At 37.8% G+C, this 72,089-nt stretch overlaps 3 protein-coding genes and 1 long non-coding RNA gene across 4 annotated transcripts in view; 1 reads left to right on the plus strand and 3 right to left on the minus strand.

Annotated features, from left to right (window-relative positions):
* LOC115922630 overlaps nt 1-2,171 on the plus strand; it is a 5,762-nt gene extending 3,591 nt beyond the window's left edge. Inside the window, exon 2 of the mRNA XM_030981830.1 lies at nt 222-2,171. Coding sequence (XP_030837690.1) covers nt 222-1,180 — 959 coding nt within the window. The 3' untranslated portion in view covers nt 1,181-2,171. The remainder of the gene's footprint in view (nt 1-221) is intronic.
* Nucleotides 2,172-15,062: 12,891 nt separating this feature from the next.
* Nucleotides 15,063-22,586, minus strand: LOC100893324 (beta-1,4-galactosyltransferase 6). The gene is made up of 7 exons (XM_030981831.1): nt 22,407-22,586; nt 21,059-21,109; nt 19,451-19,719; nt 18,723-18,839; nt 17,771-17,958; nt 16,380-16,604; nt 15,063-15,298 (listed from the first exon to the last, which is right to left on the minus strand). The coding sequence occupies exons 1-7, from the start codon at nt 22,435-22,437 to the stop codon at nt 15,100-15,102; spliced, it is 1,080 nt and encodes a 359-aa protein (XP_030837691.1). The 5' UTR covers nt 22,438-22,586; the 3' UTR covers nt 15,063-15,099.
* Nucleotides 22,587-32,191: 9,605 nt separating this feature from the next.
* Nucleotides 32,192-33,420, minus strand: LOC115918200 (ubiquitin-protein ligase E3A-like). Its single transcript, XM_030982592.1, has 2 exons — nt 33,332-33,420; nt 32,192-32,688 (listed from the first exon to the last, which is right to left on the minus strand). The coding sequence occupies exons 1-2, from the start codon at nt 33,384-33,386 to the stop codon at nt 32,435-32,437; spliced, it is 309 nt and encodes a 102-aa protein (XP_030838452.1). The 5' UTR covers nt 33,387-33,420; the 3' UTR covers nt 32,192-32,434.
* A 9,149-nt stretch (nt 33,421-42,569) lies between these two features.
* On the minus strand, nt 42,570-45,711 carry LOC105439312. The gene is made up of 3 exons (XR_004063639.1): nt 45,610-45,711; nt 43,922-44,046; nt 42,570-42,719 (listed from the first exon to the last, which is right to left on the minus strand). It is a non-coding gene; the product is annotated as an uncharacterized LOC105439312 (long non-coding RNA).
* Between the last annotated feature and the right edge of the window lie 26,378 nt (nt 45,712-72,089).

The following is a 72,089-nucleotide window of genomic DNA, read 5'->3' on the forward strand; positions in this document are numbered from 1 at the left end:
TATACCCATGCTTTCTTAGCAGCCAGGTAAAAGAAACATAGTCAACCAGACATTAGGCTGTCGATCTGCTATCCATGAGTCATGTGATGTCACAAAATATACTCAAAGCTCTTGATTTGTTTCTTCATGTGCTAGTTTTAATCAAAATCTACATCATCAATCATGACAACCCATTTATCCTTTCTTTATTTAATTCTTTGTGTCATCTTGTCATCTTGCAGGTCCAATCCAGCCTGACAATGGTAAGAATAGCCAACCCTCTATAGGCAATTATCAACTTCTCATTCAGAATGCAGACGGCCGCGGTAGCCAGGCTCATGGACAAGACGGAAAGGCCAACCCATTGGGCCAGAATCTTAAACATTTCAAAGACATCGTCAATTCTCAGATACAAAAAAGACCAACCCGTGATGATCAGACTGAGGCTACGGTGAAGACAGATGCGCCACCTCGAAGCAACAAGTTCGTGATCCTAACATCAGTGAACGCGGAGTTCGTCGACATCGCCGAGAATTGGTTGGAAAGTCTTCGACGATTGGGAATCCGGTACAACATCACGATGGTCGCGGAAGACCAGGACACCTTCAAGTACTTCTCTATCAGGGCCAACAGAGAGTTCCGGGTGCTTTACCAGAAACAGTACGCGTTCAACTTCACCCGGCGGTACGGCCCTGTCATGATGTACCAGGAACTGATTCGTCGCAGGACCGTGTACATCAGGACCTTGCTGGAGCAAGGGAACGACGTGTTGCTGGTAGATGTTGACACAGTGTGGATCAAGAACCCAGTTGACCTGATCTTGAAGGAGTACGCCCTCTACGACATATGGCTGGCCCAAGGATACGAGAACCACATACCGTGCCCATGTTTTATGTACATGAAGTCGACTTCTGAGGTCGTCGCCATGGTGAGAGAATGGGTCAAGCGATTGGAAAATCAACGCGGAAGGAGTTTGGAGTCGGACCAGGTTGCTTTGACCAAGGTTTTGCCCCTCTTCCCGGATATTCCGATCCAGAAGATGAGCTTCGAGAAATTCCCAACCGGTAAGCATTACTTCGATCGGGCGTGGCTGGCGCTTCACAAACAGGAGGTGTATGTTGCTCATGGTAATCATCTTGGGCGACATGATGGAAAGAAAAAGAAGCTTAAAGAATTCGGTCTTTGGATGCTCAATTATTGACAATAACTTTGATCGTCGTATTGAAATATAGTACAAGCTTGTTTTTGATCAACAGCAATGAATCAATATAAGATTGTGTGCACCTTTAAAGGGGCCAACTGTGTATCAATCGTTCTGTCAGTATAATTTATGGAGTGACAATTCATTCGACACTTATTTGAAATGATTTATTTAACTCCCATGTACATTATTTTAGAAGTTAAGCTTCTTCACAAAATGATAATCTTAGCATTAACTGATAACCGCAAGTCAAGCAAGGTAAAACACTTCAAGATCTATAATGCACGTGGCCATTGTCAAACTATTTTGAATGGTACGTTAGTGTGTATGATGTGGCGAAGGAATTGAACTGACGAAGACAAAAAGACAAAAAGAAAGAAAGACAAAAAAGGCAGGGTAGTTTACCGACATCGATACCACAGCTTTAATGTATTTTTAATTGCGCCATTGTTCGGTGAAGGCGTACGCAGAGCGATTGTTCGGTTCCTGTACCGAAGCATCATCACGCCGAGTGTCATCGGTTGGTGATGCATTATGGGACATGGCTGTCGACAAATCGTGCCATTCTGAGCAGCAATTATACGTAAATCCAAAGTAGTGTCAGTAAAATATACCCTGCCTGTGTCACGACGGCCAAAATCATAAACTCCCAACGGCTCATTCTGAGCAACAGACGTAGAGAGGAAGTTTGTACTGTCAATAGAATACCCTGCCTTTAATTTTTTTTTTCTCATTGCGGCAATAGTGATTAACTCACAATCATTAACATCGTATAATATAAGGATGTATCATAAAATGAAAATAATTTGAATGATGTTTATGGTAATAGAATTAAATTTTTGTAGCTAAAATGTAATAACACTATAGAACAAGAAACAATCAAATTAAGACTCACTGTGAAGTTTAAAAAACGGAAAAGGAATACAAAAATTGTATTAAGAAAATGTTCATATTCATAATAATATTATATATTATATCCTGCATCAAAAATTTGTTGGCTTATGATTGGTTGAGAGATCGTCACATGACCAGAAATATTTGACCTACTTTTAGAAAGTACTATACGAGAGTACTATTTTGGTTTACTTTTTGGGAGTTGGAAAAAAAAAAGAAAAAAAAAATTAAATCTTAATTTAATGAAAACAAAATATTTTAAATCTTTTTAGATAAAAATTGACATTTTTTTTGTCCTAAATTTTTTTTTCTCCCAAAATGTTTTTATTTTTTTAATTCTTTTTTTAAAATTAATTTTTGATGCATGATATAAAACAAATATACCATGCCTTCTATTCGAGGTACTGGTTAAAATATGGGCCTCGGTGACTCCAAAAGTACCATTTGCTTCGGGGCTGCGCCCCTCAGCAAATAGTACTATTGGAGTCACCTCTTGCGCATAGTTTTAACCAGAACCTCTCAAGGCAGTGTATATTTATATACTATTTATGGTATTTGCTGATAAATGAATACGGTATAGCAACCCATATGTAAGATTGGAGTTGAAGTTTGCTTATTTCAAAGTTGAAGAGTGAATCAATATGCCCTGAAATTATTATTTTCAAATTAAAATAGCTTTTTTGACATTCGAATGCATTTTTACACATTTTGCATTGACAATGATCATAGGATTTTGTTTATTATGAAATGATTACAAAAATTGCTATTAATAAATCCTCTTCAGGGCGGTTACAATACGTAATGATTTTGTAAATAGAAACCGTATGCGGATTGGGTAATACATGTTACTGTCCCGTTCGCGTCATTTTTTTTCTGCGGCACAGATTGGGGCTTTTTTTTTTTTTAAAGAGGTCTTGACTCAACCCTCACCCTAAACTTTCCCATAGGCTCAACACGCACATAACCCCAATGTGGGCCGCAGAAAAAAAATAACGCGTCCCGTTCGCGTACAAAATGGCGCACATAACGCACACGAGTACTGAAATTTCCTTTGGGCCGATTTTGATACATGATGCATTTTACACGCAAGTATATACATAAAGTGTGCAGGTCATTATTTTTCGCTATACTGCCCAGCAGTGAGTAGCAAATTTGATGCCTGCAGGTTAGACCAATTAATCAGATGCCTAGTATAATTATTATAGCAGTATATGAAAATGTATAAATTTAATGTGCCGCCATCATGTGACACTTTCATCAGTATCGACCAACTTTTCTGTATTCGTGCACGGACCAAACCAACTGTTCCACTTCTCACGTCTGATATCGACCGAAATTTGAGTAAAAAGAAGCGATAACTTCAGTCGGCTTGCGGTGTACGCTGCATTGTTGATTCCATCCCATGACATGCGCTTGGTGCATGAATCTAGCAGACAGAATCTGGAATGGATTGATGAAATAAGAAGAGAGAGGGGATTAGTAGAACACTCCCAGTGTCATATTTTAGGACAAATACCTTATCAAACCACCTCTAGGACAACTATATGCTCAGACATCTACACACTAAGAAAAAATGGTGCAAGTAGGGGTGCAAACCGATGTAACACTGGCAGCACCTTTAGGGGTTAAATCCTGCACCCTTTTTAAAGGTGCAATCCTGCACCCCCCCCCCCCCCTCCCCACTCCATGAACGGAGGGATACCATGCGTGTTACCAAAATGTCCGGTAAAGGGGTACTTTTCACGCAACAAAGTCCGGCTCGTACATACACAAACAACACTTTACACACCGGACTTAAAGGGTGTTTTCAAAAGGAGGGAACATGCATATGCGTACCCTAAATAACACTGAGTGGAGGAGCCGGGCCTGCATGGGTGCCAGATTGAACCTTTTTGGGGACATGTGCAAACCGATGCGACACTAGCAGCACCTTTATGGGTTCAATCTTGCACCATTTAAGCCCCACTGTCCTACTTGTAGCTACTTGCTCCCTCTATATAGAAAACTTCCCCAACCGGTGCCTGTTCGTCCCCCATGATCCTCTTTTTCTTATGTTAGTTGAGAGCTGACTTAATGAGATAGCCACCTGTCAGTGACCTCGTTGTGTGGTATAATCCCTTCTGGCCCAGTAGTGTTGACGGTCTTTAAGAAGGTGCTAGATTGAACCTTTTAGGAGACATGTTAGCACCCTTAATGGTTCAATTCTACTCCATTAGGGGTGCAAATCGATGTAATAGCAGCACCTTTATGGGGTTTAATCCTGCACCAATACTCGAGGAATACTCGTGAAATTTGCTCGTACACAAATACATATTAAACATGCATGTTGTTTCTTGGTTAGTAATCATCTGTTGCTAAAAATGTGAAAGTAATTGTAACATGATCAGACAAAATAATCTATCGGTTAATGATTGCCGAAGGAAAATACAAATCACAAAATTGATGTACATTGTCATAATTTGCTTAACAAATCATGATAAATGTATTTTTATGTGAACACGTGTAAAGTAATCATGAATATGCATGCATTATGCAATCTTTTATTTTTGCACCCTTTTTTGGTCGGTAGGGTTAATTTTTGTGGGGAGGGTGCAAAATATTATATTGCACCCTTTTTTGAACCCCTTTTCCTTCAATAGGGTTCATTTTTATGTAAAACTCTTATTTAGAAAAAAACGCGGGAAAAGACGCAGGAAAAAAATGAGGATGGCATACCTGTTCCGAGATGAATATGCAAAACTTGAGCATTTGCAACTTCAGAAGAGGTACAAGGTTTCGTATTAAAATAGACAGATGGTTGTGCCGATTTCTGAACGGGATAACGATGGCTACCTGCAAATAATTTAACAAAACAAAAAACAAAAAACATTTAAAGTACAACCGAACAGTATTGTGGGTGACATGAGATTGCGTAAATGCCATTGCCATTATGCATTTTCACATTGTAATTGCCAGTGTCAGTGTCAAGCCATTGTAATGAGCATCCATTATTCCCTGATCAAACAAAACTTGGGGTGGGGCACATCACATGTTCCTAATGCCACTTGTAATTGCCACTGCCATTGCAAATATACACTTTTGGTCATTAAGGTGGAATAATTATTTTTACCCCAATTTTTGGAATGATTTTGACAATTATTTATTCCTAATAGATCTAAATAAAAGTAAACATTCTCATATTTTATTGAATTATAATTTGCGAGTGTTTGTTGTGCGTGACTTCTAAAGCATGTGTGTGCTACTATGCTAATCAACTGGGGGACCTACGTCCTTAAGTCAAAACTGACTGTAATGAGGATTAATGCCTCACAAAAGGGCACTAATATAGCACATCGACACGGTTTTGACCGGGGGAGGGGGGCTCACAGTACGAGGCCATTGCTTATCCACTGAATCATGAATGTACACAGCGGGGGCTAGGGCACGTTGCCGCCCCCACAAATACACAACAAAATGCAATGCGTTATCACTCATTTTGCCCCGACCCTTAACATAACAAAATCCTCTATATGTGGGCATGCCTTGAACCATGATGCATGGCCCTACAGAAGAATGAATACAATATAATAATATGTCCAACAAATTCGCATCACCAACACTGTTACATGCAGGCCCCGCAGAACTTTTTTTCGAATTTGGTGGGGGAGGGGCTAAAGTATTTACGTTCAGGTAGAGCGTAGCGAGCGAAGCGAGTGAAGCGTAAATTGGCGTGGGGTCCAGGGGAAAAAGCCCCAGCGGGGGGGTCAAGGGGCGGACCCCTCGGAAGCTCAGGGGTTTTAGGCATTTGATTACGGTAAGATGAGCATATTTTGATACCTTATTTGTCACACTAACAGGTCACTAATTAACGTGGGGTCCAGTGGACTGAGCCCCATGAAGCTCAGGGGTTTTAGGCAGTTAATAATGGTCAGATAAGCATCCATGGGAACGACTTAGGTCCTCTAATGGGGTTGAGAGGGCGGAGTCCTCGCATCTCAGGGGTTTTAGGTATTTAATTGCGGTCAGATGGGGATATTTTGATACCTCATAATTTTTGTGGCACTGGCAGGTCACGATTTTTCTTTCTTCCTTTCTTTCTATTTTAATATCTTAAACATACTTTTTTTTTAAAGTGAGGGAGTGGCTCGAGCCCCCAGCCCCACCGTTCCGCGGGCCCTGACATGTAGGCTTCTAAATAAGAAAACTTTGGCCTGACTGCAAACTTGGGAAAGTGTCATTTTCCAGCAAACAGATAAAAAAGTATAATTTACAAACCAGTAACAAAATATGCCGGAAAATCATGTCATTTCAGCAAAATTTGTAAATCATTGGTATCGAATTAGAAATAAACAACGTATGATTTTTTTTTTTTTTTTTTTTTTTGGGGGGGGGGGGGGGCACGCCCCAAAGCCCCCCCCCCCAACCTATCAGTACGCCAGTGCGGCCCTACCTTGTCATGTTCTATAGACATAGGCCATGTCATGGTGGAAAAGTCTTCATCCCGGGAATAGGATGCCAATGGAGGCCTAATGTGTAAAAGAGTTCCCAACCTATAAACGTTATAATGAAAACTTATGGTAAACTAAAACCCCACTGTACTCTTCATAAGAGATTAGGGATGGGATCAGGGATGGGGGTGGTTAAAACCTTCGATACGGGGCTTGCACATGACATCTCGATCATTCCGTGACGAAAAACCCGAAGGTTATACAAATTGAATTTGACCTTATTACATTTTTAAAAACTAAAATGTTACCGATTGAGCTAACTTGTTTAACAATCTATATCATGTTATTTCTAATCTTATATATCTTACCTATATGCTACATCATATCGTAATCTATCCATATCATATATTCCCATAGTAATAACATATTGTTTTTATCATATTCATACCTTGTCACATCAATACTATATCACATCGTATCTTTTCATTTGATATAATATCATAATAATTATTATATCATATATATATATATATATATATATATATATATTAATATCATATCTTTTCATATAAAACATTATATTCTTGCATCACATGATATCGTAACTTATAATAAATATTTTGTTATCATTTCGTGCAATGTTAAGTCAGGTGATATCATATTTAGATCATGATCATATTATGTTATGTAATATCAATTATGTCGATCATATCTCCTTTGTATCATGATATTCATACGATTGTGCAGGTAAAGTGTTAATTTGATTTCTTCAATCGTTAAGAGTTCATTTTACTGTACAAGTGTTGCCGTAATTATATCTCGCATTCATAATTTTGAAATATGAATGTAAATGTATTTATTCCTGTTATATTCTGGCCCGTCTCCTTGGTCCAGTGGTCTAGACATTGGCGTTCTAATAGCCAGTGACCCTTGTTCGATTTCCGGCGGAGTCATTTTTTCCACATTCGCAATCAATTCTGAAAAGCGATGACAGCAACTAAAAGTATCTAGGAAACCAATGTATTTCCCTGGCGTTGGATTACTTTTTTTGTCTTTGATATTCTTTTTTACTTTCAAAATAGTCTTGCAAAAGTCAGAATCATCTTATTTTTATGAAACCGCGGACGAAGTAAAACAGTTAATTTCAAGGATTTGTATTTCAATTGTTTCAATCAGCATTAAGATACTCTCTTAGAGTAGGTTAGATAGAAAATTTATAATGAAAAAATATGCATCAGTATAAACAAACTTGACACTTCTGTGACGTGGGAAAGGGGAAAAACAAATCCTGATCAATGAATTTTCTGTCCAATTATTGACGTTTGCATTTGTCTCTTTCGATTAGAAGCCTGTTCATTATGAATAACTGTGCTACCGTAAATAGACAGTAAGGTGGCAATTTAGTTGTTTAGTAATACAAACTAAAAATTCAATAACCAACAGATGGAGCGTTCTCTTGTATACAAATATTGTTGTATTAACATCAACAAAAAAATCCGCACTGTAGGCCTAGGCATACAAACATGTACATCGCACGCAATAGATCCAAGATTGCCAGCGAGAGCCCTCCACCCCCCCCCCACATTCAGAATCGTATAGGGCCGGTGCTATATATCTCTCAGGAAAGTATACCCTATAATACATGTACATTCTTTTACCGTGTGCGTAGGCCATTTAAGGGTTTTTAGAGGGTAGATTTTCCAAATACGAACTTGTTTATGATGCTTAAATTTTGTTTTTAATGTAATGGTAGTTGACATAATTGTAGCACAGGAAACCATTTATCCAGGCGCGTATCAAGGATTTTCCAATAGGGGGAGGGGGGGGGGGCGGATATTTGAAAATCGCACAGACCGTTATTTAATTAACTCAAGATCCCAATACTGACAAGGTCATATTAGAAGAACCGTACCGGTAACTACAAGCGGGCACAACTTTGAAAAGGGGCCAGGCTCACGCCACGTCATGTCACTTTAGCCTTGAAATTTGTTATCCAATGAATAAAAAAAATATATATCATGAGTTCTTTTACATGAACCCTTTATTAATAAATACATATTGCACAACCTAAAATGATAAGTAGATCATCCCCAATAAGCTTGCAGTTTACAATTATGTGCACCTCTTCCTCCTTATTCCCTCATCTATCGTTACCGTCACTGCCATTTACGTACATGGCCGCCCCCCCCTCTATGGCTCCCAAGACTTCTGGAATTACCCCAAAATGTTCTGATACCGACAAGGTCATGTTAAAAGCAGGGGCCGGGCGCGGCCTTTCCAGAAGTATTTTTACACTAACCTTTTTAGGCACTACGGCTTAGAATAAACAAGCATGCTTAATTCTTTTTGAAAATAAGCTGAATTCCGACTCAGTTTTGCAAAACCTAAACATTAGAATATGGTAAGTCACCCCCCCCCCCCCTCCATGCGCGCGCATTTCACACGCACATACCCCCCCCCCAAGTTTTTTCCTTGTTCGTCGTTACTGTCACTTAGTGCCATTTCCTTGTCTTTCTTCCTTTCTCACCCGGCTTCTCTTTACTTTCTCTTTTCTCTTTCTCTCTCTCTTTCTTTCTTTCTTTCTCTTCTTCTTTCTTTTTTCTCTTCTTTTCTTACACCAATAGGGGGGGGGGCGGCAGTCTCGCCCTCCCCCCTTGGATCCGCCCCTGATATTAATAAGAAAAAGATTTAAAAAAAAAATTGTACACTCAAGAAAATCTCGAAACCGGTAAAAATGACAACATCAGCCTTCACGTCAGGCTAGAGAAAAAGTACGTTATCAGAACTGAACGCCTTTTTTTTTTAAATAATGAAAACGTACATTCTCCGGTAGACCTTAATGTGTGGCAGTTGTAGTTAGGGACAATTTCTCCTAATATTACTGGAGTCATCAGGAAAAACTGGTAACGTTCTTGGATAAGAGTTCCGCGTGGATTTCAGCTGGTATTACCCTAAGGATAGACTGATAATAAAGGACTCTTGTTATCAATGCATCGAACTGTACAACAAAAGTAACAAAACAATCACGATTAGCATGATAAGTGCAATTAACTATCATATTATTCATGACAATGAGCGCTGATTCAACACGGTGTCGCCAGAAAGAACGTGATCGATACGGATTTTAGTTTGTTGATTGCATTTTTCTGCGTATCATCGTTACTATCCACTTTAGTAGTCGTCGGCGTCATCAAATCATCATCATCATCGTCGTCGTCGTCATCATCATTATCCACTTAAGTCATTTTATTGCGTTATTTGGTCCTACAGCTGTCGATTCCAAAAGTGAACCTATACCGTTTTAACGATTGCGTGATACAATCGTCGCTTTTGGCGACGGCAACGACAACGGTCACGATGCCGAAGGTGGAATTGTCAGTTTCGTCTCAGTTTTGCATCCTGCTGGTCGTGCAGGTGCTCGTTACCCTGGCCATCATATTGACAATTACCCACATGAATCAGTCCAGAATTATTCCAGGTAATTTGATGGAAATTGGGTTTAGAATTATAACAACGTCTGGGGAAACATTACCCCCCCCCCTCCCTCTCTCCTTCTCCTTCTCTCTCTCTCTCTCTCTCTCTCTCTCTCTCTCTCTCTCACCCTCTCCTTCTTTCCCCTATCTCGCCTTCTCTCTCTCTCGATCTCTTTCTCCCATGTACACCCTCTCTCGTTACCTCTTTCTATTCCAATTTCACCCCATGTGCCTTATTTTTGTCTGTTTTCCCTTTTGAAAATATAAATATACATATATTTGCCTAAACATCGTAGTTTTTACTGGTCCCGTGTGATTTCTGCTTGTGCTCGTGAAAATTAGGCTATTTTGTTAGTCTGCTGTTCATGCTCTTTTCCCCGTGACATACAATATAACAACGTGGCAGTAATTTTAGAATAGAATACGTGTCTTTGAGTTTATCAATATGGACACACTAGAAACAGAAAATCGAGACTTTGTAACACTATCTATTATGTTGGCAGAAAAAAAGGAATCCCCAAAATGAGGGAACCCCTACTTACTCAAACATACAATGATAAATGCTGTGTAAAATCTTGCAACAAATAGAAAGCAAATAATTCCGTATAGGCTTTTGTTGAGACCTAAACAAATATTGGGTTGTCGCCGCAGTAGAGACCGTTTTAACATCCTCATTTGTATATTTTTTCCCCTTTTTTTTCTCCAATTAATAAAAAAGTGCTTTATAAGAGAGATGTACTATTTTTATCAATTTATTATTACAAGCTAAATTTTCGTTTTTAAACCTTTTTTGTACATAAATACCACAATCTAAACATACTCTTAAGCTTACTTAAAATGTATAACAAACAACGTTAAATTAAAATACAATTTCAATCCTACGAGGAGGAAAGCTATGAACTGAATTTAAGTAGTTCATTGTCTATTCTATCTGTCCTTTAGCACCGACTCAGTCCATTGTTTACTTTACGTGCTCGACAATTATTAGAACATAATTTATGTATTTAAACTTCGGTCAGACCGATATGAGCGCTATACCAGAATCCAATATCATAATTATCATCATTCATTTTTTTCGTCAGCACGCTCAAAGAAACATCTAACCTTAATAAACAACTACACTAAAAAAAAGCAGAAAAACAGAGAAGCCGACTTGTGAAAGTTGCATAAAATAGAACAAAAAGTAAGAAAGTTGTGCATTTCGTTGTCAAGTTTTGATCACTATGGGCACTGCAGCATTTCAAATTAGCTAATGTCACTGTGACGAAGTGCCGTTTAATTGTCTTAACACACAAAAGGGTCAATAGACAAAGTGTCAATTTTTCAAGATTCATCACTCAGACTCGGAGGATCTTTTCTTTTTTCTTTTTCTAGAGTTGTCATTAAATTACGTCAAAACCCAGAGACCAAAATTCAATTTGAGATTTGCATACATTTAGTGATCTCATAATATTTCCGACATTCAAAACCCTCTGATTTTCTTGCTTTTACACAAATAAACCTATTTTTTTTCTTTAATAAAATCATCTTTATTCAATATTGCTTTCGACTTATAACATAACAAAACATAAATGAATATAGATACCTAATATAACCAATAGAATCGACAACAAGAATATAGCTGATTATACAAGACATGGTGGTACCTTTTTTATATATTTTTTTAAAGCAACACAGTGTTTTTCCACCTATTATCAAATGATACAAATTTGTTATTTTTAACATAAATCTATGTTACTTCCATGTCATCTTGCCGGTCCAATCCAGGCTGACAATGGTAAGAATAGCCCACCCTCTATAGGCAATTATCAACTTCTCATTCATAATGCAGACGGCCGCGGTAATGAAAAAGATAGAAAGGTCAATGCCTCGGGCCAGAATCTTAAACATTTCAAAGACATCGTCAATTCTCAGATACAAAAAAGACCAACCCTTGATGATGAGACAGATACGCCACCTCGGAGCAACAAGTTCGTGATCCTAACTACAGTGAACGCAGAGTTCGTCGACATCGCCGAGAATTGGTTGGAAAGTCTTCGACGCTTGGGAATCCGGTACAACATCACGATGGTCGCGGAAGACCAGGACACCTTCGAGTACTTCTCTATCAGGGCCAACATAGAGTTCCGGGTGCTTTACCAGAAACAGTTTGAGTTCAACTACACCCGGCGGTACAGCCCTGCCAAATTGTACGAGAAGGTGATTCGTCGCAGGACCGTGTACATCAGGACTTTGCTGGAGCAAGGGAACGACGTGTTGCTGGTAGATGTTGACATGGTTTGGATCAAGAACCCGGTTGACCTGATCTTGAAGGAGTACGCCCTCTACGACATATGGCATGCCCAAGGATACCCAGAAGGCATGCCGTGCCCATGCTTCATGTACATGAAGTCGACTTCTGAGGTCGTTGCCATGGTGAGGGAATGGGTCAAGCGATTGGAAAATCATCGCGGAAGTAGTTTGGAGTCGGACCAGGTTGCTTTGATCAACGTTTTGCCCCTCTTCCCGGCTATTCCAATTAAGAAGATGAGCATTGAGAAATTCCCACCCGGTTTTCATTACTTTAATTGGGCGTGGTTTGCGCTTCACAAAAACGAGGTGTATGTTGCTCATGCAAATAATCTTGGGCGCCATGATGGAAAGAAAAAGAAGCTTAAAGAATTCGGTCTTTGGATGCTCAATAATTGACATTAACTTTGATCATCGTTTTAACCTGTTCTTTGATCTACAAGATGGTTTAGTCAGTCCAATTATGGAGTGACAATTTACTAGACAATTATTTGAAATGATTTATTTAACTCCAATGTTTACTCTCATACTTTAACTCAAATCTTGGCATTAACCGATAACCGTAAGTCAAGCAAGGTAAAACACTTCAAGATCTATAATACACGGCATTGTGAAACTATTTCGAATGGTACGTTGTATGTGTATATGGATAAGGGGGGGGGGGGGGTCGCTCTCATGCACAATTAACTACTACCCAGCCGTGTCCATCAACTTCTGAAATGGACTCTAATGGCGTATCGCACCTTTTGTTTTGTTTTTGTGCCATCAGTGCTTGAAAAACACCCCTTTTAAGGAAAACGTTGACGATGCAAAACCTGTGAACCTGACAAGGTACCCCTATTTTGGTTTTGTTGCGATCAGTGCTTGCAAAACATAATTTTTTAAGGAAAACGTCGATGACGTCGTGCACCTTTCGACCCCTTATCTGGACGCGGGTGCGTAACCAGCCATGTTGAGAGTGACCCCCCCCCCCCCGGGGTATGGATGGACGGAGGATGGACCGTCCGTAATATAATTTAAATAAAATTCTTAAAAAAACACAACAAAGGCAGGGTATTTTACCGACATCGATACCACAGCTTTAATGTATTTTTAATTGCGTCATTGTTCGGTGAAGGCGTACACAGAGCGATTGTTCGGTTCCTGTACCAAAGCATCATCACGCCGAGTGTCATCGGTTGGTGATGCATTATGGGACATGGCTGTCGACAAATCGTGCCTTTCTGAGCAGCAATCATAGGTAAATCCAAAGTTGTGTCAGTAGAATATACCCTGCCTGTGTCACGACGGCTAAAATCATAAACTCACAACGGCTCATTCTGAGCAACATACGCAAAAAGGAAGTTTGTACTGTCAATAGAATACCCTGCCTTTAATCTTATATTTTCATTACGGCCATAGTGATAAACTCACAATCATTTTCACACCGTATAATATAAGGATGTATCATGAAATGAAAATAATTCTAATGATGTTTATGGTAACAGAATTTTTATTAATCCAATTAAGACTCACTGTGAAGTTTAAAAAATGGAAAAGGAATACAAAAATTGTATTAAGAAAATGTTCATATTCATATACTATATATATATATATATCATAAATATCATATACTATTTATGGTATAGGCTGATAAACAAATACGGTATTGCAACCCATATGTAAGATTGGAGTTGAAGTTTGCTTATTTCAAAGTTGAAGAGTGAATCAATATGCCCTGAAATTATTATTTTCAAATTAGAATAGCTTTTTTGACATTCGAATGCATTTTTACACATTTTGCATTGATAATGATCAGAGGATTTTGTTTATTATGAAATGATTACAAAAATTACTATTAATAAATCCTCTTCAGGGCGGTTACAATACGTAATGGTTTTGTCAATAGAAACCGTATGCGGATTGGGTAATACATGTCACTGTCCCGTTCGCGTCATTTTTTTTCTGCGGCACAGATTAAGGCTTTTTTTTTTTTTTAAAGAGGTCTTGATTTAGCCTAACCCTAACCCTAACCCTAAACTTTCCCATAGGCTCAACACGCACATAATCCCAATGTGTGCCGCAGAAAGAAAAAATAACGCGTCCCGTTCGCGCACAAATTGGCGCACATAACGCACACGAGTACTGAAATTTCCTTTGGGTCGATTTTGATACGCATGATGCATTTTACACGCAAGTATACAGGGCGTATCATAATAAAGGATATTGAAGTTTAATGACGATTTATATGAAAACTACTGATTTCATAATCAAGCATTTTATGTCTGTTGTAAAGGACAGAATGTCCTCTTGTTAATGACACCCCGATCATACTACTACTGTCACAGTTGACTGAATAACAAAGCATTGCTGTCCACCATGTGAAAGGTGCACTGTGCCAAGTTTGATAACATTTCCTTCTTAGACACATAATCCACTCATTGTTCAGCATTTCAATATGTCTGGGCTGACACAAGCACTAATCTTTAGAATTTATCTGTGAATGCTAACTTGTCACAGTGCACCTTTCACATGGTGGACAGCAATGCTTTGTTATTCAGTCAACTGTGACAGTAGTAGTATGATCGGGGTGTCATTAACAAGAGGACATTCTGTCCTTTACAACAGACATAAATGCTTGATTATGAAATCAGTAGTTTTCATATAAATCGTCATTAAACTTCAATATCCTTTATTATGATACGCCCTGTATACATAAAGTGTGCAGGTCATTATTTTTCGCTCTACTGCCCAGCAGTGAGTAGCAAATTTGATGGCCTGCAGGTTAGACCAGTTAATCAGACGCCTAGTATAATTATAGCGGTATATAAAAATGTATACATTTAATGTGCCGCCATCATGTGACACTTTCATCAGTATCGACCAACTTTTCTGTATTCGTGCACGGACCAAACCAACTGTTCCACTTCTCACGTCTGATATCGACCGAAATTTGAGTAAAGAGAAGCGATAACTTCAGTCGGCTTGCAGTGTACGCTGCATTGTTGATTCCATCCCATGACATGCGCTTGGTGCATGAATCTAGCAGACAGAATCTGGAATGGATTGATGAAATAAGAAGAGAGAGGGGATTAGTAGAACACTCCCAGTGTCATATTTTAGGACAAATACCTTATCAAACCACCTCTAGGACAACAATATGCTCAGACATCTACATCAAGCCTTATAGTGATTGTAGAGGGGATGGATGGGAGTTTAGGGGCTCAAACCTTCCCCTCACTTAAAAATGAATGCAAGAGTTCCCAAAGCCCGGCCCCCTCCCCCTCCCCCAACATAAAAACAAATAAAAATGGCTCCGAATAGTCTCATTGGACAACACCCTCTATCCGTCAGAGACCAGCAGCCTAACATGTTAGCCTACTGACTTTTACAACAACAAAAAATCGCTAAAAATTCATTTAACACTAGCTCTTTCATTGGAACCCTCATGTCGCATTGACTTTTGAAAGTTCATCCACCGTAATTTGGTCAAAATAGGTCGCTAGCTCGCCATTGTCTATATAACACATGTGAAACAAGTCAACTTTGGCTGCAATTTGACACGCGATTGTAAGGTTATAGGTCAAACACACGAAGGATAACAAGCATGACTTATCATAGATCAGTTCTGATCGGTTCATTATGTGCATTTCAGCCAACCCCCCCCCCCCCCCCCACCGTATTTTTTCCATTTAGTCATAGACAAGCAATTTGCCGAGGTAAGCAAAAACATGAATATTCATGATCGCCATGGACTATTCGATTATTTACAAAGGGGTGCAATTGTGCATTACATCAAACTCCCCTACTTTAAGTCAAGTATTTCATTGTATTATGTAGTTTGGTAGGTTTATTTTAATAACTGTTTAATTATCAGATATCAATGATAGTTTAAAGATATGGAAAATGTTCTTGTATTTTATATTTAGCAAAGCAATCTCACATAAAAATTCACTACCAAGTGTCGTCTAATCCGCCGATTGCCGTCTGCTATATACGTCCAGCGAGCGAAAATGAGACAACCGGAGCAATATGAGTGCTCCAAATTCAAATTGTTATTTTCATTGCATACCGCAAATGGATCTATGAACATTACAATTAATGATAAAGTTCAGTAAAATAATGCTATATACTTACGCCTCATCGCACATCTCGTTTTGTGTTTTCTTGGTATGGTTGAGCGTCCGATAGAAGCCCTCTCGTAGGTCACGTGTTGGTTTATAGCCGCTGCTATACAGTCGTTTTAATAAATCGTCATCTTCTCCACCCCACCCCCAGTAGAAATTAGAATAACCATTCGATTTCGTCATCTGTTCTTCTGTCACCCCGACGACGCCGCCGAACAGGAGTGCGTATGCCGGTCTGAAAAGATAATGTGATTAACAACATGATATCAACAACTTTCGAGGAATAAATACTATTGTACAGTGTGAGTCAAAAAAAGTTTACACCTAGAAAATTGTTAATCATTTTTAAAATCATTTATGAACAGTAAATTATTATTATGAAAGAGTGTTTTATCCCAAATCATTTGGTATCATTTTTGTATGGTATGTGTTCACGCTTGGATGAACAGGAGGCATTGTTTGCGAGAGTGCAAAAATCGACTTGCGCCAAAATTGCTTATGTGATGTTTAAATAAAACAATTGGGATTTGGGTATTAAATCGGTTTTTGCAGATCCAAATAACATCCCTAACAAAATTAATCATGCCACAAATATCAAATATCGAATATCAAATATCAACGAACATTTGTGCGCGTGTGCGTGTGTGACTTTGCTTCTGCAAAAAGCATATGCAATGCATTTCATTTGATACATTCAATTCATTCTCTCACTCCGTTAATCCCAACATAATACATGCTGTAGGCATCACTTTGGCGCAAGTCGATTTTCGAACTCTCGCAAACAATGCCTCCTGTTCATCCAAGCGTGAACACATACCACACACAAAAAAAAATGATACCAAATGATTTGGGATAAAACACTCTTTCAGTAGATGTATATTAATTTACTGTCACACACACCTACACACGCGCGCACAAATGTTCGTTGATTTTTGATATTCGATATTTGATATGTGTGGCATGATTAATTTTAAAAGGGATGTTATTTGGATCTGCAAAGACCGAATTAATACCCAAATCCCGATTGTTTTATTCAAACATCACATAGGCAACTTTGGCGCAAGTCGATGTTTGCACTCTCGCAAACAATGTCTCCTGTTCATTCAAGCAAAAACGGTACCAAATGATTTGGGATAAAACACTCTTTCATAAGACATATAATAATGTCATGTTCATCGATGATTTTTTTAAATAAATTTCTAGGTGTAAACTTGTTTTTGACTCACTCTGTAGAGGGAGCAAGTGGCTACAAGTAGGACAGTGTGGCTTTAAATCTCATTTCATATTCAAGTGTCCTTTTTGCCCCTTCAAAAATGAAGTCGAAACGTAGTTGGGCAATCTAAAATTACACTATTTAAATGGTTTACGAAATTATAATGGACATCCATAAGTGGTACATACTTAAATTCCATCTCCTCTGGCCTGGCACAGAAATGTCTAGGCATGCCATCGCATCCGTAGTAGTTTGCCCCTCTCATTGGTATCTGGTCTATATCATGAAATACAACGCAGTCCCACCGACCAAACCTGAGAGCTTCTAGATACCCGATGTTTTTCATCATCCCGCGGTTGAAAATCAAAGTATTGTCCTGTTGAAATAAAATAAAAAATGGCTAGTAAATAAGTAAAATGAATGACGATATGAATTGATTAATGACTAACTGATGAATAAGTTATTAACAAAATAGATAAATTCACCAATCAATGAAAAATAAGGATGATAACAATATAAATAATAACAATGATAATGATGATAATAACAAATAATGATGATATAAATAATAACAACAAATATAATATTAATAATGATAGTAAGAATAACAACCATAGCCATGATAATTTATACTATACCAATATTATTACAATGATAACGACTATAGTAATACTACCACTACTAATACTAGTTATAATAATAATAACAATAATAATAGTGATAATAATGATAATGAAAAGGAAAAAAAAGTAAAGACGAGAAATAGAATAAGGGGATACGAATGGACCGAAGAAGAAGAATAGTTAAGGTAGTTGTTAGCTTTGGTATAAAAAAATGACCCCACAAATCCTCATACTTTTACACATGGAGACGTCCTACTCTGAGCGTGTTAGAATAATCACTGCCAAAGTGATGGGGTGCTTCATTAACACCTTTCGTTTGCCCTAATGAGAAGGATACTTCCACCTGTGTATCAGAGAACGTATCGTCGGTGAATAAATGAATAATGATTACATAGCTTTCACGAGCACGTATCCAGTATTCGTCTCGATGGGTTTTCCAAGTTTGTAGACAAAAAAAAAAAACTTTCTCTGCCCATGCGAGAAAAGACGCGGGAAAAAGAAATAAAGGATGGCATACCTGTTCTGAAACGAATATCCGAAACTCGAGCATTTGCAACTTGAGAAGAGGTACAAGGTTTCGTATTAAAATGGACAGATGGTTGTGCCGATTTCTGAACGGGATAACGATGGCTACCTGCAAGTAATTTAACAAAACAAAAAACAAAAAACATTTAAAGTACAACCGAACAGTATTGTGGGTGACATGAGATTGCGTAAATGCCATTTCCATTATGAATTTTCACATTGTAATTGCCACTGTCAGTGTCAAGCCATTGTAATGAGCATCCATTATTTCCTGATCAAACGAAACTTGAGGTGGGGCACATCACATGTTCCTAATGCCCCCCCCCCCAATCGCCAGTAAGAATTACACCTACATGTAACCATAACTCTTCCTCTAGTTGTAATAGTCTAAAGGGAGTTTGATGGATTATTTTCACTACCTGCACTTCTTCAACATCCGCATAGCAAATATTATAATGTTGCTAATAAAATTGGAATAATTTCTTCTGATCTTTTGTCAGGATATGAGTGTGTCGATATGCTTTGTTCTTGACAGATAAAGTTTATATTTTCTCAAAAATATTGTTGATCAATCTCAAAGACTCTTTTGATTTTCAAAAATGTTATCTACGCATCAAACGAGTCATAGAGATTGAGCAATAAAGTTATGAGAAGATATAAAAGTCATGGAAATAAGCAAGATAAGGGTATTTTAACTTTACAGGCAACAGTGTTCTTCACCTTCCATTTAGGCTCACAATCCAGCGGCACCCAATGTCCGCCCGCGTAATACGTGTAGTTGCCTATTCGTATTCCCCTCTCGTTCTCTCGCCTGTATCCATCGTGGTTAATGAAACGACTGGACGGGAGTCTGTTCATGACGTGGTCTAAGATGGCGCGCATTCTAGCCACATAGAGCACGACACTCGTTCTCTTCTTGCCGAAGATCGACTCTTCTACGTTCCCGAGATTGATCTCCTCGGTGTAAGCTTGGAATCGGCTGTTGAGCTCTGCAAGCGTGATATTGAAGAAAGCAAAAGAAAACAAAAAGAGGGGGGGGGGGGGGCAATCAAAGTTATTTTTTGGAAAATTAATTGTCTGTAATGGGCCGAGACACAACGTATTATATCGATTGTTTCAGCCTAATCACAACAAATGTTTATGCCTAGTATGTTATCAATAACAATAGACTGAATATTTTAAATATATAGGCCTAAACAAAATATACACATCCTTTATAAATGGGCGCGGAAACGCCACACCCGTACATCAACACATGAACAAAATATCATCTCGTCCCAAAACTATCAATCCTTCTTTTTTTTTAATCGACCCCCCCCCCCCAAAAAAAAAAAAAATCAAAAAATCAAATCGATGTCTTGATGAGTTTAAATAATTTGTTTTCTTTTGGCTTTACAGAGTAAACCGATACAAGAGCGAGAATCAATTAACCCTCGATCCAATCACAACCCAGACGTCCATTAATTTTCTTTCCATTTTTCTTTCCAGTTTCCATTTCAAGACAGGACTTATTTTGAGGGCTGAATTAATCAAATGATGGCAACACTGCTACACTTTTCTAATTAATGTTATACATGCATCTCTCAAAACAATATGCATGGGTAAAAACTTTGGGAAAGTTGAAAAAGTGGCAAATTTTGATCGGACTCATGAAACAGTGATTTTTAGCCTCTCATTATGTTGTCAATAAGCTAAATTTGCTTTGTTTGTTAAATACCTGGCATCAAATGCATTATGGTAATGCAAAAAAAAAAAAAATGGATCTACTTGATCGAGAAGTAGCTTCACTATCCCCCCCCCCCCCCACTCCGTGAACGGAGGGATACCATGCGTGTTCCCCAAAAGTCCGGTAAAGCGGTACTTTTCACGCACCAAAGTCCGGCTCGTAGTACACAAAAATCCGGCCCGTATTGACTTTACACACACGGGCGTATTACTCCCTAAAAAAAAATCGAGTGATGACGGACGTCACTCCTCTGGAGAGTGAAAATGTAGTGAAAATAGAGTGAACATTCACTCTTTTCTTCTTAGAGAGCACTCTAAAATCAATCGATTTTCACTCCTAAACAAGTGATCACGGACGTCACTCCCAAGAAAGTGAAAATAGAGTGAAAATTCACTCTTTTTTTAAAGAGAGTAGGGGGGTGTTTTCAAAAGGAGGTAGCATGCATAGTTTATGCGTTCCCTAAATAACACTGGTGTGGGGGGGGGGGGGGGGGACTATTCACGCTCTTCGATTGATAACACCGTCTTTGATTACAAAATATAATCTTCGAAGCATTATTAATGTTGCCATAATGTATGGTTCATGAGAAAAATAAAGCTCACCTTTTCTAAATCCAAGCTTGCAAGATTCGTCCGTGATCTTAGTCCCTTTACCTAAAGCAGAATTAGAAAGAAAAACAAGGAACAGGGAACCGTTTAAAAAAACGTGTCATTAGTGACATTTTGTGATAAGCAAGGGAAATCCTTGCTTCTGATTGGCTATCAGCAGATTCGTTACTGATATGTGTTATATGTAATTGGAAAAAGGCTTTGTGAAACGGGTCCCAGGACTTATTTTCTATTTGATAAAACTGTGTTTTAGTGCACAATACTCTCTCTCTCTCTCTCTGGTGTTTTGCCAATTTTAGGCCCATACGCCAGAGCCTTATTTTGGTTCTTTCTGCATTACTCTCTATAATTTAGATTCCTTCTTTATTATGTCATACCATGTGTCACTGTCCTAGTCTGACACCGTCCTTTGGTGGGTGAAAGATCATATGATTTTTTTTTAAACATTTTATTTTTCCTTTTCATATTCCTTTCCTTATTACCTACAAAATGTAGTAATTAGCATTGAAAAATATCTAATAACAAAACTATAATTAACAGAGCTCGAGCTCTTACAACACAGGCTATTAGCATTCACAAATATCAAGTTCAAGTTCACTTTATTCAATTATTTCATTAAAAAAATGCAAAGGAAAACAAACATATAAAAGTTGTAATATAATACATGTATCAATATATAACATGAGAATAACACAAGTGGAGAAGACATGAGGAACAAGGGGAAAATATTCTAAACATGTACATTAATGAAAGTATTTGGAGACTAGACAGGAAGGCCGGGCCTAATGTAAAAGTCTGTCTCCAGTAATTGTATAAAACACTTAGTACATTATTTGAATTTTGTATTTGTTATAAAAGGAAGAAAAAAGGAAATAATTTGCATTCACACATACACTCTCTCCCATACACACCAACACACACTTTTCAGTCTGAAGAACATTAAGAATAAAGGTTATTGCACTATTGAGTATTGTCTTAGCAAATACAGTTTAAATTTTCTCTTTAAACTATTTAGTGATGAGCTCAGTCGAATATCTATCGGTATGTCATTTTAAATTTTGGGACCCCTGAAAAAAATTGTATTTTGGAAATATACATATGATATCAAACATAGTAATCAACAAATAACATTTTGTAATATCAATTTGTTTTGTATTTATAAACCAATGAGACATTACATCTGATATTCTGCATGGTAATGTTATATACATAAAAAAATATGTATACATATTTGTAAAAGCCCTAGTTGCTATTTTTAGCTTTGTGTCTTCTTTCTCTTTCATTCCTCCTTTCATTGTTCTCTGTTTCTGTCTCTCTGTCTCTCTCTTTCTCTTCTACCTACCCTTTTCCTGCCAGCTGCCTTCCGAAGACATGACGTCATCGTATTCTGTGCCATTGGATTTTCTGTACAACCCGGCATTCACATCTGCCCTTGTTCTGCCTGTTCTGTTATGCCGCCCTCTATGGTAATGGAATGGACCAGTTCTGTTCTCATTTGTTTTGCGTAATGGCTGCTTAATATTCCATTCTATGGCATAATTCAATGATAAGAAAACAAATATAGAGCACACATTATTAATGCAAAAGTATAGGCCTAAATTAATATCTTCACAAGGAAACAACAATGTAAAATACTATGTCTGGAATCTGCTAATTCGTGTACATGGGCATAATAGAAGATTAATCCCCTTAATTAATTCCCTTTATTTCCCAACTCACCAATATTATCCTTATCGTTGCAATGTTGAGCTAACATATCGAATTATACATGATCATTACTAGGAGTTATAAACCTGCATCGCAAAGAATGCGCATACGACAATACCCAAGGTATAGAGTTTCTATACGATGTGGTATTTTAAGACTGTTAGACGCTGATTATTCATCTTCATAACATATGTATTTCAAATCCTCCTTGTTATTCACTGTTTTCGGGGACACTAAAGGAAGATGGTCGTCATTTTCCGTGTGCAGAAGGTCATAATTTGCTGAAACCAGACGTTTTGGAAATACCATTAGTAGGTATACAAGTCTCACATACAGCAAACCCGTAGTCCCACCAAGAAAATAATACCCCCCCCCCTCCCCAAGTCTTTCAGAGTCTTTTGGTGAGGGATATGTTTAAGATAACGAATTTACTATACAAATTATATGGGGTGGGTTTAAAACGCAGAGCATTGCTTAAAGCCTGTTTGTCATAAAATTGAAGGCTAATCCTGTTAATTGACAACACCTGTTATTTGGTAAACACCCGAATGGTGTCGAATTCCCCACGAGAGGCCACTATTATGCGTCTCGAACATATTAAGTAAAGGATTTCTTACTAAAACCGGTTTGTTTTAATATAGGCCTATACATTTTTTGATATAGTTTCAAAACCATTAATGTCAACTTAGTCAATTATTGATTGTCGGAGTTGGAGGCAAACGAGCGAAATAGATATGAAATGTTTATCATTACAGAATCGAATGAGTAGCATCTACACAAAAAGAAGGAAAGTTATTGATCATAATGATGATCAAGATTGATTATGATGATGATGAAAATAATAATAACACTATTTTAGTACTACCATTAATAATAATAAAGATATAAATAAAAATTATTATAATGGTAATACAAACAAAAATGAATATTAATAGCAATAATAGTAATTATAAGTACGATAATAATAAAAACAATAATAATAATAATAATAGTGTTAATGATAATGCCAGTAATTATGATAATAATTATAATGATAATAATATTAATAATATTGATAACAATGATACATGAATATTATTAATAACGATACTTATAAGAATAATAATATAAATAATGATGATAGCAATGATAGGCCTAATATTCACATACCTTCAGGGCCTTCTAGCAGTTTTCTCCTGAGTTCAAAATCATCATGATATCCGAAGAAAAATGAGTACAAAGCACAGATTAATAGGATCGTGATCCACGTAAATGGGTTATATACCGTTCTCCTCACGTTTCGCCAGCAAAACCTGCAAAAATAATAATACAAATAAAAATTGTATTTCATTATTTCATGCAGCATATTACGTGATGTTTTTAAAGGCCCACTGCGCTACTAATAGCTACTTGCGCCCTCTATAAAGCAAACAATGCCTAAGTGGTAACCGTTGGCCCCCATGGTCCCCTTTTTTATGTAACTTAATTGAGAGCTGATTTGTTGAGATAACCACCTGTTAGTGACCATGCAGGGAGGTATAATCCCTCTTGGCCAAACTAGTGCAGATAGGCTTGAAGACAGGACATTTTCCGAAGAAGTCATAGCACGGAAGATGAATCACAATTTAGAGATGTGTGTCATCCTTAGCTTAAATACTGTACTAACTATACGCTATATTTTAATCATGTAAATTAAGAGCCCCTCCCACCCCGCTCCCCCAAATATAAAGTTAATGCTCCGCCCCTCATATAATAATACCATTATTGGTGTCAGGGTTATTAAGGGAAGGAAGCGAACGCGACACTTCCGGAATATACGCGATATCTTTCTGGTACAGGTTGGCACTCTCACAATACTGTATATTATTCCCGCCTCAAAAATAATACACGAATGAGTGATGCGAACGAGGTATCGCATTCTATTTTTTATTCACAGGAGTATGCACCTATTATTAGCAATGTGTAAAATTATGGGGAACATGTGCTGTTGCGTTCTCGAAACTCTTGCCCCCAAATCAATACAAACTGCCGGATTGCATGTTTTACTTTCTCCTTAATTCTTAATTTTGTTCGTTTTCAATTATGTATTGTATTGAAAATGTTCATCTATTGTCATAAATTATTAAATTCTTATAACTGTAATGAATTAATTACTTTGTAAACTGAATTGCTCGGGTGACTACGCATTTCAACAAAGTGACTCTGGGCTTGAATACTAATGCATTTGTATACAAGTTTCCTTAATCCATTGTATTTTTAAATTCACCCTCTAAATTATGTCTTTCTCTACTGCTACGGTTTTTAAAAAAAAATCTACAATGTCTATTATATCAAGAACCTATAATATACAAGCACTGATTTTTAATAGGTTCCTCACATTCCCCTTAATATATCATATAAGATAAGTATCATTGGGACGTGCTCATACTACATTTAGATATACATGTATGTAATTTATATTTTATATATCTGTCTTTATTTTGTGTGAAATGTGGAACAAATAAACGTGAAACTTGAAACTGGAATGTTAAACGACAACTGACAACAAAGATGACTAGAACGACGATAAAAAGAGAAATAACAGCATATATATATATATATATATCAATATATATAAATGAATGAATAAATAAATGATTAAATAAATGAATAAAACAAATAAATAGACAAATAAATGCATAAATAAATAAAGACATAAATCAATCGATCAATCGATGAAAACATCAATTGATTGATTGATTAATTAATTAATTTCTTAATAAATAGATAAACAAATAAATGAATCAATGATTTAACAAGCAAGAGACAAATACAAACAACATTCTACATGATTAATGGAGAATAGATAAAGAACTACAACTCGCTTCCTGGCTTTTAACATGTTGTCAAAGTGGAGGTTAAACATTCTCACGGGGTAATTGTAATACCTTTGTAATACATTGTAAAAGAAACGCCGGTGTGGAATCGATCAGAAAAAGTTGATGATGTAGCATATATTGCTGTGTACTGCAAGGTTCTGGAATCATCCGAATAATGATAAATTTGGCACGGTCTTAGTACAAGTAACAAGCACTGTGCACAGAAACTTGAGATAGATGTATATGGGATTACACACACCTGTGGCATAAACAAAAAATTAGACCCACATTTTTAATCTCTTACGTGTCACATTATAAAGGTATTTGATGAGCCATGCTTTTCAGGGAACATTTTTACTCTGATGTTCTTCCACACTTGCATAATAACAATGAAAACGCTCACAGCTTATTTTTCACCTCTCAGAACTCAACTTTCTCTTTAGTTATCGGAAAAATCATGGTCTCGATTATAAAAGCCTTAAAAGATACTGCCGACATTTTTTTGTAGGAATGTTATAGCGTTACTACAGAAATGAAATACCCCATCGTATTGCACATTGTGCCAATATTGCACGGATATGATTCCCGGTCTATTGAAGCTTGAGTCATTAGAGCATATGGAGTTGAACAATCAAAAGTATATCTTGACGAAAGAAAAAAAAAACGGTTATAGATGTAGCTTTTGATTAAGGCTAATTATGAATTGGAAAACAATACTCACATTCCGACGATGGTTTTATGAAGACTATTTCGATGATAGGTATTTTACCACATAGTATGGTCGGTTTAATACTGAGATCTTGTTGTGAAAGTGTATCATGCGATCTCGTCCAGTGCAAGCCGCGGTAGCACAGATTGATACCGTTCTATTTCGGCAAGAGTTGTTGATCACAATGAAAGTTGAAAAAAGGGATACCGGCTTCTAAGTAATAGATACGCAAAATGGCTCAAATTCTATATCCTGGTGATTGTTTATCCTGCCTTGTAGTTTCATAATGTCCTTATAGGTACTATGTCTCATTTGCAGACCAAAAAATGAAAAGGGTAATTTTAATGACATTTGAAAGATAATACCAATTTTGAACTTCCCACAACCAAAAGGGCTTGAAATTATCTTTTGTATATGAAAATCCTGTCTTGTAAATGTCCTTCAATGTACTATGTCTCATTTTCAGACCCAAAAATGAAAAGGGTAATTTTAATGACATTTGAAAGATAATACCAATTTTGAACTTCCCACAAACCAAAATGGCTTGAAATTGTCTGTTGTATATGAAAATCCTGTCGTGTAGTTTCGTAATGTCCTTCAAGGTACTATGTCTCATTTTCAGACGAAAAAATGAAAAAGGTAATTTTAATGACATTCGAAAGAAAATACCAATTTTGGACTTCCCACAAACCAAAAGGGCTTGAAAATGTCCTTTGCATGAAAATAATGGCCGTTAGTAGTCGAATCGAATTTAGCGATTTCAGTCGTTTAATTAAATAGTCTGATTTTCGGACCCTCGTACCGAATGGTCGTACCTTTTGTGCTGCACAAAAAGTAAATCAGTTTAATTTTGGCCATTACTAGAATTGCGTTTAATATTGATGTAGACAAATACTCATGTACCCTTTACAGCTCGTTATTACCAAAGAAAAAAAAAGAAGTGAGTCAGTCACTCAATAGTGTATGACAGTGAAGTCTAGCAAGTAAAGGTTTCCTGCATAATTTGAATACTAGGTCATTGCTAACGTTTAAATTTTATAGATAGGACATACGTGACATATTCATAATTCCTGCAAAGTTCTACAGAACTTGATGCTGTCTGCAAAAGGGATACACTACCTTAAAGGGGCAGTCCATCTTGAAAATAAATTGGTTTTAATAAAAGCAGATTTTTGTTTTTACTTCATTACTTCTACTATTTTAACAATTGGTAGAATCTCTATTCGTCGTGGTAAACAAAACTTATTTTGATTAAAAGCATTTCATGTGATTTGAGAAAAATATGATAATTTACATTTATTCTAAGGATCATAACGAATTGTTAGTAAGGATTTTCTTTTAAAGTTGAATTTATTCATCAAAAACAACCATTATACGATTTCCAGATGTAGCGCGCCCTTTCACAGTAAACACTCTGTTCAAACGAAAACAGTTATTTTCATTTTCGATTTAGAAACGATATCATAATGCTTTATAAAAAAGCAAAAACATAATACTTTGGTGATAGGTTCTTTTCATGCTCTGCTCCACGTTTTTGGAATTCTCTTCCAGCCTCCATTCGTTGCATCTCTGATATTACTTTGTTTAGATCAAAATTAAAAACCTACTTAATGGAAAATGCATATTCAACCTAGTTCTTAAATTGTTACCATACCTTGTTATCTAATGTTTCATAATTTCACTTTAATTTTTTTTTTCTCTTGTCATTACTCTGTTTAGTTTTACTTGTATCATGTAAATGTCTTATGAAATGCGCTATATAAGTAAAAGTTATTATTATCATTATTATTATTATAAAAGCACTTAATTGACACGAAAGATTGAAGAAAAAAAACTTTCGTTTCAATTATTTAAAACCTTGTTTTGGCAAGACTCACATAATTATATGAATTATGGGTTTCCACAATTAACCCTCGATTGAAAATGCATATTTTAAGTTTCCATTAATCAAAGACAATTTTTTTCTGGTCACGCGATCACATTCTGGACATTTTATTGTTGAGAGGTTGGTTATGTAATATAACCGGTGTATATTGTGAGCGTTTTGAACCATGGTTGCTAAGAATTCGATTAATTCGATACAAATTTTCAAAAGGAGACTTAAAAGCTTTCTGAATAGTGACTAGGCTGTAATATTCCCAATCAAATTAAATTCGTAGTGTGACTTTATGCAACTTTGATGTTTGTGTAACTTTGTATTACTCACTCAGTTATTGTTATTTTTGTTTTTTTTCATAATATAATAATTCATCATATATCATTTTACACGGGAGCCTAAACCCTGCAAACTTTGCCGTCTAGTCGGCTCTCCTTCTCTTTCAATTTCATGTTTTGGTAATGTATCTTATTGTACAAATTGATCTATATGTAAATTAATCTGTGATTATGTAAAAATGTACCATCATTGTAATTACGAAAAATTCAAAGAGAAAAAACAGATGAATTGAATTGAATAATTATAAATCTTGAAGTCACGTGCACTGCACACAGAATTGGGAACACACATACGTGTGGCATGAACTTTTGGTCCAGTTCTTTTAGCTATTTCCTGTCATATTTCGATATTTCCAGTCATAAACATACAAATACATTGCACCTCTTAGCCAGTAAAAGTTCAATTCAATTGATAGCAGTAGTTTTCAGTGTTCAGTTCTTAACAGAGAAACAGTCAAAGAATTATTGTCATAATACAGCACTCCATAATTCTTTACAAGCTAAGATAATACATTTTCTGCTTCAATGATTTAGAATCTGGTGTCGGAAGAAAGTGTGGTAAACGATATATATATATATTCAAATTAAAACTTTATAGATTTCAACCAAACATGCGTATCAGGATAATTGTCCCCCTGGACAATACCCCCCCCCCCCCTCCCTCGGAAAATTACCCCCAAGGACAAAAACCCATGGAAAATTAACCAGACTCATTAAAGGGGAAGTCCACCCTGACAAAAAGTTGGTTTTCATAAAAGTAATTCCATGTAATATATATCAGAAGAAACACGCCGTAGCCCGTTAAGATTTGTCATTCCTGGTTATTGTCATCCTTTCTTTGGATTTTATTGTCTATGGTACTCTATAGTTTTGAAATTTGTTATACAATGTTATTAAAACAATTGAGAATGGTCCTATTTGTTTTGATTTTAATCAATCAAATTTGAATTTAATTTAATTGAACTGAACTTTAAACAAAAAATCAAGTGAGGCACATGAAGAACCTCCCCCCTTCCCAAGCCCCGACAGCCCGCCTCTAAATATTTTGTCTATATACATCCGCGCCTGGTACATAGAACTTTAGTCACCGCAATCGGTGATAAATTGGACCGTTACCATAAGCGGATAAGGGCATTGTTTTTCATTCTGGATTTCAACCAGCAAACCGGCCGGAAAACAGGCCATTTCCGATTCAAGTTCGAGTGTATTTTGTGACCTTATTGCCCTAGTTAGCGTCTTGTTTTTTTCGTAACCAAGCGATATCCAAATTCAGCTCGCCAAGGAAACCAGCGCATGCGCAAATCGTAACCGTTAGGGTTAGTAATAGGGTTATAATAATCATGCAAACCCACCTTTCATCAACCCATCGTTACCTTAATCGGTATAAGGACAGCGTAATAGAACGTTGGAGTTGTGGGTTCGAATTTCAGTATCTATTCATTTCTATGTTTTTCCTTTATAAATAGTGAGGCAAAACAATAAATAATCAAAGTCTAAATATTTGTGACCTCTTTCCAAGCTTGTGTAACTTGACACGATCGACAAGATATGGAAATGAGTTCATACTGGAATCTGGGCTCGCTTGGTACGACAAAAATAATACGCGCCCCGTTTCGACCATGTTCATGCTTCTACCTCCTCTTTCTTTCGTATTGGCCTTCCCCCCCCCCCCCCCCCTCTCTCTCTCTATCTCTCACCCTTTCTCTCTCTCTCTCTCTCTCCCTCTCTCTCTCCCCCCTCTCTCTCTCTCTCTCTCTCTCTCTCTCTCTCTCTCTCTCTCTCTCTCTCTCACTCACTACAGTGTATTTATCTCGATATTTTCCTCCCGGAGTCCCCTTTCCGTTGTACACGTCAGCCCATGGAATTCGTTAAAAATTTCGCTTTTGCGGCTGGAGAGGGGGATATAACCTATATGGATCTTTATGGGTCTAACTCATCTTTTAAATTGCTCATTATTTGTGGTTTCAATCAAAAGTAACGTAATATAAACGGCATGACATTTTTTTTATTTGTTTATAATTGAAAATGAATGATATGATTTTTGCTAGTTCCACATTCCAGTAATACAGCTGGCGATTGCGTTTTATTGCATTTTAGATCACACTATCAGTATACGGAAAGAAACCCATTAATTCCATTTACCATAAACATGTTTTCGGGGTGATTTATGACTTTAATGGCGAGAAGCACGATCATACATTTGCAGTTAGACTCCTGCGCCACCAGTTTGCATGAAGCAGTGATGAATATTTAGCTTGGCTATTGTGTAAAATGGAAACGTGCCTTCCGAACAGACTATGGCGACAAACTTGACCACTATCAAACTCTAGATGGCACTAAACCACACAGTAGCAAAACATATAAACATAATGACAGCAGAAGGAGCCGAGCTATTAAATAAAAACAGCTGTGAAAATAAATATATAAATTTATAACGTTTCACAGCGTTTCGATAAATAGTCACCTTGAAATCCTAACTCGACTGAAATTTCAGTGAGGTGAACAGGTCTGAAAATTTGCTGACCACAACAAAAATAAAAAAATAATAATATTTCATCATTTTAAAATATATACACGAAAATCTATGTGCACATGGACTGTTCATTCAGGCTACGTGCTAAACACACACACACACACACACACACACGATTTTTATTTCAATAGTTTTTTTTTTCGGATTCCAAACAATAAAAATCAATCTTAGAAATAGAATACAGTTGTTTTTCATCTTGACATGAATTCAAAACATTTTCATTACATAGATTGTACGATTGATGAAAACAAAAATGAAATCAGTTATAACATAAAACAAATCACCGCATCCAACCAAACAAACTACTACCCCCCCCCCCCCCCCCCCACCATGCGACACACACCCCACCCGACCACACTTCCACACATATACCACACACTGTTCCTAGCCTCCTCAGAATAAAGCCAAATTGGAGCGACAGACAATATAAACAATGGGTGGTATTCCGGTAGCGCGTACTAAGTTAGCGCGTACTTAGTTAGTTCACACTTTTATGAAGTGCCTGTTGCAACTAATTTACCCTGTACAGATTATTTTAATCCTTCAATGAAAAGTTTTCAAAAAATTAATTTTGCAATGAAATGGGAGGAAAAAGATAATATGAGTATGAACTGAGGGGGCGGGGGAGGGGTTCAAGTAAGGAGTTACCGATGATTGCACATTATCATTGCTAATAATACCAAACAACAATTCATGACTAAACAGTATATTGAGGGGCATCATTCTTTTTACTGCTACTTTGAATGCAAACTCTGAGTGAATCTTTCATTTGATCCAAATGCAGGGAATTCCGGGCCACTTTGTATTTATTGATAAATGTGCCGAAGCATTTTTTGAGATTGAATAGGCGAAATTTATTAGACTGTCTTGTTGGATAAGAATGTAGGTCTTTGTATATCTTTAAAAGGGCAGCTATATAGAGCAGGAGGCAATTGGCAGTGGTAAAGACGAAACATAAAGAGTGCAGTCTGTAAAAATTTGATACCAAAATTTTGAGGGTATTCAATTTAGCAAAAACAAGGGGCGATGTAATCTCTGTAGCGTACAAATACGTATTGACTTAAAAAAAAATATCTTAGAATTGAATCGTTCAGACATTTTGAATTCGCTCATATTAATACAAAAAAGTAAGTACCTGTCAGGCCTTTGTCACTCGCATAAATATATAATCCGTATTTGCCGTATTCATAAACACATTCATAAAATAACAGCGGATTGCCGCGTCATGTATGATCGATTCTTAACCCGTTAACTTCGGAACTCCCAAATTTAAAAATGGCTTAATATAGGAACCACCAGTTTCCAGTAGAGAATGGGTTAAGGGGTTTCGCCCAAGCAGTCGATCTCTCCCTCCATCTGTATTCGTCGCGTTAGGCAATATGAAATGGGCAGTTTGAGAGCGACAGAGTGGTCATCAAGCGATCCTTGACGAGCTCTTTACTCGTGTACATAGGAAGTTCCAGTGTGCGGTTATATTTGTCATTGTTGCAGCAATGGGCCACTGGACACAGATCGTCGGGGTCGTCGGGGTCGTCGACGACATCGTCCGGGATCAGTTCAACGATGGTGAGGCCGAGGTTCTCCAATCCACCGACCGGTACGCGATCAGACCCCGCCACAAATACTGCATGAAAACGAAGCACAGGCATGCATTATAATATTTGCCCATACACAAAACGTAACTATGATGTTGCTTTAAAGGGAGAGGGTCGTCAGTTTACATGTGCAGCAGGTCATAATTCGCTTACAGACTTTGTGGAAATACCATTAATGGATGTACAAATCTGCAAAAGCATACGCGTAATCCATCAAGAAATACCACCTATAGTGGGGAAAAGTGTAAGATAACGACTAATAACCATATTGGGGAATGGTTGGAAAAAGACAGAGCATCACATAAGGCATGTTATTATCATTATTATTATTATTATTATTATTATTATTATTATTATTATTATTATTATTATTATCGTTATTACCATTATTATTATAACTGTAGATGTTGTTTGTTTGTTTCGACTTTAGTTTTTATTTTTGGTTGTTGCTGGTGGTGTTGATCAGATGTCGGCAGAAAGATGTCAAAGAGTTAATCGTTAGGCAAACGGAGAGCAAGATAACAGGTGCCGGACAAAAGGGGAAGTCAATCTTCTGGTTTTTGTAGAGAGGCAGACCGGGGGTGACAACATTGCCTGCCTTTGATGGCGTAACACGAAAAATGTGTGTATGTAACATACAGTATAAAGACTCAGCCAAAGTTTCCAACTTACCTAGGAACTCCCTTTTCTGGTCATCGTCTAGAGCGTGAAAGACTTCCCAAAACATCTTGATGGTTGAATGTGAGTCTGTGTAGGGATCTTTGTACTGTGTAGACTGGAGACAATCAAATATAAAATTTAGGCCTACTCGTTTCACCTGTAAATTATCCATTTCAAACATTCTGAAGCATTCAAGTTTCATGTCTCAAAGTAATGCGTAAAGCGTATGGTTTACATTTGTTGTCGAGTATTTGAAAAGACTTGATATATCAACTTAGTGCGATCTGGACACCCTGTTATATTGCCTAAGGAAATCATGTTCGGATTACCTAATATGTGAACTTACAAATACCAAAATAATGGATAAAAATGTGCCATCAAGAGTTAAAACGATCCCCTCAACCTTAGGCATTTTAATTTGGGAAGCAACTGTTCTATATTTTGGCCTATAATTTGACAAAATGTTACCCAAGTCGAGTTAAACAAAATGCCCAACGTTGGTTGTATACATTTATTAACTTCGTGCTGTGCAAGTTTATAACCAATATTTTTAAGGGTGATTAATGGTTTAGGCAAATGGCAGATCCATGCGTTTAATTTAGGTAGCCTTTATTGACACCACATGAGACCGACGGCTCAAAATACTGACAGCCCTCATGACCGACGATGTCGGTCTTATGTCAGTCTTTTGATCTGTTGATCTCGTGAGCTGCAGTCCTGTAAAAGCGTGGTAAACGTTGGCTAACCGGCAGATAAGAGCGATATATTTCTTCCATTATATTCACTGCTTGAATTTATTAGAATTCAAGAACGGGACATCGTTCTTTTGATTAGGGTAGAATATAGAACCAAAGTATTAAAAATAATAATAATAATAATCAAGATTCAACTTCTAAAATCCATCAAACTATATAGTTGGTTGTTGTGTTCTGAAAATACATGCAGCCTGGAATAAAGATTGATGTTTATGACACTGCAGGCCTGCTATACTGCCATATATACAGCCTACCTTCTCGAGGGCGGCCCAATCGAAGTATTTCTCGCCAGTGACGAGGGCTTCTAACTCGACAGGTCTAAATATACCTAAGACTTTGGTGTCACATACTTTGTTGAACCCTTGTTGGAAGGCGGCAAATTGCGATGGAGCAAGGTAATCTCGTACCTTCTTCTTCACATACAGGTGTCTATGAGAAAAACAAGGCAGATAACATGTTAACGGTACACACAGTAATGGCTGCTACAGAGGTGCCAGGTAAAAATGTCAGAGGTAATAATGTCAGAAGTAAAAGTGTCAGAGGTAAAAATGTCAGAGGTAAAAATTCAAGTTTCTGGCCTTGATTAGGATGCTGTATTATACAATAACTCCTAAGTGGTCTCATAGGAAAGTTAAAAGTATGCCGCAGATCTGCCGCAAACTTTTATTGTGCGGCAAAGAGTATGCCGAATTATGCGGCAGAACAAACTTTGCTGCAGACTTTCTGCATACCAATATGCCGCAGGAACAGTCTGCTGCTGCAAAAAGAACTTTGCTGCAGACTCACCGAATACCAGTATATGCCACAGGAACAGTCTGCGGCCGGTGTGACCGCGCCGCTTGTCCTACCAGTTTCGTTTGTCCGTCGGACATATTATGCGGGTTTTCTGCTGGCGGTTTGCTATCCGCACAGTCTGTCCTCACATTGTTTTAAGTGCATGTATATTTGATAAAAAGAGGCAACTCGGCAAATCAATGTATTTAGACTCATTGTAAATCATGTGGTTGACATTTTTTCTAGAAATTACAAAATAATAACTCTCTACAATTTTTTTTTTAGAGCAAATGGGCCAGTCCTTTTGAAATGAGAAGTGAATATTTTATTTAAAACCTTTTTTCTATGAAGGCATACTCGTGATATCGCCCCCCCCCCCACAACTGTTGTAATCGATTATACTTTTGTAAGGGGCTTCGTTCTTCAACCAACCCACTACTAGTATATACTCGTGATACAGGCCCCGCCCCAAGTATTTGGGGGCGTTTCGAGGTTTAATGAAGGAGTAAAATGGGAGATAAAAGTGATAACAAATGGCGTTGAAAGTGAGTGGGGGAGTCTAGAGTATTTAAGATAAGGTAAAGCGTAGCACAAGTTGGCGGATGCTCAGTGGGTAGGGGCATTTAATTACGGTCACATGAGCATACTTTCATTTTTATTTCTTTCTATTTAATTTTCTTTAATATACTTTTTCAAAAGTGAGGGGGGGGGGGGGGATTTAAGCCCCCGAGCCCGCCGTTCTGCAGGACCTGACATGTAGGCCTCTAAATAGTAAATAAGCACATTTCTTGCCTGACTGTAAATTTTGATATGTGTCATTCTCTAACAAACGCATAAAAAGTATAATTTACTAAAAAGTGAGGAAAAATCCCGGAAATTATGCCATTTCAGAAACATCTGTAAATCACTGGTATCAAATTAGAACGAACAATTACTTTTAAAGTTTATTTTGGTGTGGGGGGGGGGGGGGGTTAGCAACTGGCTGAATACTTACACCTATGATGTCGAGGGGCTCTTTCTTCATTTTTTTTGTTCGGTAATAAAAAAAAAAGGTTAGTTTATGTGGGTGTCACTCAGGTGCGGATATACGGGGGGGGGGCGACGGATCCGCCTCCTCCTCTTTGAAAAAAAAGAAAGGAAAGGAAAGAAAGAGAAAGCAAAGGAAAAAGTAAAGAAAGAAGGGCTAAAAACACGAGTTAGAAGTGGCACTCACTTATCCGTATCAGGGGGAAAATACACGGGGGCTCGGGGTGAAGAGCCCCCGAAAGTCATAAAAGTAACCCCCGAATTTTTTAAAGTATTATTTTCCCTGGTCCGTATATAGGACAAGGCCCTGGGGCAGCTAGCCATACTCCGATATTTGGGTCGTTTTCCGGTCAGAACTAGCCCTAACTATCATTCCAGGATTTTGTTTCAAAACCTGAGACAAAGTTACCCAATCCCTTTGGCCCGAATTCACAAAGGAGGTTTGTCGACAAAACCTCCTTTGTGAATTCGGGCGAAACAAGTTTCAAAAAGTAGACTTCATTGACCTGTACATAGGCTAAGGAACCGGGGGGGGGGGGCTTGGGGGCGGTGCACAACCCCCCCCCCAAAAAAAAAAAATATTGGGGGGGGGGGGGCTCAGATATCATTGAGCCCCCCCCCCAAATATTTTTGGCGGGGCTTATAGATATCATTGAGCCCCCCCCCCCATATGTTGATGGGGCTCAGATATCATCAGCCCCCCAATTGTTTTTGATGGGGCTCGGATAACATCACAGAGCCTCCCGATGTTTTTGATATCATTATCATTTATCGATTGGTGCACATCATTATGCTTGATCATCCTCTCCTATCTGTTTGTTTTCATTCCTCTGTTAGTCATCCTTTATTTGCTACCTATGATATTTGAATATTCATTATTTCCTTTTATTATATAAATGAACATGTAAATACCTATATATGCAAAATAAACCCTGGAGGTTTAAAGTTGTAAAGCCCAGGGCAGTTCAACACACGCAATCATAAAATAAGGATGTCTTCATCGAGGTGTCTCTGTATTAAAGTTTAGAACCACGCCCTGTGCCTACCCGCTCAGGCCACTCTACATTCAGGGGCGTCGCTAAAGGTGGGGGGGGGGGGGGTTGAAGTCGGTTTGATTTTTTTTATTTATGTCGGTCGGCCAGCAATTTTTGCCCATTCGAATTGTGACTTTTTATCGGACAAAGAAACATTTTTGAAAATTCAGACAATGATTTAGAGTCGGTACAATGAATCGTCTTCTTTTTCTAATAATTTAATGAAACGTCGAAGCTCCCGCGCTTCGCGCGAGAGAGGGGAAATTGGATTCAGACAATTAGGGTTAAGAGTAGAGAACGGTATACAACAAATCGTCTTCTTTCTATAATAATTTAATGAAACGTCTAAGATTCGACGCTTTGCGTGGGATGGGGAAACTGAATTCAGACAAGGATTAAGAGTCAAGAACGGTACAACAAATCGTCTTCTTTTCATAATAATTTAATGAAACGTCTAAGCAACCGCGTTTCGCGACGGGAGGCCTTACACCCTTCACCTCCCCCACCTAGGGAGCGCGCTTTCCGCTCTCTTTAAGTGATTCGCATACTCAATACCGCCCCTCCCTAAAATAAGATCCTAGCTACGCGCCTGCATTAAAATATGATGCCTACTAAGTTGACGAAATAATTTGTATAGTTATGTCGTCGACGAAAATGACCATTTGCTCATAACAATTTAGACCTGGGTTTATAGGGTTAAATTTGTAGATATTGGGACATTTAATTTTGTCGGTAATTCGTGGCTTGTTTTGTCGGTAATCGTTGGCCTCTATACCCCCACCCCACTGAAAAAGGTCTAGCGACGCCCCTGACGACACATCAGGCCTATACTTGCGTTCTGTGAGAGGCTCAAGTATCCGGGCTATCTGTCTTTAGTTGAGTGAGTTTTGAAGAAAAACAAAACGAGTACTCGCTCTCCAATCGTATTGGTTTTTGGGGAATTTCGACTGTCATCAAATATGTTTTTTTCTTCCTTTTAACACAATAATTGTTTTGCGTCTCAATTCAGGCCTGACTAAATATAATCTTTTTTATAACGCAACAGACAAGTAATTTAGTCATTATACCTGATTAACATATGAAGATTTCCTACACTAGTGCCTGGCCGTGCGTGTCCCAAATTTGAACACTAAGTTGCACCTGAAATTGCAACATGTGCATTATAAGCTCCAAACGCTTTCTTTCCTACAAATATACCAACAAAAAAAATCCCAAAAGCTTGAATGCATACTATTTCACAAGATGTAATTAAACAATATGAATGATATTAATGATACACTTACATGGACATGCATTAATGCATGGTCATTTTTGCGCCTCTTGCTGCCAGCAAAAAAGTTTCCTTCTGCATTTAATGTTGTTGCTGTTATGAGTTTATATTCATATTGTTGTTATCAAACAGGAATAAATAAATGAATATATAAATACATTTTTACATTACGATTTGTACGATAGTTGTACAATGATGATAGAAGAACCAATGAAAATCCCAACTGATCTTCCCTAATTCTTTTCCCCTTTTCTTTTCTTCCTCATTGTTTTCTGTCCCTTTCTCTCCTCTTTCCCTTTCACTTCCCTTCCTTCTCTCTCTCTCTCTCTCTCTCTCTCTCTCTCTCTATCTCTCTCCCTCTCTCTTTGCTGAGGGGGAGGGGGGGGGGGGTGGGGTACAAATCGGGATAAATTGCAACTGATCTCCTTACCTTACTTGTTTGCAGGAAAATTGCAACTGATATCCCTTCTTTTATTTTCTTCTTTCGTTTCTTTCCCTTTCCGTCCTTCTCTCTTGTTTTGCGAAAGGGGGGGGGGGGCAACAGCATGGGCGGCAAAGCCCCTTCGCCCCCGATCTCCTTCTTTTCCCATTTTTCTTTTTCTTCTTCCTTTCCTCTTCTCTCTTCTATCCCTTTCCCTTCTTTTCCTTCCTTCTCTCTCTCTTTTTGTTTGCTGAGGGGCCAGGGGAGGGCAGGCGAAGGCCTTTCGCCCCTGATCCACACCGCGTTGGTGGGAAAAATCATAATTGATTTCCCGTACCTTTCTTTTCTTTCCCTTTCCCTTCTCTTCCTTTCTCTCTCTTTTAAGTTTACTGTAGAAGGGGGGGGGGGGGCAAGGGCCATTTGCGGCCCCCGATCCCCAACTTGTTGCGGGAAAACTGCAACTGATATCCCCCCTTTGTTTTTCTTCCTTTCCTTTTATCTCCTCTTTTCCCCTTTTTCTTTCCCTTCTCTTCCTTCTATCTTTCTTTTTGCTGGGGGGGGGGGGGAACAGCCTGAAAGGCAAAGCCCTTTCGCCCCCCGATCTCCTTCTTTTTCCCCTTTTGATTTTTCTTCTTCCTTTTCTCTCCTCTCTTCTTTCCCTTTCCCTTCTTTTCCTTCCTTCTTTCTCTCTCTCTTTTTGTTTGCTGAGGGGCCAGGGGAGGGCAGGCGAAGGCCTTTCGCCCCTGATCCACACCGCGTTGATGGGAAAAATCAAAATTGATTTCCTGTACCTTTCTTTTCTTTCCCTTTCCCTTCTCTTCCTTTCTCTCTCTTTTAAGTTTGCTGTAGAAGGGGGAGGCAAGGGTCATTTGCGCCCCCCGACCCCAAACTTGTTGGCAGGAAAACTGCAACTGATATCCCCCCTTTGTTTTTCTTTCCTTCCCTTTATCTCCTCATTTCCCTTTCTTCTTTCCCTTCTCCTCCTTCTCTCTTTCATTTTGCTGGGGGGAGGGGGGGGGGGGGCAGCCTGAAAGACAAAGCCCTTTCGCCCCCCGATCTCCTTCTTTCCCATTTTCTTTTCTTCTTCCTTTCCCTTTGTCTCTTCTTTACCTTTCCCTTAGTTTTCCTTCCTTCTTTCTCTCTCTCTGTCTCTCTCTCTCTTTCTCTTGCTTGGGGGGGGGGGGGGTGGCGAAGGCCTTTCGCCTCCGATCTCCTTCTTTTCCCCTTTCTTTTCTTCTTCCTCTTCTACCTTTCCCTTACTCTCCGCTTTACCTTCTCTCTCTCTCTCTATTCATGTTTTGTAGGCTGTTGGGGGGGGGGGGGGGGGGGGTCAAGGCCCTCTGCCCCCCCCCCCCCTGGATCTGCGCCGGGAAGACCTGTAGTGTCATCCCTAGATAGCTGGCAAAGCTGAATATGGGTTATCCAGTCGTTTCATTCATTTAGTATAATTATACTTGCATTGAATTTTTATACGTGTGAACTAGAGTACGGACATTCGGTGCAGCAGGCGGACTATTGGTGCGAGACCTCTTCCGCACAGATTGTCCGTCAGACATTTGAAGCGCGCACGGAATGTCCGACACGGACATTCTGCGCGGATAAAATCCGCACCGATCGTCCGCTCTCGATCGATCTCTAATAGTCTGACGATCGGTGCGGGTTACATTCTACGCGGTCACACCGGAAATCTGCCACAGAAAAGTGGGAAATTATACAGTCTGCGGCAATTAAGCTATATAATTAGGCTGCCATTTTGGAGGTCCATGCAACCATTCAAGTATACCATGATGTTTTAGGCTGTGCCCAGCGTGATCTTGTAAATTCTTGTGTTAGGCATTGGTATATGCCTTTTTATCTTCTGTCAAACCAAACAATTTGTAATTTGCCTCAAGTTCGTCTTGGTACCATGAGAGGAATTTGTTAAATAATAAGGAAATTAACAGACTGTTTCAAACTTTGTTTTTGTGCCATGTGGTCAGGATCTTATCTTCAGCCCTACTAACTAATTTGTTGTAACTCCTTTTGAATGTGTGCACAGTAGCATATGGATATGTGACTCTACTTTGGACTATGTGTCATATAGCTCCGTTTAGTCTCATTTGAGAATGCCCCCTATCGTCAGAGTCCAGCAGCCTATAAACATGTTAGGCTATGGACTTTTACCACAAAAAAAAAAATCGTTAAAAATTCCTTTTTTGTTTAAACGAAAAGCACATCCACCCCGACGTACGTTGACATTAGCTCTTTCATTGGAACCCTCATGTCCCATTGACTTTTGAAAGTTCACCCACCGTAATTTGATCAAAATAGGTCGCAAGCTCGCAATTGCGTATAAAATACATGTGTAACAAGTAGAACTTTGGACGCAATTTACCACGCGATTGTAAGATTATAGGTCAAGCACAGGAAGGATAAGAAGCAAGAATTATCATAGATCAGTTCTGCTTTGTTCATTATGTCCACTTCAGCCACCCCCACCGTAATCTCTCCATTTAGTATAGGCAAACATTTTGCCCGAGGTAAGCAAAAACATGAATATTCATGACACACCATGGACTATTCGATTATTAACAGAGGGGTGCAATTGTGCACCACATCAAACTCCCCTACTTTAAGTCAAGTATTTCATTGTATTATGTAGTTTGGTAGGTTTATTTTACTAACTGTTTAATTATCAGATATCAATGATAGTTGAAAGATATGGAAAAGGTTCTTGTATATTATATTTAGCAATTAATCTCACATACAAAATCACTATCAAGTGTCGTCTAATCCGCCGATTGCCGTCTGCTATATAGACGGCGAACTACCTATGTTTGTGCTGGCGAAAATGAGACAACCGGAGCAATACTTTCGCATTGTGTTAACCCACATTTGTAGAATGGATGAAGCAATTTTGCCTATTCTGTTTCTACTTCCAGGTGCTAGAATATAAGATTGCAATGCATGCAGCCCTCCAGCTGCCTTCCTGGAATGAGGCTGCATACTTAATTGCTACATACTTGCATGTGGAAACCTTGCCGCAGACTTGGGTGGATATGAAAGAGTATGCGGCAAGGCTGCGGCAAAGTATGCAGCAAGTATGCGGCAAATATGCAGCAGGTCATTTTATATAACATTTATTAATATTCATGATAAAGAGTAAGCGGCAAGTATCTTCAGGTCTATATAGAATATGAAATTCATAATTATCCATGATAAAGAGTATGCGGCAAGGTTGCGGCAAGCCTGCAGCAAAACTAATTTGCCTGTGAAAATGATGACTGTCTGCAGCAAGTCTGCTGCAGGTCTGATTCTTTGCTATGTACTGTTACAAGGATTTGTGCCTGCGTACGATACGAGAAGGCCATTGAAGGGAACCCAAACCTTCATACTAAGTTACTTCTATTGAAAAGTTTAAGATATTTGAATAAAATCAGTGAAAATTTGAACAAAATCGGGCAAGGAATAAGGATGTTAAAGCTTTTTGAAATGACTAGTCACTAGAGGGCTATATTCAATTTGATGACATTATTTGCGAACAACTCTCCATGCCTTTTGTACATCAAATTTCATGTTTTTCCTTCTTTCTTGTGATTGAGATAATCTACTCCCCTGAAAGCAAGGTATAGAATGCAAAATGATATTCTACTTTACATGTTATGAAGTCGGATCAAGAACACAAATAAATACGAAGAAAAAGAAAGAATTGTGAAATGTGATGTACAAAAGGCAGGGAGAGATGTCCACAAATAATGTCATCAAATTGAATATCGCCCTCTAGTGACTAGTCATTTCAAAAAGCTTTAACTTCCAAATTCCTTGCCCGATTTTGTTTAAATTTTCACAGATTTTATTCAAATATCTTAAACTTTACAATAAAAGTAACTTAGTATGAAGATTTTGGTTCCCTTTAACAGTGCCCCCTAGGTTGACTTTTCGATAGCCTTTGCGATCGCGTCTACATATATTTGTTTTGTCTTACACATTTGCTTTGGTGACCTCGTCTCTTTTTCCATTCTCTAGCTCTAGCTCTAGCTCTAGCTCGCTCAATAACTCTTCCTCTGTCGATAGTAGTTTCGACATTTGATCTGCGAAGTCTTTGTCAAGCTCTCGAATTTCCTCCATTTCCTCACCGGGGCTTAAGATCGAGAATAAAAAAAAAAAAAAAAAAAAAAAGAACAGACATGCGTTAGGGAAAGGAAATGTATTCCAGGATCTTGTCTCCAAAATAGTCTTGATTGATCCAAATCGATATCAAGTCTTCCAATCAATAAGCCAGTTGGTAAATACTATCTGATGAAGGTCATTTGTTCCCAAATACTGACCAGTATCTTGGTCACGAAAGTAATGTAAACAGTATTCATTTATTCACCGACAGTACATTTATCTGATACACAGGAGGAAGTATTCTTCTCAAGGGGCAAACGGCAAAATGTATTCTAAAGCACCTCTATCACTTCGGCAGTGATCTTTCTAAAATTTACAAGTGGGACCTACCCATCGTGTAAAAGATCTGTGGATATTTTGAGGTCATGCGTAACGAAGCTATTTACAAACTTCATGTAGTGTTCGTTGATATCTAGTTGCATTACATGCAATGCTGAATGTGTGGACAATTTATTTCAAATCGACTAATTGGTACCTGGAACAGTTTACCAGCTACAGATGGTGATATCAATCAATACATTCAGTGAATTCTTTTCAGAATCGGTATGATTAAATCATGGATGAATGCTGTATTCGTGTATGATTTTGATAAGGTATCAGAATAGGGTAACTGACTCATGTCACCCTTGGGGTGCATTTCATTCTGACTGGCCACAATCCTATCATAATGGTTGTTTTGTTCTTAATTGAATTGTCGATCTGGACTCCACTTTCTCCTTGCCACACGTAAATATGCAGTTTAATTTGATGCTAATTACTCGATAGGGTGAAGAAGCTGTATTAATTCCAAATGATCGACGACCAAGCTTTGTCTTTAAAAGCATCGTTAGATGAAATCCAAGTAAGTAGTAGATAATTAAGTAGCAATTGAATTGAAACACAACTTCTTTTTAAGATGGTAACGCTGGTTTTAAACAAACGATGGAATATTGTAGGCTGGCATAACAAGCAACATGTCAAAATAAAATGCTTGCAATTTTAGTGTAATGAAAATAATTATTGAAATAAAACAAATTCAAGTGGAAATTGAAATTGGACGAAAGTCATAAGAAAGATAAAGTGAGCTCACCTTGAATTATCAGAAGAAAGTGCTTAATTATTTAAGCATTAACCAATAACCACGACACCTCTAAAAATTATTGCATAATTTATTTTAAAAAAAACTGTTCCTACCCTTTTCCTAGGAGCTTCGCATAGAGCAGTTGTGGGAAAGCTGGCAATGGTACAAGTGCGTTGTTGAACAATGACAACCTAAACAGTAGACCACACATCATCGCTGTATCGTTGTTGGGGCATTCCTGTTATATTCAAACAATTATTATCTTGTATAAAGCAATGATTAATTTTAACATGCATTATTGCACACAAAATAATATTAATTGCATGGAATACTGTACTTAGTATTAAATCGATACTAAACTGATGGACTTCTGCCCTAGCGTATTTTTTATTGCACAGCGTCATCACTATGAACATGACGGACAGAACAGGTGTCACATGCATATTCACCTGTTTTACACATTTTTACATAATAGCAGTGAAGGGATGTTCCTTTGTCTACCATAGCAATTGTGGAGGGTAGAATGAGGAACTATATATTTTGTCCGCTTTCTTTGTCCGTCATGTTCATAGTGCATATTATGGTCAACTTACCAACAGTGCGTAACCCAATACCTAATTCCAACGAACCAACAGCGCAGAAAGAAAAGCAGCGACTTCCGGGGACAGAGGGGCGAAAAGTGTTCTAGTACAGTATGGCTTTGATAGAACGTGTTTTTTTTTTATCACGATCGCTTTAAGAATGAACTTGGGAGCATTTCCAATCCCTATCATATTGCCTCTACTAATCATGCTCAGATTATGTTATAATTATGTAATCTGGTAGCACAAGGCTATTGAATCTACCTAGCGTTGGTTTTCGAAATTCTGATTCAATGTAGGCGAAGGTTTTTCATTAAATTCATAAAGCTATAGTTCAAATATCATAAAAAAGGAAGCCCAAATCTTTCTATTCGATTGTTTTCACATGTAAACAAATGTATGTCGTCTGTCTGTGACTTAGTCTTCTTATTTTACTTTTTATCGAATCCAAGGCTAAAATATATTTTGCGCTGACCAATTTTCGCTATTTTTTCGAAATTAGCTAGTGCACACTCAAGCGTTGACTATGTTCAATTCTTTTAGTGCCATACGATTTAATATATCGTCAATCAGAATTTCATAAGCAAAATTTATGCAGAAGCATATACAATTTTAGAGGATATTTTCAAAGTGTGTATTTTTTTTTATACGCACAGTACACTGCAAAAAAAGGGTTGTTATATAATACACACCCGTGTACGATCTAAAATGTGTAGTGTCAAGTTATAGCTTCTCAGCCAATATGATGCTCTCGAACAAATATCCTATTTTATGTTAAGGGTCAAGTACCTGTCTTGACAAACCCGCTGACAATGAGTTGGGATATATTAATGTTTATAAGATGATGACGTGGATCCTAATCAAATGATTGGTTGAGAGCGTACACGTGATCAGGCATTTATTTCGCCTAACGCATAATTGGATAATGACCGGTCATTATCAAAATCATGTTATAAAACATCATTTTATAAAACAAATAAAACATTATCTTATAAAACAAATAATACACATAATTTTGTTCGGGCATTAGTAAAAATTACCAACACTAGGTACCTTCAAAACAGTCCAAACACCCTCGGATATCGCCTTGGGCGTGTTAGACTATTCCAAAGGTACCTCGTGGGGTTTATTCTTACTAATGCCCTCACCGCTGGGTATTATTTGTTTAATGTCGTTCAACAAAAAAAAAAAACAAACAATAACAACAAAACATACATTACCTCTCTGAACCAGACTTGTGACTGGGTAGGGTCATGCTCGTTGATATATCGGAAAAGGACGTTCTTTTCTGGGTCCAGAAGTTCGTCGAACACGAGCCGGAAAAATACCTAAAGTTTAAGCAAAGAAATCAAAGTATACAAAGCAAAGTCGTTTTTTTGCGGAAGAAGAAAAAATATGAATTTCATAATTATATAACACTTTTGTATATGATTGAGACATCTCCTTTTATACTAATTTTTGTTGTTGTTTCTGTTGACTTTAAACTTTCGGAATATCATGTGGAGGAATTTCATTTGTGTTAATGTTTTATTTTTAGGCAAGATACTGTCACCTTTCATTTATCGAAATAGAATCCGAAAAAAGGGGATTATGTCAAAAACATAATTGAAATTTTACATGAGAGTAGACTGTGCGATGTAAAGGGACGAAAATGTTCTTCATAATAATGATTACGATAATGACATTAGCAACAATATCAATACTACTACTACTACTAATAATGATAATGATGATAATTCCCCCTGCAGTGCAATACCTATTACTCTACCTATTGCCAGGCACCCATTTAGACCTGGGTGGAGAGTGGCAAAATAATGTGGATTAATGTCTTGCCAAAGGAAGAAAGTACTGAGCTGAGATTCGAACCCCCAACCATTGGTCAAGTAAATGAACCACTTCACCAAGATGCCTCCTCATTGTCTCACACACACTTTATTATGTGAATATACTCATCTTTGCTGTGGTGGACTAATGCCAATATAATAATATACCACAAAGCAGTTGAGTATCTGAGCTACATAATCGATTATATTATTAACCACCTTATTATTATCATTTTGTAATTATCATTATCATTTGTAATGTTGTTATTGTCATCATTATTATTATAAATATTATTATCATCTTTAATCACTTAACATACAAATTATTAACCGTACTAAACTATGACCATATTAATGTCTTACAGAACTAATACGTTTGAAATACCAATCAATTACCATACCGATCCCTTATCACACATATATCTTACAACACCTTTAGTGTACTAATCCTTCATCACATTATTATTTACACGTACTTACCCAGTACTAAACTAACCCCTTACCATATTAATCCAAAACCACGATAATATTTCACCATATTATCTTCTACATTAATCCCTTACCACACTAATCTCTCACAATACTAACATCTTGACATAATATGCCATAACCATACTAAAAACATTTCACACCATTCCCTTACAAACTAGTCTTCTACCATGAGTATCCCTCAGGATATTTGTTTTTACCACACTAATGTATGACCACATCCAATCTTTTACTACAATTATCCTTTATCACACTATTATTTACTATATTAAATCTGTTATCCTACTAATTACTTACTATACTCAGTGCTCCCTCGTCAACACCCCTTTCCCCTTCAAAGATAACCCTGAGAGGTTTCTGAAGGGCACACTTGGGGAGCCTCAACATCTCCGAGAGTCGCTCCCGGACACTCCTTCCGAAGATGTCGTCCCGCTTTACGACGAGCTCAAGGCGTGGATTAGGCATGAAAGGGATGCGTAGGGGGGAAGGGATGAACCGATTGTTGAAGCGTAGTTTGCACAGCGTTTCCATCGCTTCCCTTGCCGTTTTCATGGCAATCTAATAAGTTTTAAAATTGTTCAAAGATAATAATTGTAAAGTTAAAGTTCAGTTCTGTTCTTATAGTTCAAGTGTGAGATAGACTGTGTGGATATTATTGGAAATTACCTTTATCCTTATTCTTATTGTTAGTGTAATTTTATTATTATAATAATCTGTATTATCTAAATCGAAGTCGAAATACCTACTGATATGTGCCCGACACTTTAATTGTGTTCATTGACGCATACCTCTTGCTGTGTCTTGTGACTGTATTTCAACAGTTTTGCCTTTTCTTTCAGATCAATGATGAATGGATAAGACATGGATGATCCCTGCAACTGGACGAGAAAAAAAAAGCGGGATGAGAGTACCGAAGTGTGACGTCATACTACCCATGTTGTCAAGGTTGCTAGCTCCATACTCATGTTTGCTATACAGTGGCGTGGTGGTCACAGCAGCGCCAACCCCCCCCCCTTCTCCAGCTCGTTGCTTGAATTATTTCGCGCGGTCGTTTAAAACATTTACTGTGTAAACCATTTACGAAATAAACATGAGGCAAAGGTAAAAGCAAAATTAACAATCCAATCAGCGGAATTAAACAGAAGCTAGAGAAAATGTAAAACAGGAAAGAGCCAGATGGAGCTTTAAAAAAAAGATAGCACGAAATATGAATGTGATTTGTCTGGAAAAATGTTCTCATTCCTTTTTTGTTTTTTTGTTCAGCATATACTTAGTAGATATGATAAGCTTTGGTAGATTTAAATAAGCAGTAACAAAAACAAATGATAATACCCGATTCCGTGATAATAGACGCTTGCATTGGCGGATCTAGGGGGGCTGGGTGCAGGACCCCCTGGCCCCCCAAACAGGTAAATTCAACCTTTTTTAAATAAAAAAGAAGACGGGCCTGCTTCCGATCGCTGGCGCAAGGGGAAGGGGGGGGGGGGTGGTTGTTGATTCGGCGCTAAATATTTTCTCACGAATTTGGAAGAAGAAACAAAAATAAGTGCTAATACATAATTCAGCACATATCTATGGCGTAAAATCAGAAGAATTTTTTTTCTAGTATTTCCAAAATAAGTCTTACCGTCCATCCAGGCTGCATGAAGCGATCCAATTCATCTTTTAGGTTGTCGAATTTCAGATTAGTAATGTAGAACGTCTTAATAGAAACGAGGTCATGCTGGATATTTATCTGAAGCAAAGTTGGAAAAACTAAATATAAAAATTGTCTTAAAGATAAACATCAGTTATGGTCATGCGATTGCATTGTGAAAGAAACGTTGTGGAATCGATCCCAAAAGTTTGATCATTCAGCGTATAAGGTATTGGTGTATACTGCAAGGTTCTGGAATCATCAAAGTGATAAGAAAGTTGGCCCAGTCTTGGCAAAATTACAAGCACTGTACACGAAAAGATGTATATGGGACGTCGCGACACGTGCGCGTCACGTGCGCGATATCTATCAGGTCCAAATAGATATAATATTTTACCAAATACACACTGTATAAGGTTTCTCGGCAAAATTGATATCATTTCGTATCAGTCAAAACGTATTCTTTCACATGATTGGTAATAAGAGCTTCCATTTCATTTTTTGAGAGGGGGGCGTTTCCAAATTCTATTTAGAGAGTTGTACACTAGTACCACTACACCACAGTGATATTGCTGATTGGGCCATTTTAAAATTCCCAAGTGTATAGTGACTACAACTTCCAAAGATTTATAAATGTTGTATTGCTTGTGTGCTTCTGCTAAAATAATCGTGGTTGACCACGGGAGCACTACGGAAATGTGCCCCCCCCAAAAAAAAGTATGGATAAGAAGCCAAAGAGCGAAATGGGCTTTTTTTAAAATAATCATTTCATTTTATTTTGTTTGCGTGCCAAACGCACACACCTAATGACCTTTGGCTTATCATAGAATATTCTGACTTGTGCACTCTCCCTATTCTTCTCCGCCGAAGAGTCCTGGATACGCCATCATGGTTGCTGTCCATTGTAGAGGTATTTACCTGGTTGAGACATTGCAGTACTTTTAAATAGGTCCCGAAGTCGTCCTTATCAGAAACCGAAAATTGTTTGACAGCTTCCCGATAGGCTACGACTGTCTCGCGAAATGCCGCGGGTTCGAATTTCCACCAGCTGACCAGTCGGCTCAAATGATTTCCATCGCCAGAATCTCCGCATGAAGTTTAGATAAATGATGGCAAAATTAATCTTCCTGGGCATTTCTTCATGAATTAGTCATCATTACATTCTATTGAAATGAGTGTCAATTTTCATACACGCTTTTTAATTGGATTTTCCGCGAACTTGTACTTTTGACGGTTTCGTAAAATGACGCCCACTGTCAATTCAATGAAATCTAAATGGATCGCTTTGATTTTCAATTTTAATTAAAAAATGCACGCATAATGATTATGAGTGATCAAAAATAATGATGAAATTAGAATGGAAACCCTATTTCTATTTACATTTTTATTTTGTAAAGATGAAACGTTCTTTAGGTTAAGATAGACGTGAAAAAAAAAAAAACACTACTTGGCATTTCATAAGGCTAATAAAATTAGTTCTTAGGTCCTTTTTTTTAACCAAATAACGATTTTTAGCCTTAATCAGGGTTTTTAATTTTTCCATTCCTAAGCTGTTTTTTATATTACTTGTTTAAAAAAAAAGCTAAAACAAAACAAAATAATTCTTTGCTGTACAATATGTTCTCGGAAGTATAAAAAAAATACATGATCAGAACTAAGTTAGTTTTTAAAGGTGAAGTGTATTTGGAAGTATTTTCGTTCCATAGTTATCCTTACCATTTATCAGCAACCTGCCTATAGCGGTCAAGACCTTCCGGCACCACTCAAATTGAGGATACCTGAAAACAGGGCACTCCAGAAGGATGAGGTAGAAACGAAGATCCTCGTCACACCAATGCTCAAGTTGAATGTTTCTGCACAGGACTTTCGATATCTATAAATTAATTACATGTTCTACAAATGGTGATCCGCCATTTTGATCTGGTGTCAATAGATCGTTTTCGTAATGTCATTAAGGTTAAACAGGTGAATGAAATAATTTGTTACATGGCAATTAACAAAAATGTATGCATTCAATTTGATTACATTATTAAAATGGTCTATAACTCCGATTTTTATAGTGTCAAAGTTACAGAGTTATAGGGTAAAGGTTGCAATGTATTTGTTTTGCTATGTTTAAGGTTAGGTTTATGGTTAGTTACTAGGTATAGTGTCGGGACTTGGGTTGAAGTTTTAAGTATGGGAATTGAGGCGGAGCAATACTTGTCTCAGGAGGAAGGGTCGTACAACAACCACGATGGAAGTTCTCAGTGCATATTTTAGAGAGAGGGTGAGAACAAAGAGCAGAGAGAAAGAGCATAAGAGGGGATAGAGAGGAAACACAGAGTTACGGAGAGAGGAGCAAACGAGGGAGAGAGATGAGAAGAAAAAAGAAAGAAAGAGAAAGTGAGAGAGTGAGGTGAAAAGGAAAAAGACAGAGAGTAAAAGGAGGAAAAGGAAAGAGAGAGATAGAGTGAGAGAGAGAGAGAGAGAGAGAGAGAGGAGAAAACGAAAGTGTAAGTGGGGCGATTTGGGGGAAGCCTTACTCGAAACTTAGGAATGTACGAGGTAAGTCTAAATCACCTGCAATCACAGCTTTACTAGATTTTATTCTTCTTCTAAAGATCAAGGGCCGAATGGAATTTGAATATTCCCTAATTTCCCACCCTTTCATGATACATTTTAACCTATGAAATATAAGTGAAATTACCCATTCAAGGAGCCTCTTCTTCGAGATAATCAATTTGAATGCGTTTCTTGCTGCTTTCAGATCCATGTTTAAGCCATTGACCTCGTGTGGTCTAAACACAACAAAAATAATAATAACAATGATAACGATAATGTTAATGTTAATAATAATGATAGTGATAATTAAAATAATGATAATAATTATTATCATGATGAAAGTACTTTTAAAATTCACACTGAGAATAATAGTGTTATGATAATGATAATCGTAATGGCAATGGCAATGATAGTTAAAGTAGTAATCATTGTTTAATATTGATTATGGTAATATGAATATTATCATTATTATTGTCATCATTATTATCAACAATGATATTATTAATAGAAGTATAGAGTGTAAGTACTAGCAGTATCATTTTCATGATAAATATCATCATCAACATCATCATTTTTTAAATTGTTATTGTAACCATTGAATGTTATGTCGATGTTTATTTGTTTGTTTATACGTTGGTTGGCTGTTTATTGTTCCTTTTTTTTTGGGGGGGGGGGGGGGTTCCGGGGGTAAACTTTACCCTGTCATTGGGAAGGATGCATTCAGACAGGCTGTTGATGAGAATATTATTTCCGCTTCTTGAAGTGATGCGTCCTCGTTCATCTCCATGGTGATAGTTTCATCATCAACATCACTCAAATTCTGGAGAAGTTCGGTGGAGAGTGTTGGCATCTTACTTCGTACACAGACGGAACTCTGCCAACGTTTCGCCTGTACGATGAGGATAGCAAGACAGACATAATGAGTAGAATAATAATAATTAGAGCAGTAACTATTCATTTTATTCAATCCAATTCATTTCATTTCCACAAAAACTCATTACCACAGTTTAATGTGTAAAACAATGAGGAAAAATAATCGAAATATTACATTATAACAAATTAAAAAACATGCAGTAAAGAACAACACAAAACGTGACAGTTGAGGATAATGTGAAGGGAATAGCAAAGGCCAAAGGCCTATCAATGGCAAATTCCCAGCGAGGTATCTATATAAAACATGATTTCTTACAAGTAACAGCGCGTGGAAGGGTAAAAGATATCAGAAACATTTTTGAAATCATTGATTACATAATGAAAAATAGGGGAACAAGGAGCAAACACTGAGGAACCCCTCATTGTAACGCGTTAGAGGCTGAGCTATAGGTTTGTAAGGTAATTCCTGAACCACTCCAAGGCCTTTCCTCGTGCACCGTAGTGTGATAGTTTGTAGAGAAGTACATGCATATCATGATCAACCGTGTCGAAGGCCTTGGAGAGGTCCAGGAAGATACCAACTGAATGAGAGAAATTATCTATTGGTCTGGCGACTTTGTCTATGAATGAAAGCGTCGCATGTGTCGTCGTATGTTTTCTTTAACGAAAACACATCGCAGTCGTCAAAAGAATTTTGAAGACCGACACGGGTGTAAACAATTTTGCCCAATTGTTGAGAAAGGTGGCTAATAAAGATACTAGTCTATATTACCTTGTTCGCTTTTATCACCAATTAAAAAACTGGAACATTTTGAGCTATTTTCATCTTAGAGGGATCTTGCCATGAACTATTGATAAATAAAAGATGGCAAAGGGAAATTATGAGTTTGGCATAAGAGTGAAGTGAAGAGAGCGACCTTTATAGATATTGTCAACATTTGCCCAGTATTCCTCTTTAGAGCCAGAATAAAGTTATTCATAACATTTGAATACGAAGTGTGGCGCCTTCCTGCCTCTCACATAAAGTGAGGCCCAACCGTACCTGTAATTTATGTTAAAAAAATGTCATAAATAGTCATAAATGTCATAAAACAGTAACAGAAAAAATGAGAGAAGAAAGAAATTATGTAAATGTATGCAGATTATGTGGTATCTTTGAATTTAATGTGGACTATTTAAAAAAATACTGTTTTATATGTAATGACGTATTACGAGTATAGAAGGTAATTGGTTTTTAAATTTAAAATATAGACATTTATACTTTTTTCAAATAGCCTCATGAAGTTTCCGAAGCCATAAACAAAGTAGAAAGACGTTTTTGGCATAACATAGATCACACTTGAGATACTAAAATTGTTATATGCATATATTACTATTACAAAATTTAATTCTTTGTTTAATAATAAACGTTGATTGGAATTAATGTAGCATTTGAGTTAACAAACTACATACTTGTGAACATAACCAAATCTTTCATACTAAAAATGAAGAACGTCATTCATTCATTTGAAAAGCTTAGTTAAAAGTAAGAGGACACTTTTTTTTTTTTTTTTTTGGTCGCGAAATTTGAACATTTGACATTTTGTTCCGTTGGGGGGGGGGGGGGGGGGGGAGGTCACCTTTCTTAGGTCAGCCATTGGTATTATTTGTATTTTTTTTATTTTTTATAAAAACAAATAATAAAAAAAATCACAAAGGGGGGGGGGGGGGGGGTGGGGGTGGGGTTGCTTCAAAATACACATATAACAAAAACTGAAGGGAAGGGGGTTCAACCCCCCCCCCCCCCCTGCGTACGTGCCTGATGCCACTCATAGGGTACTTGTCCATTCTCCCCTGAGAATCGATTCACAATTGTCTAATTTTGGATATTTAGACAAAAAATGAAACTGACGGTGTTTAGGCTGGAAGTCAGGAACAGTAATCGCAACAAACCTCAGCTGAATGAGTGACGTTTTTAAATAAAAACATGTCGTTTGGCTCAAAGTCACTTTCATGATATTTCAACAATATACAATGATAACAAAAATTGCAAAATTTGAATTAAATAAAAACTCACCATTGATCTTGAATTGCGTTTCTATGGCACAAAATCCTGCGCTCAGAATTAGTCAAGATTTCAGCTCTATGCTTACGATCTACGTCTATTCCTCCTTTCGGTATGGCAAAACATGTCCGAGATAATCTTTAGAGTAGACTTATGAACAAATATGGTCGTAACTCGATGATATAATCCTGTTTTTCGCTATTATTGTGGATGGAAGTTTGGGAATTCCCACTTATTGCGAAATGTAGGCATACAAGTACTCGCAATGCACAGCTGTTTACAAAGCAGTACTGTTATGCTCGGGAACTGGGGAATCCCGCCTGCTCTCGCTCTCTCGCTCTCTCTCTCTCTCCATCTCTCTCTCTCCCGCTCTCTCTTTCACTCACTCTCCCTCTCTTTCTCTCGCCCTCCTCTTTCTTTTTCTCTTTCTCTCTCTATACAGTGTATTTATCTCGACCCCCCCCCCCCACAGAGGCGCCTTTCAGTTTTACACAACAGCTCATAGAATTCGAAGTTAACGTAATATATACGGCATGATGCTTTAAAAAAAAAATTAGATGTTTGTTAATAGAAAATGAATGGTGTGAATTTTGCTAGATTCACATTCCAGCTGGTATCACAGTTGGTAATAGCGTTTATTGAATTTTTAGTTCACACTATCAGTTTGACGGAAAGAAACCCCTTTATTTCATTTACCCGCATAAACATGTTTTTGGGGGTGATTAATGATTATAAAGGCGAAGCACGTTCATACACTTGCAGTTAGACTCCTGCGCCACAAGTTTGCATGAAGCAGTGATGAATATTTACTAGGCTATTGTGTAAAATGGAAACGTGCCTCCCAGAACAAACTATGCCGACAAACATGACCAATATCAAACTCTAGGTGGCACTAAACCCCTCTGTAGCAAAACATCTATTAAAACAGATGACAACAAAAGGAGCCGTGCTTTTAAATAAAAACAGCTTTGAAATATATATTACAAATTTAAAATGTTTAACAGCAATTTGATAAATAGTCACCTTGAAATCATAACTCGACTGAAATTTCAATGAGGTGGATCGACAGGTCTGAACATTTGCTGGCCACAAATAAAAGTTAATAATATTTTATCTACAGATATACACGAAAATTTATGTGCACATGGACTGTGCATTCAGGCTACGTGCTAAACACACACACACACACACACACACACGCACACACACACGCACACACATAAAAAAATGAGTCATTAGTAGACGTTGTCATTAGGAGGACAATTTAGGGTTATTATATATATATATAGAGAGAGAGAGAGAGAAGGGGGGATGTATCCAAGAAAGGTGAGGATATACTCCTCACGAAAAGTCGAACATTCCAATGTAACTTTTTACAAAAACCTATATTAAATTACAAACATCAAACCAATGGTAGAGTGTGCATTCTGTGATACGTTTTCAGATACAAAATATTTATTTTATAAATGCAGTGTAGCTTACTGAACAAATACATTGGAATATCCTACGTTTTTCAAAAGGGAGTACTCACTCATGGATACGGTTCATTTCTGTCTCTCTGTAACTCTGTCTCTCTCTCCGTCTGTGTCTCTATATCTCTGTCTGTCTCTATCTTTTATCTATCTCTCCTTATATTCGTCATTCATTCGTCTCCATTTTCAGTTTACTTCTTCTCTTACCCACCTGAAACATCTCACTTATTCTTCTCGAATCCACTAGTATTGAAAGGTTTCGAAACAGAAAGAAATTGTTTGAAGGCTAGTGGGATGTGATGAAGTTTTGTTCAAATAAAATATTTTCAAAAGCAGTATTCAAGTAAGTACAATGTATAGAATTACAATTAATATTTATTGAAGAACATTGAGAGGTATGTCCTACTTAAAAATGTCCTTGGTTGGTTTAGATCTCTTATGTTAGGGTGATTGGTATATCATATTTGTATTATAATCATACTGACGGTATTCATGTTATGGCTTCTATCATTACAATCATATTTTAATTTCCTTTACTAGTTCTTTCTGCTATTTCTACTTATCATGATAATAATAGCATATTACCGTTACTTAAACACGAATAGAACTAATACAACTTCTACTACTACTACTACTACTACTACTACTACTACTACTACGACGACGACGACTACAATCCCTTAATATTAAAAAAAAAAAAAAAATTAATATCGATCATATCAAAACAGAAGAGTACCGTTGCGCTTTTGAAATTGCCGATTGTGAAGAAAAACATGTAAACTCACAAAATAGGTAAATGACATTAATTTACACAGAAAAAAAAGAGGTAAGAGGTTAATTCTCTGATAAAAAATAGGATATTGTTTTAGAGGCAGCCACTATAAAATATTTATCGGAAGATGAGAGTCTTGTTTTAGGAATAATTAGTTTTTATATTTGTCAGTTATTCAGTGAAGGTTACGAACTGGTGTGTATATTTGGAGGGTAGACAGGTGCCATGACGATTAAGAATTTGAAGACCTTAAAAAAGAATGTGTTATTGTTCTTGTTGTAGACGTAACCAGTAGAGTTCCTTAATCAAGAAGCATTTTAAGCCCGTGATCAAAGACCTACAACCCCTAAAACTACTACTACAACTATTGCTGCTGCTGTAGCTGCCAATACTACTTATATTTCTTCCATTACTAGTTCTACTTCAACTAAGATTACTACGACTAGTGCTTATACTTCCGTGACCACTCTAACTGAAAATACTACTGTATATATTACCATGTTTCCTGTGAAATGTATAGTGAGTACGCGCAAATTCATAAACCATCAAGTGTCTATGTAAGTAATTCTTTCCTATCGAGATGTTTCTGTTTCAAAGTTTACAAATCTCGACTTTTCTTGATATATTGCCAACCAGGTAACTATGGATTTAAACCTAATCATCTCAAATGAGATACCCGAATTAGTCGATACCCTTTGACCCAATCGTTTCCTCAGAACTGTCTATTATCTGACCATTGTCATCATCAGTCTGGGATACACCAAATTAGCTCCAAGTAAAATTTATTTTATTGGTCCGAATTTCTGATTGGCGTATTGATGTAGAGTGGGATTGTCTGCCTCTCTGTTAATCTACCGGAGAGGGCGTCTGCAGAACGGTTAAAAGACATTACCTCTGCAGTGTTATAATAACTTGACGATAGTTCATCAGTACTTTCCAGGGAGATGCTTGTTGGCCTGATAGAACTGTCGCAGATAGGAAGGAATTCTCCTAAATTGTCACCAGGCGTATTGGCATCGAAGTACGTATGTTGAACCTGTGTATCATAATCACGGTGGCCTGATGCTGTTTCACCAGGTGTAATTGAAGTAGTGCGACCTTCTTCATCATCTCTACCTGGAATCGTGTATCCAGACTCGTCTATTCGGTCATCATCTGTATTAGATGCTCGTCCTAGATGATGAGTGACTCTACGGCGTAGAGCTAGTTCAGGGATGGTTTCATACGGTCTACCAGGTAAAGTTTGAAGCCCAGTATCATTTTGGGCATCTCGCATATGTAGACGTCGGTTATGTGACCCAGGACTTGTGATCGTTACGCTGCTAGAACGCTATGTAAAATAAATTATAAGAAGATATTGTATACAATCAGTTATCATATGATATTCCGCATAAAATATCACTTGCAGGCGCGCGTTCGTGTAAAATGACCATTTTGATTCAAAGAGAAATCCATTCTGTCAAATTTTTGAATCATTTGGTACAAACGACCAAATGTATATGCAGAAAATTAAAAAATAATTCTTACTGAAATATTTTAGTACGCACACCAGTAGAATTGCATTTTTTCAATCATGGCTCCAGCTAAATGGAAAATTGCTTGACATTTGGATTCTGATTTTTTCGTTTTTCCTGGCAACTTAGTAGTACACTTCAGATAACAAATTATCTTCTACACTTCCTCATGTGGATTGTGATGTGTCGTGTTCTTTTTGTTACTTCATTCTATCTTTATTTCAGACATGAAAATATGTATGATAATAACACTATTATTGATGAATCTGGAAACGATACGGTAGTCATGAAGTGTCTGCAGGCAATGACAGTTAATATTGAAATACATCTAACCTTGTCATCACGTCTTGTGTGATGCCATCGTCGACATACCAATAGGAATGCACAGCCAATAATGACTAGGATCAGGATCGATGTTGATATCATTGCTATCCATTTGAATATTAGTACTTGTCCTAATTGAAAGGAAACACGTGGTAATGGTTTGCATTAAGAAACAAAGAATCTACCAAATGAATGATTACTTTTGTTATTTTGAGAAAGAGTAGGGAACAAGAAATGTTTTGCTGCCAAAATTCACACTTCTTATATAATTAGAAAAAAAGAAAAAAATTATCGCCTGAAAGACGTTATCATTTCTGTTGATCTGTACGTCACTAAAATCATGCATATTTCGAGCTTTCACATATACACTCCGGGGCCGTACGCCGAGTAAAAACAAACATTTTGGATACATTTCCTACAGAAGCCGGGTTATTTTTTTACCAGCCGTACGAGCGCCGTGGTCCCTGAGTTGGCTGCTCCCAATTCTCCCGGCGTTTTTATCTGACCGTTAGACCCGCAGAAAGCCCGTACAGGGCGTGTGCCCCCCCCCTTACAGGTCCCGTGCGGGCTCCGGAGGGGCCCCTCACGATTTTGTTTTGTCTATTCTCAATGCGAGCTCCTCTTAGATGTTCAAGGGCTCAAATCCCGACTTATTTCTTTGATGTTCATTGTTCCCCGCTCTGACATGTGCTTCATAATGACAAAACTGGTTTCAGTTTCAAACACTAAACTTTCATTCAGTATTCAAGTGGAGGAGATTTAAAGGCCCACTGCACTACTTGTAGCTACTTGCGCCCTCTATATAACAAACAATGCCTAATCGGTGACCATTGGTCCCCCATGATCCTCTTTTTCTTATGTTAACTGAGAGCTGAGTTGATGAGATAACCACCTGTCCAGTGACCTTGCAGGGCGCTCTAATCCCTCCTGTAAACTATGGCAGATAAGCTTTAAAAGAATATACATTATATCGCTAAAAATGACCTACACGACTATAATATGTTGTAAATAGATAACAGAAATGAATAAACTGAGCATACCAACCTTGACAGGGCGGCGATGAATCTGCCATTGGGGTTGTAGAATACGATGGGTTGTCTTCTTGGGGAGCTATGAAAGAATCCATACCGAGAAAGCTGAAATCTACAGAACAGTTTGAAAGTCAGCTGAAAGAACATCTCAGTCTCAATTTTCAGTGAAAGGAAATCTGGATGAGTTAAATCTTATTACTCTTTTTGTTTTAATCATTATTATTTGTTTAAATTCACCCGGTAAGTCTGCTTTTTAAATATTGAGGGAAAGGGCGTGATGATTCAATCAATCATCATTAAGATTAAAATAGAATTTTAACATTTCTGCAGTATCCTCTGAATAATTATAAGTATAAGCATAACTGTAATTAGTCTGCATTGTTAAAGGCATGTGATCACTCAACAAGAGGACATAAAATTATGTAGCATATAGTTTTAATCTGTTTACATAAAGACAGCGAATAAATTTTATTGATGTTAAAAAAATACTCTCACTATAAATACAAAATGCATCGTTCACAATATTGAAAAACCTATATAGTCTATTTTATGAGAAGAAAAAAAAAGGAAATACAAATCAGTTGCCAAAGTCGAAATTTAAAATAAAACGCAGACTTGCCGCAAAGGAATAATGTCCGTTCCACTGGAGACTTCTTTGGTCAGATTGCTTAATTAAAACATTTCTTTGCTCCTTAAGATTTATTGTTGGCGCTGTCGCCTCGGTCGCAGTAAACCGCAGACAATCGCAATTGCATTTATTACGGTATTTTGCGATTACTCGTTGCAAATCATTCTGTTTATTGCGCATGAAACAAATACAAACGCACTTCATCGAAGTACTTAATATGAGATTTATCCTCCATATAATTAATGTTTATGCATTCTTCTAACCCGAGTGTCTCACACTAAGTACATGTAACTGTTTATGTATGTACACATATGTTTTTAATGGACTAAAACGTTTTTAAAAACTAGATAAGAGAGATGTACTATGGTCGAATGAGAGGATGTGGTAATTTCGTTAAAGTTTGTAAAAATGTGGAATTGGTTACTGTATTATTCATTTTACATTGAAGTATATACATACCGGTTGGAGAGGTAGATAAACGATTAGATGGAATCAGTAGATTTGCCGTTGTTGTTGTTGTTGTTTGCGCTGTATGATTACAGAAATACACATTTGTTAATACCAACCATAGGAAATGTCCCTCACCAAAAATATAAGATTTATTGTGTATCGCTATCTAAGTTTGTGATTTACCTGCACGGTTTATTATCATTAGTCTTATTATTTATTATTATTATTACTTTATTTTAACTAAAAGGTTGGATTTCAAATACAGATGGAAATACAAACATAAACATAACAATGGTCAAAATAATTTACACATGTCCGATACATAACTGAGTAGAAAAATACGTGGTGGTTTCAATCATGTTACAAAATAACAAATACATTGATAAAAGCTTATGAGGACAATCTTGCATATGATTACTTTTAGCATCAGAAGTTTGATGGAAGCTTTATACATTAAAGTTATTTTGCAATTGAGGCGATGATTCCAAATATACAGAGATAAACGCACTTCATTATAGCACTTACGATTTTGGGTTCAGTTTATCTGAAGGTTGTCTTCCATATGCATCATGTTCATGCTTTTTTTCTAGCGTTTATAATCGCAGAAGGAGATACTCGGGTCAAGAGAAATCGCACTCAAGTAACTGTATTTTTACCGAATGTTTATAATGAACTAAAATGTTTAATAAAACGAGATACAAGAGATGTGTTATGGTGGAATAAGAGACAGCGGTAATTTGTTTTAAAAGTTGAAAGTATGGAATTGGCGGCAAGGAACAAAATTACTAAGCATTATTCATTTAACATTGAATCATAATTTACATACAAGTTGGGGACGTAGATAAACGGGTTGATGGAATCAGTTGATTAACCGTTGTTGTTGTTGTTGTTGTTTGCGCTGTGTGATTAAAGAATGCATAATTGTTTTAAAATCCAATTGTAGGGAACGTCCCTTACCAAAAATGAAATTACTTTGGGGATTTTTTTTCTTCAGACAGGACAGAATACGGGCAGGTGGATTTACAAAGACAAGCGGCTTGCCTCTTGATATCAAATCGTGATTGTTCATACAACTTCAATTACATACAGCCCTCCTGATAGGAAAAGTGGGTGATGTCCTTAACTTAATTTGCTTTGACTTATATAAATATGAAATCTAGATATTAATGATATATGATAATATTTTTATATTCCCACATTCTTCGGTTGGTTGAGGACTAATTCTAGTTAACATTTGATATTCTAGAGTGATTTTTCCGTTATCGCGGAATGGATGGGCTAGGTGTCTTTTTTATACCTCTAAATTTGAAAATATAGAAATAGCATTACTTCAATTATTATGACATGCAACGGACGACGACACAATTTTAAATTGAAAATTTCGAAGAAAGAACTTGAATCTATGTTATAGATATCAGGATTTTGCAAGAACCATTTCATTTCGTTTCCCTCTTGCCTCAAAGCTATAAAGAACAGGATTTTTATTTCACCGTCGATTCCCAATTATTTTTCATAACGTTGCTATTACATTTTATTCGTTACGTTATGCTACGTTATTTTAAATTATCTTGATTCAACATATTGGAATTATGTATCCCACCTCTCACGGTTTGTAATGTTGTAAAGATAAAGAATTTAACAGTAAATAATAGAAGATGTGGGACCCCATTTAAAATGTGCATATTAGGGAAATAATTGGTACCCGGACATTTCCTCTAAATATGTAACATGAATATAAATTAAAGGTGTTTTGAAAGCTCACCTGGGTTCTTTATAGCGTGTAACTGGATCCAGAACCCTGATCGTGATATGCTAAGATCAGTGGTAAAAATCATCGTGATTGAATTTGTATACGACCTGAAGTCTCGAAATGCTAGCACCTCATCCTCGTACCTTCCTGTCCAGTCTTGCCATTCTTCTCCTTGGTTTGTGAATCTATCAACACCATCACCTATGTACAGGTGGTCGTTCCCAGTTTCGATGTCGAATGCTCGTACGATGACTGAGATGACGAATCCTTGAGGAGCCTGGATGTCCCATAGACGATAGAAGTTGTTTGGGTAGTTTGACGGGTAACTCATTGACTTGATCGACGTCATTTCATCCTCTTTTACTTCCGTTATATCTGATGTAAAATAAATAACTTTAACATTAATACATAGAGCTAAAAAATAGAAAGGAGCGGTATTAAGAACGCTCTCTCTATGTCTGTCTCTCTCTCCCCCCTCTCTCTCTCTCTATGACGACCCTTGAACTACCCATACAACTTCCACTATAGGAGAGTAACCTCCGGATATCTACACCCTATGAGAAATTGAATGAGGTAAGCCATTATGAATTATGATGTACCATAATTATCATGGATATTTTCACTCTCTTGACATTTTTCAATACCTCTTTAAAACAAAAATGTGACAATAAACAATTCAAATTTAATCATTGCCGGGTCTTCCGGGAAATACTTTTGGATTTGACCAGCATTAGAGTAAATAAATGAATGAAATTAAAATATATTACAATACAATTTTTAAATTGACAGCATAGCTAGCCTATAATAATCAAAATCAAAATCTGATTCAAGTAAGCAGGGCTTAGACCTTTCTTGCAAGTGGTTGACTTGTATTATTACCTGATGTATCTGTAGGTGTGACAGTCATATTAAAGTGCCTTTTCCAATCTTCTCGGCTGTCGCCTCGGAGTCTTATCCATGCTGTGTTACCTACTGATGTCACCATACTTGGTAGATATGATCTACTAAAGCTCGCCATTCGTGTGTAAGTTGATGTGTCTTCAAAACGAACCTTTTCTCTATCTACGTTAGTCCCATCACCAATGTCCATGAAAGTAAAGCCTGATTCGAAATCAAAATTCAGAAAGCAGATTCTGATCCTATTGCCGATCATTGTATTGAAAATCCAAATAATATCTTCCTCAGCAGTCTGGTTTATAGACGAAAGATTGAAACTGTCGTCGCCAGCTAGCCAAACATAAGCTGTAATAAAGAATTCGTAGAGATGTCAATAAAATTTAATCTTAATGTTTAACTAATGTTTAACTAGGTGAAGTAAACTTTGGGATTATGCTAACCCCACGCAACTGAGGGAATTTCGTTTTTTCGTTTTGAGTAATTATTCTCCTTCCCCTTACAACCGCAACAGACTACGTTCAGTGAGATCGTCCGCTCGAGGAGGACTACAACTCTCATGTCGTCCCAGAATATACAAAGAAATTGGAGAAACCTTGCCAGAATATGCCTTCCATAAAATCAGTTTTAATAAAATTCTGCAGCAGCCCACCTCTTCCCCCAGGAATGCCAACCAACGGCTTTTGGGCGAGCGTTACCAGATAATTATTTGGGGGTGTCATGCTCGATTACCTTCATATCCAAACAGCGACGTGTCTCAATAATGTAATGTTATATATTCATAATTATGTAGACTAGTGTCCTTTCCAGACGAGATAACGTTTTACAATTATAACGTGTATTTTTTGATCGCCTACTATGCTCTCTCGCAAGATTTAGAAGCCGGAGAACACATATACGATTTGGTAAGTTGTACCCGTTATATTATTTATGTTATCTATGATTAAATTTGCTTAACAATAGCAAGAATGAGTGCCATACTTGTACTTACACGTATCTGCGGCGCACTTTTGAGTGAATAGTATAAACCCCAAATAGCAACGGATGCAAGAAGTAATTCCATTTTTAAAAGTCATGGCGAACAAATGAATCTGACCAGCAATGTTTGCGATTGAAGGCTAAAATGGCGAAATCGAAATTGTGAACACCGCCCTTGTCATTAAAGAGTGCTTAGTAAAAATAAACATGTAAAGTAGTATATTTCAGTTTCGTACATGATGCGGACAAACCTTACAACGAGAGTACGTTTGCTAATATCAATAGAGTATGTCTACAACCATACGGGGTGATAAACTGTGCCTTATTATTTTATTAGAGCAATTTCATCGTTGATTAAATCAGGACTTTCAGCACTGTTTTCAAATACCACACTTCGTATATTTAGATAAAATTCGAAAAAGGTCTCTGTCTTCTAAAGGACGGGATGACTTCTGTACATCTTAGGTCTCCTAAATCATAGATAATACTAGCCATGCTTGAATGATAATGGTTCTTATAGTATCGGTGAGTTATTGAATACTGCCAGTGAACATTGAATATGTATTTGTTTTTTTTCATTAAAGGCATCGTTTAACAATGTTAACTCCGAGATGCATGGCCCTACGTGTTATCAGTGTCTGTGATATGATGTAACATTGAAGCCCTAAAAATATTGCGTTTCAAAATGATCATGAAGTGCCTCAAAAATTAAAAATCTTTGAGTGACCGGTTTTACCATACTCATTTTTCCCAGTAGACTACAGTGTTATAAAAACCGTTAGGAAAACGAATTCTGAAATATCTAATTTGAATCATAGATATCTTGAGAATCAGACAAGCGATTGTCTTGTAAAAGTCATGGGATTCATGTATGACCTAAAGGTTTATGATTTTGATTGCAGCATGAGCTAAATCCACGATTTTTTTAAAGGAATTCCTTTAACGAAGAAACCGATATTTAAGACATTCATGTCTTCCACACAAAAATACCACCAAAGTATGGCTTGCTCAACCAATGTGTGCTCCTCATAGACTAGTTACATTTTTTGCCCTCTTAATCTCTCCATCTCTAACTTATGAATGTCTCCTCCACTTGACTCCCCAGAGAGCAATCTTCTCCTTTGTGATTAGTATTTGCTAACTCTATTCACAATTTCTCTTTTATTTCTCTTTTATTTATTTTCCTTTCACTTAATAACTCATTGGGTCTGTATTCCCCTTTCTATTTCTGTATTCCTCCATCCCGCCCTATTTTCCTATTGACGTGTATAGGCCTATATATAATTATCTACCCACTCTTTCTCTCTTTCTCCCTCTCTCTTTCTCTCCCACCCATCCACGCACCCACCTTTTTTTCGTCATGTGTATTCGATCCAATTCAACAGAAATTATATTATTTTAAAATTATACAAAATGATTATACAGAAACAGAAACAGAAATAAGTAAATAAATTTCAAGCACTGAAGCTTTTATTCAAATCATACATTAATACATGATAACATTCAATAATTAGAGCGAGGACAAAAAACAGGAGATAATGATGAAAGTTGACACATTTCGACACATTAACTGGGAGTTTAATAAAAATTAAAAAAATAATCTATCATGAAATGTATAAATTAGCCCCCAACATTTCTAAATTATTGTAACAATGCTACACTGACTCTTCTCTCTCCCTGCACCTAAAAGTCGAAACCATCCCCGTCCCTCCCCTTCCTACCAATATACCACCGCCCTCCCCCTCCCCCAAAAAACTCACCCACATCTTTCTCAATCATCGACTGTCTCTTTATTTCTTTACATGTATCAAACAACTCCACTGTATCTTCCTCTCTCTCTCTCTCTTTCTCTCTCATTCTCTCTCTTTCTCTCTGTATATGTGTCTCTATCTGTCTCTCTGTCTTTCTCTCTTCCAATCTTTCAAGCACATACAAGAAGTGTGTTACGTATGAACATATCGCTATTTTAAACCATTATAGCTGAATTGAATAATACACCCTTGACGGAAAATAGTTAATTCGTTTATAATTTATCTTTACATATTTTCACATTAATTTACATGAAAATGACAATTCAAATCATTTTACATGAATATTACATTACTTCATGCATTGTGTTTCCGCTGGATCTATGCTTCTGGCAAAGTGTTTGCAATCCAGAACCATTCTTCACAGTTTATGGCCATTCCCTAGAATAAAGCTTCAATGTAACTTTTTTTACGGACAGAATGCAGAAATAACACTGGTGCTACTTAGGGTGTCAGATTGTTCCAAATCCAATACAATAACATTCTTAAGTTGATGTAATAATAATGGATGCTGAGGTTGCCAAACTTTTTATGAAAGTCACACGCAGTTTTTTTTTTTTATATGAAAGAGTCATATGTCTGAACTATTAATGGTTATCTTACAATGAATGAAATACCTCGTTCCTTACAACGTACGCCACTGTAATAATGTAGTAATTTGTAAATGAGGAAAGGTTTCCGATAGCAATGAAAAGTACGGATCGGGAGCGTATTTATGTCATAACTAATTTATTTAGTGGAACGAGGGTTTCCTTTTATTTATCTCCTTGTCACTATTACAAATTTACACTTTGATTTACCGTAATTAATTTTCATCATTTGAATTTTCTTACGGAACAGTTCAGTACATGTTTAGCTAGGTTTGAGCGATAAAAACAGCATTCTGACTCCAATATCCTCTTAGCTTCATATTTAAGTTTGACTTGAGAGATCTTTTACGACATTCCATTGTGACCGATCGATAAACATTGGAGAAAATGATTTCTGAGTATGTATACCCACCTTGAATAGCGTATTCTAATCATTTAAACATATGTTATCTGTATATAGTTCAAACTAGCCGATGTACAAAGTACACCGTTAGCCCCCCCCCCCCCTACATACACCAGTGGTTCGGATCAAGTGGTTATTCAAAATAAAAGTAACATATTCGATGACTTCATAGGGAAGTAACTCGCCTGAAGTAAAATATATTTCATTTTAATACCGAATTACTTTATGACTCAACAAAGTCCTCTCTTTTACATCCACGTTAATCGGCTCTGAAAGGACATGAGTAACGCGAGGAGTTGTAGATCTATAACATGAATTCTTTGTATATGGTTGAATTGCATGATGGGAGACATAAAAGCATTCAATCAGTATCATTAGCAAGATAGAGTCATTGTCAAGTATCTGAAGATCTACCAGTCCCTTATCCCTCTACCGCTGGTTATTGCCAAGTATCTGATGTTCTTCTAGTCCCATCTCCCGCTACCGTTGGTCATTGCCAAGTATCTGATGATCTACCAGTCCAATCTCCCGCTACCGCTGGTCATTGCCAAGCCAAGTATCTGATGATCTACCAGTCCCATCTCCCACTACCGTTGGTCATTGCCAAGTATCTGATGATCTACCAGTCCCATCTCACGCTACCGCTGGTCATTGTCAAGTATCTGATGATCTACCAGTCCCATCTCCCGCTACCGTTGGTCATTGCAAAGTATCTGATGATCTACCAGTCCCATCTCCCGCTACCGTTGGTCATTGCCAATCATCTGATGATCTACCAGTCCCATCTCCCGCTACCGTTGGTCATTGTCAAGTATCTGATGATCTGCCAGTCCCATCTCCCGCTACCGTTGGTTATTGCCAAGTATCTGATGATCTACCAGTCCCATCTCCCGCTACCGTTGGTCTTTGCCAAGTATTTGGTGATCTACCAGTCCCATCTCCCGCTACCGCTGGTCATTGCCAAGTATCTGATGATCTACCAGTCCCATCTCCCGCTACCGTTGGTCATTGCAAAGTATCTGATGATCTACCAGTCCCATATTCCTCCACCGCTGGTCATTGTCAAGTATCTGATGATCTACCAGTCCCATCTCTCGCTACCGCTGGTCATTGCCAAGTATCTGATGATCTACCAGTCCCATCTCCCGCTACCGTTGGTCATTGCCAAGTATCTGATGATCTACCAGTTCCATCTCCCGCTACCGTTGGTCATTGCCAAGTATCTGATGATCTACCAGTCTCATCTCCCGCTACCGCTGGTCATTGTCAAGTATCTGATGTTCTTCCAGTCCCATCTCCCGCTTCCGTTGGTCATTGCCAAGTATCTGATGATCTACCAGTCCCATCTCCCGCTACCGTTGGTCATTGTCAAGTATCTGATGATCTACCAGTCCCATATTCCTCCACCGCTGGTCATTGCCAAGTATCTGATGATCTACCAGTCCCATCTCCCGCTACCGTTGGTCATTGCCAAGTATCTGATGTTCTTCCAGTCCTATCTCCCGCTACCGTTGGTCATTGCCAAGTATCTGATGATCTACCAGTCCAATCTCCCGCTACCGTTGGTCATTGTCAAGTATCTGATGATCTACCAGTCCCATATTCCTCCACCGCTGGTCATTGCCAAGTATCTGATGATCTACCAGTCCCATCTCCCGCTACCGCTGGTCATTGCCAAGTATCTGATGATCTACCAGTCCCATTTCCCGCTACCGCTGGTCATTGCCAAGTATCTGATGATCTACCAGTCCTATCTCCTGCCCCCGCTGGAATACCATCCTTTCATACATGATGGAGTCATTGTCAAGTATCTGATGATCTACCAGTTTCATCACCCTGTACGGTGGAATCTCATCCTTTCCTACTATGTCCACATGGGGGTGCACACTGTTTCCTTGCCGACAAGCAGATAATAACTTCACGACCTTGCGCCAGACTTTTCTCCGATATTTTCTTCTGAAGAGACCATACATGAGTGGGTTGATGGTCGTAGTGCTCATGTATAAAACAGCTGATATGTAGTCAAAGGTCGGCGAGAACCCTACTTCTATGGGCGGCTAAAGGGGCCAATATCAACAGTCACAAAAACAAACAAAGATGCATACAAACAAACAAAGAAGCATACAAACAAACAAAGGACAGAGCAAAATAGACAAAGTACCCAGAAGAAAGGACCAATTAACAAAGAATAAATCAAAGGTCAGAGCAAAATAGACAAAGTACAGGTCAGAAGAAACAGAGGGCGTTTTGGTTTACGGTAAGCAAATAGAGATCAGGCACGAAAACGAGAAAGGACAAACTCAAACAGACATCACATCATCTACGAACTGACCCTCAAAGGACAACAGAGGGCGTTTTGGTTTACGGTAAGCAAATAGACATCAAGCACGAAAACGAGAAAGAACAAACTCAAAAGGACATCACATCATCTACGAACTGACCCTCAAAGGACAACAGAGGGCGTTTTGGTTTACGGTAAGCAAATAGACATCAAGCACGAAAACGAGAAAGGACAAACTCAAAAGGACATCACATCATCTACGAACTGACCCTCAAAGGACAACAGAGGTCGTTTTGGTTTACGGTAAGCAAATAGACATCAAGCACGAAAACGAGAAAGGACAAACTCAAAAGGACATCACATCATCTACGAACTGACCCTCAAAGGACAACAGAGGGCGTTTTGGTTTACGGTAAGCAAATAGACATCAGGAACGAAAACGAGAAAGGATAAACTCAAACAGACATCACATCATCGTACGAACTGACCCTCAAAGGACAACAGAGGGCTTAGGCTCGCAAGTAATAACAGATGCGTATGTATTTCATTTAAAGACCGTCAATACTGGGCCAGAAGGGATTAGACCACATAGCGATAACGAGGTCACTGACAGGTGGCTATCTCTTTAACTCAGCTCTCAACTAACATAAGAAAAAGAGGGTGGGGGACCAAAAGGCACCGATTGGGAAAGTTTTCTATATAGAGGAACAGTGGCGTACGCAGGATTTTTTCAAGGGGGGGGGTTTGGTAAAAAATACACATATAATACACACATAACAAAAACTCAAGGGGGGGGGTTAACCCCCCAAACACCCCCCCCCCCGCGTACGCGCCTGTAGAGGGAGCAAGTAGCTACAACATTACAAGTAGGACAGTGGGGCTTTAATCAATGATTATCCATCCAATTGCATAGACCATTTTGCCCAATTAAGACTGGGGCCAAAATGCCCTGTTGATTAACCATTATCGCTTCGTCTTCGATTATCTTTTTTTTATTGTGAATGTCAGTCACTTTTTTTTTTTTTTTTTTTTTTGGGGGGGGGGGGGGGGGGTCATTTGCCGGCGCTAATTCAGTAAGGTATCCAAAATATAGCCTACTAAAACAGACCCCAAATTTCGGTGAATAAATAATCAAATGTCCAAATAAAGATAATGATTTAAAAGGCGTTATGTTCCTTACCTGTTTCGTGTCAATTTTGTTGTATTTGGGGGAGTATTTTTCGGAAAAACATTGATTTTAGTATGCACTTTTTCAAAAGTTTCACGCCAAACCGCTGCACAATACAAATGCATCATGATGGTGGATTGCGTGCGGGCGCGCGCCTGTGTGAAGTTATCTACCGTAATGAGGATCTGGGACAGAAGATAATAGTTGCCAATTTAAGTATATTTAAGTATAAAAGAGGGAAACGGGGGCGAAGGGCTCTTGCCTCCTCCCCCCCCCGTCAAAAATTAAATGAGAGAGAGAGAGAGAGAAGGGAAAGAGAATATAAAAGGAAAGAAAGAAGAGGAAGAAGAATAAGAAGAAAAGAGGGAAACGGGTGGGGGGCAAAGGGCTCTTGCCTCCCCCCCCCCGCCCCATAAACAAAAATAGGAGAAAAGGAAGGAAATGGAAAGAAAAAAGGAAAAGAGCAGATAAAGGGTAGTAAAAATAGAGGAAGAAGAAAAGAAAAGAAGGGGGATATCAATTGCAATTTTCCTGCCAACAAGTTGTGGATCGGGGGCAAATGGCCCTTGCACCCAGGCGCGGATCTACGGGGGGGGGGGGGGGGTTAAGGCGGCCCCCCCCCAAAAAAAAAGAAAAAAAAAAAGAACGCACTCTGGAGAGGAACCCTTTCAAGTGCAAATATTGTGAGAAGATATTCAACTCATCTGGTAACTTAACCAAACACATGATAACTCTGGATATAACTGTGTATTAAACTGTTACTTGATTTAAAAAGACGTTATCATGCACTGCTTTTTATGGTCTCCATTGTGTTAATAGATGCCAGGAAAACATCACTTACGGGGCAAATAAACACCCCCCAAAAAAAATCGGCTCGCCGCTTCGCGGCTCGTGCACGATGCTCCGCATCGTCATTATTTTGGTCAAACCCCCCCCCCTTAGCAAAAAGCTAGATCCGCCCCTGGCACCCCCCTATCACCCCCCTTTCAGGATATTGCCGGTAAAATTGCGCTGCCGTCGGGGAAAAAAGAGAAAAGGGGGAGGGAAAAAAGAGAGGGAAAGGAAAGAAAAAGGGAAAGAAAAGAAAGAAAGAAAAAGAAAGGAAAAGAATAGTTTAACTGCCAGAGTCACAAAATAATGAGGTATCAAAAAATGCTCATCTGACCGTGATTAAAAAAGACTAAAACCCCTCAGCTTCTGGGGGCTCTGCCCTCTTGATTCCGCCTAGGGCCCTGAGGCGGGCCCTTAGATGATCATGTGACCGTCATCAAATGCCTAAAAACCCTGAGCTTCCGGGGGCGGTGGGGGCGGTTCCCCCGAAACGCCGGCCAAAAAAAAAGGAGCAGATAAAGAACACTTTTGAAATTCAGACAAGTATTACGAATCGCCTTCTTTCTCTGTAATAATTTAATGCAACCTCAAAGCTTCCGCACTTCGCGCGGGAGGGAGGGAGGGGGGCAACTGAATTCAGACTAAGATTAAGAGTCTAGAACGGTACCTGGAGTTGTCTTCTTTTTCTAATAATTATTCTATGAAACGTCAAAGCTTTCGCGCGGGAGGGGGGGGGGGGAGGAGAGAAATGAATTTAATCAAGGATTAAGTGTCGAGAACGGTACAACCGTGCAGGAGGGGGGGGGGGGGGAACTGAGTTCCGACAAATATTAAGAGTCGAGAACGGTACAACGAATCGTCTTCTTATTCTCATTATTTAATGAAACTTAAAAGCTTCAACGCTTCGAGCGGGAGGGGGGAAACTCAATTCAGACAAGAATTAACAGTCGAGAACGGCACAATGATCGTCTTCTTTCTCATTAATTTAATTAAATGTCTAAGCTTCGGGGGGGGGGGGGCCAAATTTGAAATTATGCGAGCCAAATATTGACCAGCAGTGACGTAATAGGGGGGTGGGTGCAGGGAGGGGCGAGTTTTTCCCCTCCCTCCTCCGCAAAGCGCGAAAGCTTTGACGTTTCATAGAATTATTAGAGAAAGAAGACAATCCGACGTACCGTTCTCGACTCTTTATCCTAGTCTGAATTCAGTTGCCCCCCCTACCTCCCGTGCGGAAGCTTTGAGGTTTCATTAAATTATTAAAGAGAAAGAAGACGATTCGTGATACTGTCTCGTCTGAATTTCAAAAATTCTCTTCGTCTGCTCCTTTTGTTTCCTACGTCCTCTTCCTTTTTTCTCCTCTCTTTTTTGTTTTTTGTTTTTGGCCCGCGTTTCTGGGG

Source organism: Strongylocentrotus purpuratus, unplaced genomic scaffold (assembly GCF_000002235.5).
Source record: "Strongylocentrotus purpuratus isolate Spur 01 unplaced genomic scaffold, Spur_5.0 spur5_scaffold_12, whole genome shotgun sequence".
In the NCBI taxonomy this organism is placed as follows: Eukaryota; Metazoa; Echinodermata; class Echinoidea; order Camarodonta; family Strongylocentrotidae; genus Strongylocentrotus; species Strongylocentrotus purpuratus.

Excerpts from the sequence above, each read along its gene's own strand:
- LOC115918200 (XM_030982592.1), bottom strand. The coding sequence starts at position 33,386 with ATGTTTTGGGAAGTCTTTCACGCTCTAGACGATGACCAGAAAAGGGAG. Across the intron at positions 32,689-33,331 it reads CCAGAAAAGGGAGTTCCTAG|TATTTGTGGCGGGGTCTGAT; the intron begins GTAAGTTGGAAA and ends GTTTTCATGCAG.
- LOC100893324 (XM_030981831.1), bottom strand. The coding sequence starts at position 22,437 with ATGTCTTCGGAAGGCAGCTGGCAGGAAAAGG. Across the intron at positions 18,840-19,450 it reads ATTGTGAGCCTAAATGGAAG|GTAGCCATCGTTATCCCGTT; the intron begins GTGAAGAACACT and ends AATTACTTGCAG. Across the intron at positions 16,605-17,770 it reads CCAGAGGAGATGGAATTTAA|ACCGGCATACGCACTCCTGT; the intron begins GTATGTACCACT and ends TTATCTTTTCAG.